This window comes from Cannabis sativa, chromosome 8, assembly GCF_029168945.1.
Source record: "Cannabis sativa cultivar Pink pepper isolate KNU-18-1 chromosome 8, ASM2916894v1, whole genome shotgun sequence".
Taxonomy (NCBI): Eukaryota; Viridiplantae; Streptophyta; class Magnoliopsida; order Rosales; family Cannabaceae; genus Cannabis; species Cannabis sativa.
The window spans coordinates 17,415,776-17,487,864 of record NC_083608.1 but is presented as its reverse complement, the minus strand read 5'-3'; the positions used below and the strand labels follow the sequence as shown (position 1 = coordinate 17,487,864).

Below are 72,089 nucleotides of genomic sequence, written 5' to 3'. Positions count from 1 at the left end.
GTTTGAAAAGTCATGACATGGCGACCTACAGAGTAATTGAATTAAGTGGAAATATTATTTTGAGTTATGTATTTTGTAAAAGTTATCAATTAGACTTTCTGTTTCGTTAAATGATAAAATGGATCATGTATTTTTCAAAATGGTACAAATAGGACCTTGAACTGATTTTTAATCAAAATAAAATTTAATAAATATCCGATCTAAATGTATTATGACAAAACTGTTTATATTTTCTATATCTGTTCGTGTTAGGAATTGTCTTCAAGTTAGTTATATTAGAAAAAAAAGTTGTCGAAAATTAAGTCCAGAGTCTTAATTTTATTATTTTATAAAATATAAGGTTTATTTTGCCATTTAACAAAATAGAGAGTTCAATTTATAATTTTTGCTAAACATAAAATCTAAGATAGTATTTACCTAATTTAAATTGATAGTTGGGTCAAGCTAAAGTCTCAGCACCCTAAAGATGAAAGAATTTTACTCCAAACAAAACATGGACTTTTTGCCAAGGAAATATCCAATATGCGTAGTGATACTTTGAAAGAACACATTTTAAATGAAAGTTAATTCTTATATGACATCTGAACACAATTGTTTTCTATCTACCTCAGTCTCCACCAACTAGTCACTACTGTGAGAAGTATGCAATTTGACTAATCAATATATAGTCCAAAATTTAGTAGAGGACCACGGCGTGTCCATGTGAATATATATAATAAAAAGCTGTATATATATTAATAATAGATTACGTAAGTAGCACACTTGCCTAATAAATAGAAGGAATAAAATGCGGCAAAAATTCTTAAAAAATTTATTTTCATTCAAAAAAAAAAGTCTTTTTAAAATTTGAGAATAAAATAAATGAGGTTCCATCTTAAAATATTAAGAGAGTAGCACATTCATCTTATATATCATAATTTATTTCCACACATTAGAAATAAGACTAATTCTAATAGTCTTTAATTTTATAATTAAAACAGTAATAATAGTTTTTAAATTCATGAAAGTTTGTTGGTCCTCTTTTTACTTAATTTATTTTCTGCATGAGATCGTGGGATGGAACGAAAAAGAAAGTGAAAATGAAGGAATGACACTTGTCGGTGACAAGCCTCCACCACTAAAATGGGTGAGTGGTTAAGCTTTAATAAAAGGAAAGGAAAAAAACTATTAAAGTTTTTAATAATTTGTATTTTTTAAATAATTTTTATGCGGTGAACTAATAAATTTTTGATACGTGGAAATTTTAAGAACTATAAACATAACTGTTAAATTAGATACCTACGAACTAACGAGAATATCGAGTTTAGGAATTATAACCACAATTTTTTAGAATAGAATTTATTTACATCAAAGTAAATTTTTTAAGGACTTATCTGTATTAAAGTAAATTTTTTAAAAACTTATGCCACAATTTAATATCAACGAATAATCTTTTAAGAATGAATTAATTGACATGTTAAAAGGATGATTAATAGACTTACAAGAATTTCGAGCTTAGACACTATTATCGCTATTTTTCTAAAATTAAAAACTTATCTATATTAGAGTAAATTTTTTGAGAAGTTTTACTGTAAATTTCCATAAATAGAATAATAGATATATGCTTTGAATTAATATAAATATTAAAGTTTATACACGAAAGTTGATAAAAAAAAAACTAGTTTCAACTTTGTATCACTGTGTCTGTGTCACTATTCAAAAGCTTTTTCTTTGGGAGGGGCCGGGTGTCACTATTTAATTAAAAGTTGAAACTTAAAAATGATAATAATATGCATTATTATTTCATTATGTTTTTTTTTTATTATTTATTTTTTTCATTAATTTAGTTGTATCAAATTTGTACTTAGTCCCAAATGTTATATTCATTTCCTGGAAAAAAAATATATGCTATATTCATAATTTGGCGCATATTTATGTGGTTAAAAAAGAAAGCTGTATATTATTTTGAATTATAAATTAGTTTTGGATATGTATTTTTTAAAATTTTATTTTAGACATTATTATATTTTTTTTTTTTTTTTTGAGAAAGAGACTATTATATTAATTCAGGAGAATTACATAAGAGTCATTAGTGGAGATGGAAAAGTCTCCAACCAAGTACAATCAGTATCCACCGTAAGAGCAAACTTAGCCAAAGTATGGGCATAAGTATTAGCAGATCGAGGAACATGACCAATCTGTGCTCGTGGGAATAAGGATACTAGATAGTTAACATTATTAAGAATAGCATGAAAAGCAGAAAGAAATACATGAGATGATGTCAATCCTTGGACTACTAGTAGTGAATCAGTTTCTATGTAGTCGACTGAGAGATTGTGTGACAGTAACCAATTCAGACTCAGCGCAAGACCTAGAGCCTCCATTTCTTCTGCCTTAAAGTTTCCTTGGATAGGCTTTGAGAGTGCTGCAATTACATAGCCATCAGAATCCCTGAGTATTGCTCCAATACCAACAATGTTTCTCTCTTTGTCTATTGCAGCATCGGTGTTAAGTTTGAGCCTTCCTTGAGGTGGTGCTGTCCATTTAGGTGCATGAGTGAACTCTTTTGCTGGCCGTGGTGTCTTGACAGTAGTCGCTGACTGAGCATAAATTTGTGGACGATTAGCACGGGCCGCCTGAAATTCAGCTAAATACGATGGTGCATATTGAGCAACAGCCTTTGGAGTTCGAACAACATTGCCATGATAGATAGCATTCCTTTCATGCCATATATTCCAACAAAAGACTATAAACAATTCAAAATCTGGTGTAGAAAGAGTGGATGACAGTTGAATCAAAATATCAGCACCAGAACTTTGCCCCAGAGTTTGGAAATTAATGTGTAAGTTAGACAAATCCCAGACAGATTTCGCTCTTGGACAATAGAACAACGCATGAATGATTGTTTCTTCACAAGAATTACAAATGGAGCAGTATGGTGAATTAGCAATGTGTCTGCGATAGAGCTCTGCTGCAACAGGAAGAGATGTATGGAAGAGTTTCCAAACAAAGATTCTAACCTTCGGAGGGAGATTCAGCTTCCAAAAATTTGACCACCAGTGTTCTATTGAACTGCCGCAGGTTGATTCATCTTGTTCAACAATTGACACAGCTAGCTTGTAACCCGATTTGACATTATAAATCCCTGTGAAAGAGTGATTCCAAACCAGTACATCGTCATGAGGAAAAAGGCTTAAAGGAATAGTGAGAATCCGATCTATGTCAGGTTGATTAAAATTAGCCTGAAGTGAGAGCAAATCCCATTGCCTTTGCCCAGTAATTAAGTCTGCAACCATCAAATTGGGGTCTGATCCTTTAAAAAAATAAGGTTTAAATATAATCAATAATATACTTTTATTTATAAAAATAATAATACTATTTTTGACCTTATATTTTAGTATAATGATAACTAATTTTTTAAAATTTAATTTTGGACCTCAATTTTTCTTGAAAAAAAAATTATGAACTAAAATTGATTCTTAATCAAAATATTTCTAAATATTATTAAACTATTATAAATAAATGAATAAAAAAGATAATAATTTAATACTCAAAATTAATACAATTTTTTTTTAAATATTAAGCAATTACTTTTAAAAATCAAGTGTGATTAATCGAAGATACTATAACCTTTTTGATTGTGGGATTTTTCTATTTTAGATTAAAATTACTTAAATTAAATATTTATATTTACAAGTAAATATAAACATTTATACTATTAAATATTTTAAAAAATATTATTTTTTTTTTTGAAGGAAAATGGTAAACTTTATTAGAATGAACGTTCAACCATTACAATAGATAAAAGATCAGTAGGAGCAGTACTCTCACTGAAAATACGATCTGAATACAAACAAGAGCTACGAGCAAGACAGTGTGCAGCTTTGTTTACAGAACGTTTAACAAAATTAATAGTGACTAAAGGTAAGGAAGCCAACAATGTACGACAAACAGACACATGTTGACCAAAAGGAGATGGAATGAATACCGAACCTCGAACTGCTTGAACAACAACCAAAGAATCCGTCTCAACATCAACCCGACCCCATTGGTGTCTCTTTATCCAACTCAGAGCCTCCTTAACCCCCACAACTTCAGCTATGACCGGGTCCACGCACCCCTCCAAGAGGACCGTGAAGGCTTCAATGAACCGCCCATCATGGTCTCGAGCCACGCCAGCCGCTCCAAATTTTCCGTCATTTGCAAAGATTGCGCCATCAACATTTACCTTAATCTTTCCCATAACCGGTTTCACCCAATGCTCCAAGTCTATGTTCGAACCCGAAGGAACAAATAAAGACCCCATTCTCCTTTGTTGAGCATTTCTCCATTGATTAAGGACTACTCTTGCCAATAGAATAACCTCCGCTGCTGACAGTGATTTTAAAAAATATTATTTTTAAAGTTTAGTATTTCGAGAACAAGATTAGGAAAAAAAAAAGGATCAAGTGCATATGCATCAAAGAGTCACTCAAGTAGAAGACAATATTCACATATTGACGCGCATGTGGCTCTGAAGCTACAATGTTGCAGGTGCTGCCACGTGGAAAGCATAGCTTATTAGTATTAAAACATAATAAAGGGTTCTTTTTTTTATATAAATACTAGGGAACTAAGCCGCTCTTTGCTCAGTGTTGCTACTTTAGGATATTATTATTTTTGAATTAATTAAGTGGTATAATATAAAATATGATATTATTGTGTTTGAATTATAAAATAAATAAATAAATAGAGTAGTAGAATAAAATTGGGTAAGTAGAAAGATGCGGTTATTTTTGACAAATAAAATTAATGTGTTTTTAAAATTAAATAGAAGAAAAAGAGAGCAACTCAACCAAATTTAGAAAAAAAAAAAAAAAAAACAAAAGAAACAAATACAAAACGATTTAAGTGCTATTTATAAAATTTTGGACTTTTTTTTTTGTTTGGTGTCGTTGGAATTTCTTCTCCATATAGGTGACATGAAATTAATAAAAAAAGAGACCATATTTTCTGTCTTTCAAGATTGATACTAATAGGATATCTGTAAAAATGTGAAATATATATAAAAATGTTATAGATAGAATTTTACCACTAAAAACATAATAAAAGTAATAATGTAACACATGAAAATAATAACATTATTTGCTGAGGATATTATTATTGAAGAAAAATGTTGAACATTTATATTTAAGAATAATTTATTTTTGTTAAAAAATATATTTTAATGCGTACATAGTTACAATAATAAATAACTGTTAAATTTATTATTGTAAAATAAAACTATAAAAATGTATATCATAATAAGTAACAGATGAACCACATTGATTAAACTTTGTTAATAAATAAAATCAATAACTTCTTAAAAAGAAAACATCAATTATAATATGCTAATAAAATAATTTTAATCTTCTTAAGTAATGAAATTATTACTTTTATTATAATTAAATAGTTTTTTAACAAATAATTAAATTAATATATACCAAGCTCTAATTTTTTGAAGTGATAAAAAAATTTAAAATATAAAGATTTGAACCATTATAATAATTTCAATATTTTAAATTATATTATTAAGTTAACTTAGAATATTAAAATTATTGTTCGAACGTTTTGCGATAAAAAAACAGTTAGAGATTATGATGTACATGTACGTATTTTTTTTTTGCTAAATCAACCGTGATAGTCATATTGCAAACAAAACTCATTTGCAACTTAGCAGCATCCGAAATTTGGCCTGAATTATCTCATCTATACAAAAAAAAGTATCACATACAATATACTTCTTACAACTCTTCTATCCAATCCATAATAAACCCTGCCTTTATACTTACATGTACTTAGTTAATGGTATTAAGAACTATATTTAGTACGATCAACTCTTCTTTTAGGTACTACCGCCCGTATTTTATAATAATAAACCCGAAAATTAACTTTAATAATTTATATATTAATAATCATATGGATCGGGATCCCGAGTATCAAAATTACAAGATAAAAATATTTGCTCAATATGTACATATATTTTTTTTTAAAATTTAGCGGACAAGCATCCTCAAAATACAGACTCCAAAATACTAGTAAACCGAAACCCTCCAGGTTGCACTGCCGCGATATGTACAATCATGCCAAGTCCCGCCTCACTGTTCCTCCAGCTTTGCTTTGCCTTTACCTACACAAGGTAGCAAACTGATGAGTCAACAGACTCAGTAAGATATGCAAGAAATATATAAAAGTAGTACGCTGCCAACTTTATGATTAAGCTGCCCTGAGCTTAACAACGAAGCTCACCAAATGATTAAGAACGTTCTTAAGGGTAGTACGACTGCTATACCAAATGCACTAAAAGTACCAACTCTGTACTTGTGTTGGTAGAGTCCTAACTGTACTCCCGAGAATTACTAAGTGTTGTACCACGAACACGACGTACCCTGGGTACTCGTGTTGGTAACACCGTAATTATATTAACATGCAATACTATACTAACACTCTAATAATCATTTTATATTAGTGCTAGTAGTATATCATTCAAAACAGACATATACATTCATATATATACTCTTACGCTATCTTACCTCGTTCCGTGCTCAAGTGTGCCGGTCAGCCTGAGTGGAAGTGCAGCTCGACGTTTAACAGGGCCCTAAACCATTATGTTCAAAAACCGATGAGAGACTCGCTAAAACACTTATCGGGGATATAAAATGCAAACTAAGCTTAACCCTATCGATAAAAAGGATGCCAATACTCTAAATTACTTAAAAACGGGAAAAACTAGGGCTCGGGAAAAAGCCCCAACCGGCAGGCCGGTTCCCAACCGGAAGTCCGGTTCCTGGGACCAACCGGTCGACCGGTTGCAACAGGGCCCCAGGAACTGGAATTCCGGTTCTGAGCTGGGAACCCAAAAAATCTTCCCCTTAATTCAAATCAACCCCAAACTTCACAATAACTTCTAGAACACCTGTATGCATCATAATAAATCAAACCCAAGCAATAGAACTCAACAAATCAAACAGAACTTCAATCCACCATTAGAGCTCCAACTTGAGCTCACAAACTCAATTTCAAAACAACCATTAAAATACCTACTTAACTTAGCTTACAAAGATGAAAATAAACTCTATGCAATTCCAGAAACTAACTTAAACAATTCTTAAAGCTAACAGCCATCAATTTCCCAAATTCATACTAAAACCTAACCTAAACTACCAAAACTTCAAAAGAAAGAAGATATGAAGAATTACCTTAAGCAAAGCTTTCAATCACAACTAATATCCTCTGATTCAAACTCACAAATCAAATTCCCAGCTGCTGCCCAAGAGAATCGAAAGAGAGAGAGAGAAATTTTCTATCTTTCCTTCCTTTCTTCAAGCTTAAGCAAAGCTTTCACCTCTTTTCTTATTTTTATTCATTTACTAACCTATTCACAGCCAAGGTTTATAACTAAAATAAGACAAAAGAAATCTTGTAAAAGACCTTCTTGCCCCCCTTCCAATAATAGAAATAACTAAATATCTCAAGGGTAAATTAGTCATTTCCAAATCCCGAAAATACCAACACCACTAAAACTTAGCAATGCTATCCCGAAAAATATTCTAAACCATATAATACAATTCTCTAAAGGCCCCAACGCCGCTTTCCACCGCTTCCGAACACAAACACAGAAATTGGATAATTAAACATAAAATAGCATAATAAATACATACGAACTCAAATAAATTCACATAATTGTATTATTATCAATAATAATAAAATCTCATACATAAACCCTAATTATTTAATAATCCAAAGTATTATTCATATGCGGTCTTTACAATTATCCCCCCGTTAAAAATATTTCGCCCCCGAAATCTACCTGAACAACTCAGGATGCTGAGCCCTCATGTCAATTTCCAGTTCCCAAGTGGCTTCTTCCACTTTACTATTCCTCCAGAGTACCTTGACTAATGATATGGTTTTGGTTCGGAGAACCTTTTCCTTTTTATCCAGAATTTGCACTGGTTGTTCGTCATAAGATAAGTCAGGTTGCAACTCCAATGTTTCGTAACTCAGAACATGCATTGGATCAGACACATACTTCCTCAGCATGGAAACATGAAATACATTATGCACTGCTGATAATGCTGGAGGTAAGGCTAACCTATAAGCAACTTGCCCAACTCTTTCCAGAATTTCAAAAGGTCCAATAAATCTAGGGCTCAATTTACCTTTCTTCCCAAAGCGTCTGATTCTCTTCATCGGGGATACTCGTAGAAAGACATGATCACCCGGTTGGAATGTAACATCCCGTCGCTTAGGGTCTGCATAACTTTTCTGCCTGCTTTGAGAAGCAAGCATTCGAGCTTTAATCTTGTCTATTGCTTCATTCGTCTTCTGGACTAATTCAGGGCCCAAGTATTTCCGTTCTCCTGTTTCGTCCCAATGAATTGGGGAACGACACTTCCTTCCATAGAGCAGCTCATAGGGAGCCATTCCTATGGTACTTTGATAGCTATTATTATAGGAGAATTCAATCAGAGGCAAATACTTACTCCACGACCCTCCAAAATCCATGACACAAGCTCGTAACAAGTCTTCAAGTATCTGGATGGTTCGTTCAGATTGCCCATCTGTTTGAGGGTGAAAGGCTGTGCTGAATTTCAAATTAGTTCCCATAGCCTTTTGCAAACTCACCCAAAACTTTGAGGTAAATTTAGGATCCCTATCTGAAACGATTGACTTCGGTACTCCATGAAGACGGACAATTTCTTTCACATACAAATCAGCATACTGATCCACTGAATAGGTTACCTTAACAGGTAAGAAATGTGCTGACTTTGTAAAACGATCCACCACAACCCAAACTGAGTCGTACATTCCTGTGGTTCTAGGCAAGCCAACCACAAAGTCCATTGCAATGTCTTCCCACTTCCATTCTGGAAGTGTTAATGGCTGAAGTAACCCCGCCGGTCGTTGATGCTCAGCTTTGATTTGCTGACAGGTTAAGCATTTAGTGACGTAGTCCACTACATCCCTCTTCATCCCATACCACCAGAAATAGGGCTTCAAGTCTTGATACATTTTGGTGGTTCCTCGATGTAATGAGTAAGGGGTAGTATGAGCTTCTTCTAAATTTTCCTTTTTAAGCTCACTGATATCAGGGACACACACCCGAGCTTTAAACATCAACATCCCATTGTCAGAAGTTGAGAAGTCCTTAGCTTTACCTGCTAAGACATCTTCTCGAATTTTAACCAATTCAGAATCTTCTAACTGGGCCATTCTGATTCTTTCCAACAAATCTGACTGAAGTGTCAGATTAAATAATTTCTCAGTCACCAACTCAATGTTTGCTCTAGTCATTTCCGAGGCTAGTTGAGAGGAAATCATAACCATGTTGGATATCTGATCAGGTCCTTTCCTGCTTAAGGCATCAGCCACAACATTTGCCTTTCCAGGATGATACAGGATTTCACAGTCATAGTCTTTTACCAATTCTAACCACCTTCTCTGTCTCATATTCAAATCCTTCTGGGTGAAGAAATATTTGAGACTCTTGTGGTCAGTATAGATCTCACACCTTTCACCATACAAGTAATGTCGCCAAATTTTCAAGGCGAACACCACTGCTGCAAGTTCTAGGTCGTGAGTTGGGTAACGCTGCTCATAATCCTTCAGTTGTCGAGAAGCATAAGCTATGACTTTATCTGCTTGCATTAACACACAGCCTAAACCTTGCCTTGAAGCGTCACAATACACCACAAACTTTTCTTGATCGAATGGCAAGGCTAGAACGGGAGCTGTAATCAATCGTTGCTCCAGCTCTTGAAAACTCTTTTCACACTTGTCTGACCATATAAATCGCTGATTTTTCCTAGTTAACTCGGATAATGGCATTGCAATTTTGGAAAATCCTTCCACAAAACGCCGATAATAACCCGCTAAACCGAGAAAACTTCGAATTTCGGTGACTGTTTTAGGTCTAGGCCAATTCTTTACCGCTTCAATCTTCCCTGGATCAACCATAATTCCATCTTTTCCAACAATATGCCCCAGAAAAGACACTTGTGACAGCCAGAACTCACACTTTTTGAACTTTGCATAGAGTTTATGATCCCTAAGTCGCTGCAGAACCATTCGAAGATGTTGCTCATGTTCTGCTTCTGACCGAGAGTACACAAGAATATCGTCGATAAACACAATTACGAAATTATCAAGGAAATCCTTGAATACCCTATTCATGAGATCCATAAAGGCTGCCGGTGCATTTGTTAACCCAAAAGACATAACCAGAAATTCATAGTGACCATACCTGGTTCGGAAAGCTGTTTTCGGGATATCCTCTTCTCGAATTCTCAATTGATGATATCCAGACCTCAAGTCAATCTTAGAGAATACTGTCTTGCCCTGAAGTTGGTCAAACAAATCGTCAATTCTGGGCAGAGGATATTTATTCTTAATGGTTAACTTATTCAGCTCCCGATAATCAATACACATACGAAGAGTTCCATCTTTCTTCTTCACGAATAGTACAGGGGCTCCCCAAGGTGACACACTAGGCCGAGTGAACCCTAGATCCAACATCCCTTGGAGTTGTATCTTTAGTTCTTTTAATTCAGCAGGTGCCATTCGGTAGGGTGCCTTTGAAACAGGTTCTGCTCCAGGAATTAAATCAATAATAAAATCTATTTCCCGCTGAGGTGGTAATCCAGGCAATTCCTCTGGAAACACATCCAGGAATTCCTTAACCACTTTAACTTCTTCAGGTCCAAGTAACACAGATTTACTGGAATCTACTACCACTGCCCGAAATCCAACACATCCATCTCGTAATAAATCCATAGCTTTCAACGCTGAGATTCTTGGAACACGAGAACCTTGGACCGAACCAACAAAAACAAAAGGTTCCTCATTTTCCGGTTCAAAAGTCACCATTTTCCGTCTACAATCAATACTAGCAGAGTATTTGGACAAAAAGTCCGTACCAAGTATAATATCGAATTTGGCCAATGGTAACTCCACGAGATCAGCACTCAATTCTCTATCCTCAATTCTAATTAATACTGACCTAACCCACTTTCTTGATACAATTAACTCACCATTAGGCAACAGGGTTCCAAACCCCGTCTCAAAAATATCACTGGGTCTATCAAGCTGATCAAGAACCCTTGATGACACATAAGATCGAGTAGCACCCGAATCAAATAAAATAGTATAAGTATAACCTTTGATTAGAAGCTGACCTGTAACTACTGAAGGGCTGGCAGCAGCATCTGCCTGAGTTATAGCAAATACACGAGCAGGTGCAGGTACAGGTTTGACCTCGGGCTTCGGTTCCTCTTTCTTCAACTGAGGACAGTCTTTCCTGAGATGTCCCACCGAACCACACTGGAAGCAGGCTCTCCGGTTACAAGTCCCGGGATGATGCTTCTTGCAACGCGGGCACTCAGGATAAGAATAAGTCTGACGTCCCCCTCTGTTCTGGTTTCCTCGAAACCTTTTTCCTTGCCCTGAACTTCCCGAAGATGGAAAAGTTCTTTTCTTCTGTTCAAAGGTAGAACCCCCACTCTCTTTCTCAGGACCCGACATAGGGAGAGTAGTGATCCCACCAACACCAGAAGACTCTCGGGTTTCTTGTAAAAATTTAACTGCTCCTTCAGCTCGAAGAGCCTTGTCAACCATTTCTGCATAAGTTGTGGTATCATTCGTTGTAATAACCAGGTCATGTCTGATTTTGGCATTCAGCCCAGCCAAATACTTTTCTTTCTTGCTGAAGTCTGTTGGTACGATTCCGGAGGCTAACTTGGCCAAGCGATCAAACTTGGTGGTATATTCGGTCACTGACATACTCTCACCTTGTACCAACTCAACAAATTCCTTCCGCTTTGCACTGCGGACCGCCTCGTTGTAATACTTGGCATTGAACAATTCCTGGAACTCTTCCCAAGTCATTCTGGTCACATCCCTAGTAAGGGATACCATCTCCCACCATATCAGGGCATCCTCTTGAAATTGAAATGTGGCACAGGCCACCCTATCATTTCCGACCACTCCCATAAAATTCAGAATTTTCTCAATAACGGTCAACCACTGCTCAGCTTTTAAAACATCAGGGCCTCCCAGAAATACTGGAGGCGCTTGCTTTCTGAACCTCTCATATAAAGGCTCCATGCGGTTACCAGCAATATTTTGCTCAGCTGGCACCGCAGGGGCTGCAGGAACCGCAGCAGGCGGTTGCGGTGGAGGCTCAACAGGAACATCCCGATGCCTAAGTCGTCGAATCTCTTCTTCTTGTTGCTCAATTCTAGTTTGCATCTCAGCAAACCTTTGTTCCCAATCAACAGGGGCCTGAGGTGGATTCTCCTGTCCGCCTCTCGGGACTCGACAACGGCCCCTACCGCACCCACGGGGGTTTTGGGGATTTCTACCACCCCGACCACCTCCGGTCTCAACCAATTCACCCTGCCTTCTAACGTTTCGCTGGTCGTCCATTATTTAGGACTTAGCCTGCGAACCCACAAGGCACGTAGGTCAGACAGTGGTCAAAATACTTTCAAGACCGCAATTAAGATTTAAAACATCTTATTTAATCATATATACAACACAACATATCTTAAAATAGTTTGCAAAAAGAAATAAAGCTTACGGAACCGTGAGTTGAACTCGACACTGGCCTTGATTGTACATATCTTGACGGTTTTCAGTGGACAACCCGGTGGCTCTGATACCAAACTGTAACGCCCGTATTTTATAATAATAAACCCGAAAATTAACTTTAATAATTTATATATTAATAATCATATGGATCGGGATCCCGAGTATCAAAATTACAAGATAAAAGTATTTTCTCAACATATACATATATATTATTTTTTTTTTTAAAATTTAGCGGACAAGCATCCTCAAAATACAGACTCCAAAATACTAGTAAACCGAAACCCTCCAGGTTGCACTGCCGCGATATGTACAATCATGCCGAGTCCCGCCTCACTGTTCCTCCAGCTTTGCTTTGCCTTTACCTACACAAGGTAGCAAACTGATGAGTCAACAGACTCAGTAAGATATGCAAGAAATATATAAAAGTAGCACGCTGCCAGCTTTATGATTAAGCTGCCCTGAGCTTAACAACGAAGCTCACCAAATGATTAAGAACGTTCTTAAGGGTAGTACGACTGCTATACCAAATGCACTAAAAGTACCAACTCTGTACTTGTGTTGGTAGAGTCCTAACTGTACTCCCGAGAATTATTAAGTGTTGTACCACGAACACGACGTACCCTGGGTACTCGTGTTGGTAACACCGTAATTATATTAACATGCAATACTATACTAACACTCTAATAATCATTTTATATTAGTGCTAGTAGTATAACATTCAAAACAGACATATACATTCATATATATACTCTTACGCTATCTTACCTCGTTCCGTGCTCAAGTGTGCCGGTCAGCCTGAGTGGAAGTGCAGCTCGACGTTTAACAGGGCCCTAAACCATTATGTTCAAAAACCGATGAGAGACTCGCTAAAACACTTATCGGGGATATAAAATGCAAACTAAGCTTAACCCTATCGATAAAAAGGATGCCAATACTCTAAATTACTTAAAAACGGGAAAAACTAGGGCTCGGGAAAAAGCCCCAACCGGCAGGCCGGTTCCCAACCGGAAGTCCGGTTCCTGGGACCAACCGGTCGACCGGTTGCAACAGGGCCCCAGGAACCGGAATTCCGGTTCTGAGCTGGGAACCCAAAAAAATCTTCCCCTTAATTCAAATCAACCCCAAACTTCACAATAACTTCCAGAACACCTGTCTGCATCATAATAAACCAAACCCAAGCAATAGAACTCAACAAATCAAACAAAACTTCAATCCACCATTAGAGCTCCAACTTGAGCTCACAAACTCAATTTCAAAACAACCATTAAAATACCTACTTAACTTAGCTTACAAAGATGAAAATAATCTCTATGCAATTCCAGAAACTAACTTAAACAATTCTTAAAGCTAACAGCCATCAACTTCCCCAAATTCATACTAAAACCTAACCTAAACTACCAAAACTTCAAAAGAAAGAAGATATGAAGAATTACCTTAAGCAAAGCTTTCAATCACAACTAATACCCTCAGATTCAAACTCACAAATCAAATTCCCAGCTGCTGCCCAAGAGAATCGAAAGAGAGAGAGAGAAATTTTCTATCTTTCCTTCCTTTCTTCAAGCTTAAGCAAAGCTTTCTTTTCTTTTCTTATTTTCATTCATTCACTAACTTATTCACAACCAAGGTATATAACTAAAATAAGACAAAAGAAGTCTTGTAAAAGACCTTCTTGCCCCCCTTCCAATAATAGAAATAACTAAACATCTCAAGGGTAAAGTAGTCATTTTCCAAACCCCGAAAATACCAACACCGCTAAAACTTAGCAATGATATCCCGAAAAATATTTTAAACCATATAATACAATTCTCTAAAGGCCCCAAAGCCGCTTTCCACCGCTTCCGAACACAAACACAGAAATTGGATAATTAAACATAAAATAGCATAATAAATACATACAAACTCAAATAAATTCACATAATTGTATTATTATCAATAATAATAAAATCTCATACATAAACCCTAATTATTTAATAATCCAAAGTATTATTCATATGCGGTCTTTACAACATAATAATTGTTATAGTTTATTATTCCCTAAATTAATATGGTTAGGCGGGAATTTTAGTTTAAAAAATAATAATAATTTACGACAAAAAAAATAAATAATAAAAATCTATATTTGGTACAGTATGTGTGACTCACAGCATAAGGGCGTCTTTACTTTAAAAAATAATTTCAGTTAAGTAAGACTTTGTAATTTTCTTTACATATATTTTTGTCACTTGTTTAGAAGGTGGATCGAGCAAACTCTATATTAAGAACAAACTCTAAGAACTAATTTGGATTTGATTTTTTGACATCAACACCAAAAAGAATACAACTGCAAGAATCATATCTCTCCATCTTTAATTCTATTTTGAGAGACAATACATAATGGATCAATATGTAGTCAAAAAAATGTCAATACAATAACTATATTTTTATTACAAAAAATCATGTATTAAGAAAAATAATAATATCATTTACAATATTAAGATAGAGAGAGAAAATAATGTACTTGTTATGCTGGCATGTTGTGTGGCCAAAATACACTTACCAAGAAAAAAAAAGAGGCAAAGCAATTAGCTAATGCCAAACTCCATATTAATAAAAAAAAAATGCATTCATCACACTTACATATAAATATAGATAGAGGTATAAAAACAAAAATAAAGTAGTGAATGAAATAATGTTATGCAAAACTAAAAAAATATTGTAACTGATTTATTATTATTATCCATGATATTATAAATATATATAAACTAATAAAGAGAAAACATTATATTATTTCTCTAAAAAAATTTACATTAATATGTTATACGTTATATTAATATAATTTATTATAATATATATAGTTATTGTTTAAATGAAAAGACACTATAATAAATAATAATAATAAATGTATTTTTTATAGTAGTCTAAAATGAAAAGACCTTGTAATAAATAATAATAATGAATATTTATTTATAGTTTTAATGAAAAGACACTATAATAAATACTAACAATAGTAACAATATGAGTTATAAAAAATAAAAACACACAAATACAAATAGATTTATAGATTAGAGATATTACAATTTTCTTTTATTATTATTAAATAGAACAATTAGAAAGAAAAAAAAAATCTTCTTTCAAAAACGAAACATAGAAAAATTTTACAAATTAAAAAATAACATAGAAAATTAGAAAGAGATAATGTCACATGCAACATAGTATCTTTCAAAAAATAAAAAATCATACATCCTATATAAAATTATAAATTTTTGTTGTGTTTCTCTTTAAAAAAATTTATATACACACATTAAATGTATATATTTTTTTTTTTCCTTTAGTGCAATTTAATATAGATTTTCTTTTATATAGTGTACTTTTACATTAAAAATAAAATACTTATATAATTTATTATATCATTATTATTAGTTTTTGTAACTATTATAGGATACAATGTCTAAAAGTCACATAATATAAAGAAATAAATTATGGTGGCGTTTGGTAACACTTTTTTAATCAGTTTTCTGTTTTTAAAAGTAAAAAAGTGAAAATATTTTTAAAAAACATGTTCTATAAAACTGTTTTTATTTTTCAATTTTATAATTAGAAATCAAAATTTTAAAAACAAAAAAAAATCACTTCCAATATTTTTTTAAACAGTTTTTTTTCTTAATCAATCTTTTGGATTACAACCAGACCCGAACCCAAATCCCCTCCTCACGACCTTGGCGTTGAACCCGGTTTCTGACCCGAACCCGAATCCAACCCCGAATCTTGACCCGACTTAAATAAAATCAAAAAATAAAAATAAAAATGAACTTTACAAAACACACTTTTGTTTTCTGTTTTTAAAATTGAAAAACAAAAGTGGTTAGAGAACGCATTTTTATTTTTTAAAAATAAATTTTTTAAAAACAAAAATTTTACTTTCATGTTGTGATTAAAAAATTAAAAAGTAAAAGTGTTACCAAACGGCACCTATATATATGTATTTCTATAATTAATAGGATTTAATATATAAACATGAGTTACTAGATAAAGTGAAAAAAGAAATAAATAATTAAAAAACTAATAAATAAGAAGATTAGATAAAATAGAGAACATGAAGAAGATCATTGAAAATTCCACTTCACCGCTTTGAGGTTCAAAAGTATATAGATAGATAAATAAATATAGATTCCCACACCAATGTAATATGGTACTCTAAGACATTCATCTCCTTGGTAAAAGAGTAGACTAAGTAGTCACCACATGGTTTGTGATGCATTATTATTAAGAATTATTATTAAGAGTAGTGCTAAGAACACCCTCTATCACATTCTCTTTTGTATTCTCTAGTTAATTTAATGACAAATGTCATCTTTTCAACAAGATTTAATTTTACTTAATAACTAGTCATAATATCATACTTTTATTACAATTATGCCATTCCCACTAATTTGCTCAAATAATTTTTAATTTATTGAAAAATAAATATTTTAAAGAAAATAAGTCATAATAAAAATAAATAAATAAATAAGTACAATACACATATATAAATTTTTTATTGTTACATATGTTTTGTTAATTCCTCTTAATTAATAAAAAAGAGTTTTTATAAAAAAAATTGAAATACCTCATACCACACCCCACTTGTGTATACAATCTATATAAACATAATTACTATTACAATATGTATGTAAAATTACATTATTGTTAATTGTTTTTAGTGCAAGTTCAATATATAATATATACAAAATTAATGTGCACATATTTACATATAACCTATTTTTATTTTTATTTTTTTAGAAAATATATCTATATCATCTACTAATAGGAGTACATAAAAAAATACTCGTATTTATAATAATATTTTCAAGTTTGTGACATGTACAAGTATTAATTTATAATGAAATAGGTATATAAAGAAATGAAAATAAGCAAAATATAAACAATTAAAGTAAAAAAAAGGAAGAGGAAGGAAAACAAAAAAGATACATTATTGTTATATATGCATTAATTTTTTGTGATTGATTTTTTAAGACGAATAATTTATTTTTTAATATTTTGTGAAAGTCGTACATCTAGTAGAAGTTATATTCTTTAGAGTTTTTATTATAATATTATAACTAAAATTTTTAAGCAGAGTTCTATTTGCACTCCATAAAAAGATAAGTACACCTTAATATTTTTAAAAAAATAAAGTTTAAAATTATGTTTAATGTTTTTTCAATTTTTTTTTCTTACATTATTTTGTGTTCATTTTAATATTTATTTTAATTTTATTTTCATAATTTTTTTAAACCATGTATAATTTTTATTATTTTTTTTGCTAATAAAATTTCATATAATTTTTTATTTTAATTCTTTTGGTCGTAATATTTATAATATAATTTATTTTTATTTGATAGGTATATTTTTTAAGAATATGAATTAGAAGAAAAAAGTTAAAAAAAACTTAGTTCTATTAAATATATAATTTTATACAACATAAAAATTATTAAAATAAGTCTTTGTCTTTAAAAGTTTTTGAGGTGTAAATAAAATTTCTCATTTTTCAAATATATGTAACATTATAAAACTTAGCTTATTTATTTATTTATTATGACTTTTTTTTAATATTTTTTTTCTCTTTGATAAATAGAAGTTATTTGAGTAAATTAGTTAAAATGGCATCAATGTAATAAAAATGTAATATTATGACTAGTTATTAAGTAAAAATAGATATTGTTTAAAAGATGACATGTGTCATCAAATTAGTAAGAGAATGCAAAAGAGAGTGTGATAGAGAGTGTTCTTAGCACTCCTCTATTATTAAAATCTCTCTCATAAATTGATTAAGGTTGCAATAAAAAATATAACTAAATGAAATTAAATTTAAAATAGTGTATATATAAATATATATGTTGTAAATATACTTTAGGTGATAATTTTTGAAAGAGAAAAATTACTCAGCAAAATATTCATTGAAAAAAATTTATAAATGAAAATACTGCTAAATTAATAATCTAAATATTAAGGATTACATATATATATATATATGGGTGACTATTCAATGGTTACATTTTTATTGTAACCATATGATTACATTTTTCTTTAACCTGTAATAGCAGGTTACTAATAGGTAGACTTTCCTTTTTTAGATTTAATTAATTATAATTAACTATTTTCTTAAAATAATTAATTAAATAGACATTCATTTTTTAAAATTATTTAATTATAATTAACTATTTTCTTAAAATAATTAATTAATTATTTAACAAGACCTCTTTTAGCAATTAATATTTATATTTAAATCCTTACTTGAATTATTTTAATAATTAAGTTATTTAATTATAATATTTACAATAAGTTTATTTTTTTTTTACAAAAATTAAACTTCTTTTGACACAAATTAAAATTCTCTTCTTATAATAAATTTTCAAATAATTAATTATTTTTAAATGATATTTAATTATTTTGTTACAATTATATGAACTAAGTATGAGGCCTCAAGCTAATCAATCGATAACAAGTGCAGCCATTTTTTTCTAAAAAATCCTTCAACTTATTTCATTTTTTACTTTTTAAATATTTAAATAAAAAATTAAATAATTAAGTGTAATAATTTAAAATTAAGATTACAAGTATAATAAAATTTAAATTATTAAATTATATGTGTATAATTTTAAATTATAAAAAGTTTTGCTATAAAATTTTAAATAATTTAAGTATAAAAAATAAATTGCTAAAAGATCCTTATATAATAATAAATTGCAAAAAATTAATTAATAATTATAATTAATTTAATTTTAAAATATAATTAATCTTAATTAAAGTTTTATAAGGAAATAAGTGATTAGGTTACTTTCAGGTTACAAGTTATTTATTATTTATTTTTATTAAATTTCCAAATTAATCACAACCATCTAATAGTAATTCAATGGCTTAAAAAAATATAACCATGATGGTTACAATAAAAATGTAACCATTGAAACCTCTTCCATATATATATATATATATATATATATATATATATTCACAATATAAATAAAAATATATCAAATTACTTTTTTTATAGTAGTCGTAATAAAAAGAAAATACTCAAAGAATCTCATATATAAAAAATATTATAATATATATTTTTTTATGGTATGATATTACTAATTCAATAAATAAATCATTTTAAAATCATGAGTGGATGGATTCAACCCCTCACAACCCCTCCCCCAAAAAATACTAAAGTAAAATTATGATGAATTGTTAACCTTGGGTTTCATTTTACGATCACACCTCTGTTCCCTCTTTTTTTATTTGAGGCTTCTTTGATTCTTATTAGTGTGATTGTAGAGTAGAATGATTTGTAGACTTATATATGTTGTAAACTAACAACACAAACTCAAACCAATTAATGAACAAATAATCAACAATTAAATAGTCAATCAAACCAGAAATTAAAACAAGATAATTAAACAATGAAAACAGAGAGAAGAACACAAAATTTATCCTGGTTCGGATCTCAAACTTTGAGTCCTACTCCAACTCTCCCCCAATGAGATTTCTCCACTATGAATCAGCAATTACAGACACCAATTTCAGTGCATAACCATCAAGAACAATCACAGTCAGGCTTGGCTCTTCAACACTCAAAACTAGAGCAATTTTAGCCAATGCTGAACTTGATTCTCTTCTGCATAATCTCACCAACTCTCTCTGTTTTTGTCTCTCTCTTTCTTGCCTTGCTCTGAATACAAACAAGAGCTTATTATATAGTTGATAGTGGCTGACATGTCCAGCACTTAACAACTTGAGACAAGTTAATTAGTTATTAACCGACTAACCGACTTCCCAAATAGGAAAGAACTTAACTGAAATTAACTGATTTTCCAACAACTTTGGAGATAAAAACTGGTTTAGTTTAGAGTGGATTATTTACCACAAATTCAACCTTAATCCACCTAAACTGAACCTTGATAAACATACTACACTTGGGGGAGTGATCCTGTTGAATTAGTCAGGACCTATGTTGAGTAAATCCAAACAATGTTGGAATTTACTCACTGGCAAGACCTTGGTTCCTGCATCAGCAGGATTTTCTTCACTTGGTACTTTCTCGAGATAGACTTCACCATCTTCTATCTTTTCTTTTATCCAAAACCTTCTAATGTCGATGTGTTTAGATCTCTCATGGTAAACGGTATTCTTGCTTAGATGAATTGAAGATTGGCTGTCTGAAAACACAACAACTTTTCCCTTTATCATCTGTAGTTCTCCTAGGATTCCTTTGATCCAAATAGCTTCCTTGAATGCCTCGGTTGTTGCCATGAACTCAGCTTCTTTAGAGGAAAGAGCTACAACAGGTTGCAATTGAGACTTCCAGCTTATGCAACATGAGTTCAACTGAAAATAGTAGCTAGTTAGAGATTTTCTAGTATCTCTATTTGATGCATAATCAGCATCAACAAAACCTTCAAGTTCCACCTTGATACCTGCCCTCTTGAATTTCAGACCATAGTTAGAAGTTGTCTTTAGATACCTCAGCAACCACTTGATTCCTTTCCAGTGTTCTTCACCAGGATTAGACATGTATCTACTAAGTGTACTAACAGAATATGCTATGTCAGGTCTAGTACTAATCATAGCATACATCACACTTCCAATTGCTTCAGCATATGGTATTTCTTCCATTTGTTTCCTTTCTTTGTCATCCTTGGGAGATTGACTTGCTGAGAACACAAAATGACCAGCAATAGGAACATTTGCATCTTTAGAATCAATCATTTTAAATTTCCTTAGGACAGATTCAATGTACTTAGCTTGAGTCAATGTCATTTTGTTGTTTTTCCTGTCTCTTTGTATTTCAATTCCCAAAATCTTCCTAGCTTCTCCTAAGTCTTTCATCTCAAATTCACTATTGAGAACATACTTGAGCTTGTTAGTCTGATTTTGATCCTTTCCCATGATAAACATATCATCAACATACACTAATAGGAATGTAGCAGCTTGGGTCTTTAGATTTGTGAAATAGAGGCATGTGTCATATTTAGACCTTGAGTAACCAACCTTAGTCAAAACTGAATCGAATTTCTTGTACCATTGTAGAGGTGACTGCTTTAAACCATATAGTGATCTCTTCAGTAAGCATACAAGTTCACCATCTTTGGATTCCACCTTGAATCCATCAGGTTGCCTCATGTAGATAGTTTCTTCAAGCCTTCCATTTAGGAATGCAGTTTTCACATCCATTTGTTCGATATTCCAATCAAACTGTACTGCAAGTGCCAACATCATCCTAATGGTTTTCATTTTAACTACTGGGGAAAAAATCTCAGAGTAATCAACACCTTCAACTTGAGTGAAACCTTGTGCCACCAACCTTGCTTTGTACAATATAGGCTCATCATTTGTCAATCCTTCTTTATGTCTGAAAATCCATTTACAACCGATTACTTTCTGCCCTTCTGGTTTAAGAACAACAACCCAGGTCTTATTTTTCTTTAATGATTGCATTTCAGAATTCATAGCAACATTCCACTTCTTGGCTTGCTTGCTGTTTATAGCTTCAAGGTATGTCTTTGGCACTTTGTCTTGGGACTCCATTGTCATGGAAAGAGCATAGGCAATAATGTCTGCTTCAGCATACTTAGCAGCGGGTCTGATTTCTCTTCTAGGTCGATCTCGAGCCAATTGATAACCATCAAAAGTTTCAACTCCATCATCTGGATCTGCTTCAGACTCTTCTAAATTTTCTGCTGTTGTTTCTTGATTAGAAACAGCTCTTTCCAGCTCAATTTGAGTGCTGATTTGATCATTTACTTGCTTACCTAAAACATCAGAAGCCACACCTTCCTCATTTCTTTTAAATGGAAAATCATTTTCATTAAAAATCACATCTCTACTAGTTACAATTTTATTGGTTTCAAGTGAATAGAGTCTATAGCCTTTTACTCCATTTGGATAGCCTAGAAAAATACATTTAATTGATCTTTTCTCAAGTTTGTCTCGTACATTGTGTGCATATGCTGTACAACTAAAAAATTTCAAGTGTGACAGAGATGGTGGCTTACCAGACCATAGCTCTTCAGGAGTTTTCAACCCTATTTTTCTGTTTGGACTTCTGTTAATTAGATAACAAGCAGTATATAGAGCTTCTCCCCAAAAATGTTTCTTTAATCCAGATTCTAGCAATAAACATCTAACTTTATTGAGCAGTGTTCTATTCATTCGTTCAGCTATACCATTTTGTTGTGGTGTTTTAATTACAGTTTTATGTCTTTGGATCCCAAACTTTAAACACAATTCAGTGAACTCATCATTAACAAATTCTAAGCCATTATCAGTCCTCAACACTTTGATTTTAGAATTAGTTTGGTTTTCAACAAGTGTTTTCCAATTTTTAAATTCTTCAAGACAATCATTCTTATGTCTTAGCAAAAAATACCCAAACTTTCCTACTGAAATCATCTATAATAGATAGGAAATATTGTTTACCTCCTTGAGTTTTTACCCTGCTGGCTCCCCACAGATCAGCATGAATGTATTCTAGGACTGATTTTGCTCTGTAATTGCTATTTGAGAATTTGATCATATGTTGCTTTCCCTGTACACATATCTCACAAAAAGGTAGGTTAGCATGAGTGTAATTCTGTAATAAACCTTGTTTAGATAATTCAACTAAACCTTGTTCACCAATGTGCCCCAATCTAGCATGCCATAACTTGGATTCTGAGTTACATTTGTCAACAACAGCTGCATGTGCTAGTGTGACAGTCTTTCCATCAAGATAATAGAGACCATGTCTCTTAATTCCTTTAAGCATTAGCAACCCTTTAGTGATCTTGATTACTCCTTTTCTTGTCTTGTAATCATATCCTTCATCATCTAAAGTTCCCAAATAAATAAGATTTCTTTTCAGATCTGGAATATGCCTGACTTTGTGTAAAGTTTTGAAAGTCCCATCAGAACTTTTAATGACAATAGACCCAATTCCAATTACACTGCATCTGTGATCATTCTCCACTACAACACTGCCACTATCTATGGTTTTGTAATTCATGAACCAGTCCCTATTTGGACTCATGTGATAAGTGCACCCACTGTCCATAATCCAATCTTGATCCTTGAGGCAGGAACTGGTGCAAGCATCACCATCTGTTGAGCTTTCAAGCTTAGTTTCATAATTGGAAATGGTGAGAACATCTCCATCAGAATCTTCAATTACTGCATTAGAATCATTGTTACTGTCCTCATCTTCTTTATCCTTCTTTTTCTTTCTCTTATCTCTTAAGTCCCAACAGTTTCTAATCAAGTGTCCAACTTTGCCCCAATGATGACACTTCCTTGTTTCCCTAGGTCTTGATTTTGATCTCGAATTAGTCTTAGAGTTACCTCTGAATTTTGAGTTGCCTCTTCTAGGTATTCTGCCTCGAACCATAAGTGCATCATCAGTTCTTGATTCTTGCTTAGCAGCTTTCTGCCAATTCAACTCAGCATCCCTTGATCTGAGTGTACTCATTACATCATCTAAGGTTAAAGTATCCCTGCTGTACATAATAACAGTTTTCATTTCCTTGAACTGATCAGGCAAAGCATTGAGCAAGATCACTGCTTGATCTTCTTCCTTTATGGTTTCACCCATATTAGTAAGAGCCAACACAATCTTGTTAAGTTCATCAAGATTCTAATCCAATGTAACAGTAGCATTCATCTTAAATCCATAAAACTTTCCTTTCAAGAAAATCTTGGTTGCAGTAGATCGAGCCATGTATAATTGATTGAGTTTGCTCCAAATTCTAAGAGCTATCTTCTCACCAATCACTTGCCTCAGTACATTGTCTGCAAGATTCATGACAATGGCAGATCTAGCTTGCTTCATAACAGTATCCGATTCCTTCTTCTTGGATTCATCCATGTCCTTCTTCTTGACATCATCACCACCAAGATCTTCATCTAATGCTGAATCTAGCTTCTGGTAGATCAATATGGCCAGCATTTTTTCTTTCCACAAACTGAAATCACCCGTACCATCGAATCTTTCCAAATCGAACCTTGCTGATGAAGAACCCATTGCAGCTGTATTTCTGGTTTGTTATCACACGATCTGAGTTTCAAAAGTTCTTAAATCCCTACTGGAGCTCTGATACCACTGTTGTAAACCAACAACACAAACTCAAACTAATTAATGAACAAATAATCAACAATTAAATAGTCAATCAAACCAGAAACTAAAACAAGATAATTAAACAATGAAAACAGAGAGAAGAACACAAGATTTATCCTAGTTCGGATCTCAAACTTTGAGTCCTACTCCAGCTCTCCCCCAAGGAGATTTCTCCACTATGAATCAACAATTACAAACACCAATTTCAGTGCATAACCATCAAGAACAATCACAGTCAGGCTTGGCTCTTCAACACTCAAAACTAGAGCAATTTTAGCGAATGCTGAACTTGATTCTCTTCTGCATAATCTCACCAACTCTCTCTGTTTCTGTCTCTCTCTTTCTTGCCTTGCTTTGAATACAAACAAGAGCTTATTATATAGTTGATAGTGGCTGACATGTCCAGTACTTAACAACTTGAGACAAGTTAGTTATTAACTGACTAACCGACTTCCCAAATAGGAAAGAACTTAACTGAAATTAACTGATTTTCCAACAACTTTGGAGATAAAAACTGGTTTAGTTTAGAGTGGATTATTTACCACAATATATATACATACATATATATTATAATGTAAGATATGTAAGATATATATGAAACATTCCATTATCTTTTGGGTGGAATTACCACAACATAGGGTAGAGAAAAATTTTTACATAGAAGGAGATGTAAAGAATGTTTAAAGAACACATATAACTTTCTTTTAATGGAAGAATTAATACAATTAATTTTACTGTTACAAAATACTATAAAGATGTAAATAATTTCTTTTCATTACAATTCATGAAGACATCATAAAAATGTATAACTATTCATCAACTCCCTAAGACCTCATAATAGTTAAATAGGATAATTAAAATTTTTACTATTGAAATGAAAGAAAAATTGGGAAAGAAACTTATTGGTGTTGCCACATCAACTCCTTAAAACACTCCTTTATATACATTGATTGATAGGACAATGGGGTAGAGTTTACTAGGATTTTTTATTTTTAAACTTCAAAACTTTCTTCTTTTTTTTTTTTTTTTTTTTTTTTGCATTTTTACCAATTTCTACATAGAAATCCCTATTGCAAATAGCGCTCCAAATAGTAAATTTGAAAAAAAAAAAAGTTAAAAAAATAGTATATGGGGTAATTCCCCTTACTTTTATATGATATAAATAAATAATATAAAATTAAGAAATAGTTAAAGTTTAAAATATAAGAAAAAAATAATAAATAAATTTAATAAAACTTATAATATTAAGTTTCGCTGGAAAATCACTGGTGCTAAAAAAGTCGCCGAAAAGTTTACGGTACCAAAAAAGTTATTGTTGTCGGAAAAGTCAGCACAAAAGTCGTCGAAAAAGTCCCTGTCACCAGAAATTTCGCTGTTGCTGGAAAAGTCACCAGAAGTAGATTTCTCAGATATAAATAAAAATAAAACCGGTTCTATAACATAATAAATAATAATAAATAACTCAAACCGGTCATAATTGAAATATAACATTCTCACATAGGAGCTGATATCTGTAAAGCAGTAGCTGATTTTTTTGAACTGCAAAAATTCCTAAGAAGTTGCATAGAACCATGATTTCTCTAATTCCTAAGATTGACAACCCTTCTAAAGTCGTTGATTACAAACCAATAGCTTGTTGTACAACCATATACAAGTGTATTTCGAAGCTAATGTGTACCAGGTTGGCTAAAGTTCTTCCTTCAATTATCAATCAAAATCAAGGGGCGTTTGTGCAAAGTAGATCTATTGCTCTAATGTGATGATCCTTCAAGACCTCCTGAAAAACTATAGAAGGAAGAATTCCTCTCCCAAGTGTGCTTTGAAGATTGACATTAGTAAAGCCTATGACATGGTGTACTGGGATTTTCTTGAAGATCTTCTCAATGCCTTCAAGTTGCCAAGGAAATTTGTGGATAGGGTGATGATTTGTGTGCGAAACACTTCTTACACCTTACTTGTGAATGGTCGGATGCAAGGCATGTTTAATGGGGCTAAAGGTCTTTGACAGGGAGACCCCATTCCCCTCTTATATTTGTTTTGACCATGGAATACCTGACTTAGTTACTTCAAGCTGCAACTCAAAACTCAAAATTCAGGTACCATCCTATGTGCAAAGGTTTAAAGCTTGTTAATTTGTGCTTTGCTGATTATTTAATTATCTTGAGAAAAGGGAATAGAGAGTCTCTTCTTGTGATTAAATCTATTTTAGATGAGTTCAGTAACACCACAGGGCTCTCCATAAAATCCCAAAAGTCTCACATTTACTTTGGTGGAGTGAAAGATAGAGAAAAAGATGATATCACGACAGATTTGTCTCTTATTGAAGGGACATTCCCTCTCAAATATTTGGGAGTCCCTCTGCAATTAACGAAGTAGAAAATCGAAGATTGTGGTATTGTCATATCTAAAATCAAGCAAAGCTTACACACTTGGGCTAGTAAACATCTTTCACATGCAGGTAGAGCCCAACTTATTCATACAGTTTTGCTTGGGTTTAGAAACTACTGGATGAATATCTTCGTCCTCCCTCAGAGTGTTACAAAAGAAGTGGAAAGATTGTGTAGAGGGTTTTTGTGGGGCACTAAAGATGAGAGAAACAAGTATCACATGACCTCTTGGGAGAAAGTTTGCCTTCCCAAAGCTTATGGAGGCCTAGACTTTAAAGAAGGAACCAAGTGGAACTATGCTATGCTATCCAAGTATATTTGGGCCATCATGGACAAGAAGGACCTTCTTAATTTGAGTTAATGGATCAATCTCATTTATCTCAAAGATAATCCTTTCTGGTTGCACATTCTAAAACTAGACTCGAGCTAGTATTGGAGGAAGTTTTGCAAGTATATTCTCAAGTGAGGACATAATGAAGGCGGGCAAAACAGGTAATTTTAGGGCGGCCTTACTTTATAATAGCCTCTTAAAGCATAATTGTGATAGCTACTATAAGGCTATTTGGAACTACTTGAATTTGCCTAAACACCAATTTGTGTTATGGCATATTGTGAACTCTCTCATCTTCTTACTCGTGACAATCTCAGTAAATTTCACGTTTGAGCTTGTTACTTGGAGCTGCCCGGTTTGTGGTGATCATTTGGAAACTCATGACCACCTTTTTACTTGTAGCCTTTCACAAAGAGTGTTGTCCAAAATATTTGCTTGGCTTGGTTACAATGCTTGGCTAAACACTCTAGAGGGCTGGAAAAAGTGGTTCTCTACTAAGATTTCTGGTTTGAAAAGAAGCATCAATATAGCCATCCTTATAGCCACTTGTTACTGCCTCTGGTTAAATAGAAACATGTGTGTTTTTTAAGGTAGTTCCAAAACAGTCAGTTGGGTTGTAGCTGAAGTGAAGAGTACAGTTTTATATAGATTGAATCTTGTCAATAACAAAAAAATGACTTAGCACTACTACAAAAACCCCCTTTAGAGGCGGTTTTTAAGCCCTTTCAGCGTCGGTTTTTGCGAAATTCGCTACCGACGCTGATCAGGGTGACGCTAAAGGGTTTATATGAACCGACGCCATATGTACCCCTATGGCGTCGGTTATTAGCTGGGAACCGACGCCATAGGGGTACCTATGGCGTCGGTTCTTAGCCAATAACCGACGCCATATGTGGCGTAGCAACCGACGCCATAGGTACGCGAATTTCAGTTTTTTCATTTTTTTTAATTTAACTATATAATTTTAATTACATTTTAATTATATATTTATTAATTTATATATTATTTTATTTAATTTAAATTACATATTTTTTTTTAAAATGTAAATTAAATATTATTTAAATTTGGGTAAAATACATAATTTAATTTCATAAAAGTAATTAAATATTACACAAACACTAATGTAAAATTAGTTAAAAATATTAATAAGTTAATAAATCTAACTACAAGTTAATCTATAAAAATTACATAATGAAGAACAATTCTTCGACCTTTCAACCTCAATCGTCACCGTGAATCACCGCCATTAATTGTTCGATCCATTTTTGCTGTAGTGGTAACAATTCTGTTTTTGGATCGTATTGCTTCTTACCCCCAACTTGTTAAAAAAATTAAAAATTTATATTAGTTTATGTATATGTATATTATATATTTGTTATTATAGAATTTATATACTATAATCAATAATTAAAACTTACAGCTTTTTGATCTTGTATGTAACGGCTGGGGTTGGCACGTGCGACGATGTCAGTGATATATTTCAAAACATAAAAACCGCATTCTTGGCTTTTAGGTTGTCTTGGACAGTTTGCTTGGTTAAGTCCTTGCCACGGGCCAAGATACTCATGTGCGTTCCCTATATACATGAATGCCCTGTTTGGGAAAATTATATTAGCATTTCAATTCGTTAGTTAATTTAAATTCGTTACATAAGAAGTCATTAAATTATTACCTTCCGATCATTTGTTCTATTACTTCGGGAATTGGGCGGCCACTTACAGGGTTTAAATGGATAATTTTCCTTGGCGTAACCACCACTAGCGTCCAATGCATCCTAGAAAATTATATTGGAATATAAGTAAGATAGTATAAAAATAATTTGAAGACATAATATAGAAATGAACAATTAGCACTAAAGAATTTAATAAAGTTTACCCGATATTCCAAGGAATAAAGAACATTTGGTGGTTGTTGTTCATTAATGATAACCAATTAGCCAATCGTCTTGCCGCATCGTCAAAAGACTGACTCTTTTCTTCATCGTTGATCCCATGCATTATGAGAAGCTCTGGGTCGTAAAACTTGAAAATTTTTCTCAGACCGTTGATGCTCTCCCATATGTGCCTGCCAAAAAAATTGTTAGTGTCTTATAATAATTTAACTATAATTTGATATAAGGTTAATTAGATTAAAGAAGAGTATACATCATTCCAAACAGCATTCCCTGGTTGCCGATGTAGTCACACGTAGCAACCTGCTGCAAATCCTCTCCAGATAACGTGATCTGGGTACGCGGTGCAATGAATCCTCGGGGGACAGGAATTGTGATTATATCACGTTTATCTTTGAGCCTCAGGAATTCATGAATCATCCATTTTAGCAAATTAGGGATCAACGCCATCTTCTCTTCCGTGAACAAGTCATCTTCCCGTGCACCACGGCCTTGTGGAGAAAGCATCGAAGCTTTCCCCTTTGACGCATCACGTCTTGAGGGCGGTTGAGCGAGTGGACCCTAAACAAAACAGAACATAATATATATATATATCAAATTTTATCCAAATTCTACTGAAATTTCGGCAGCATAACGGTTGTAATTGAATGACCCCAAAAATTTTGAATATGGCTGTATAACGACAAATAACACATATATAACAGTAGTTTGTTCATCCATCCCACCGCAGCACATATATTCGCAAAACCTACTTCACTACGGATGAATATTGAAGATATTCAAACTCCACTAATCATTAATAATTAATTTGAGTTGAGAAGTTACATCGGTTGTTAAAATTAAGTGTTTAGGCCAAGGAAGGAACATCTGGTATACGTCCCTAACATATCTGCACTCTTCAATTGGGACTGGGATTTTAGCGTCCTCTTGCAGGATTTCCGAAACCATAATCCGGGCATATGAATCATCGTACTCCTGGCAGTGAACTTTGATCATACCAACATGCTCGTACAAATACGCTCGGGCCACAATGTTGTCGATGTTGTCAGAGCAGAGATGTACTTGCTGATTAAGGGCCGCATGGTCATCAAAATTGTACAGGATACCTTGGTCGTTGAGGGAAATAAACTCCTTAGCATAAGCTTGTGGTTGTACCTCATCCTGAGGAGCGTATGGTTGTGGAACATACGCCTCACCAGCCACCTCTCCTTCTTCCTCTTGTTCGGCAGCGTTTCTCTGCTGCTTAAGGGATCGGACTTCGGCTTTTAATTTTTCAATCTCCTTCGCTTGCCGAGCCACAACATCAGACACTTCCCTTTTCTTCTTGCCGAACAGTTGAGATGCCCTGGTCAGGAACCTACAAATCATAAAATGCAAATTAGCAACGATTTTATTTGTGTAACTAAATAAATAACATTTGAAGTAATAGCATACCCAGCAGCCCTGACACGTCCAGGATGCTCTGGTGTCCCGAGCACCTGCGTCAGGATATCGTTTTGGCCCTGGACCTGAATTTGTCCCTGACTAAGCTTCTCCTCTAATTGAGCCTAATGCACGCATATATTCAAGCAATTAGTATATGAATTATATACACTAACTCATGAGTAGAACTCAATTAAGGATTAATATATACTTACTATCTTCTCTACAATTTCCTTGTCGTAATCAGTGACAAGTTTTCTACTCTTGGTGCGATATTTAATCCAAACACGGTGGCGGGGGGGATCTGCAACTTTGAGGTCCTTTTTCTACATAACGTTATAACAATGAAATGAGTACCAATTAAATTGTATAGCACATTATAGCATATTAAATTTTAAGCATTACTTGCCACAACTTCCCGTACGTTCACCATTCCACTCCGACCACTTCGATGTCTGGATTGAATTTTTGAGGAACGTTCACGTTGCACCTTACTCAATTCCTACAATGCCAAAAAAATATATTAGATACATGTACTTGTATTTAAGAGTTTATCTTAGTGTTAATATAATTAGCGTACAAGAAATTCAGGAGTTAGTCGACTTTTAACAAATTTGCACCAATCAGCAGCGTCGATCTCGGGGTGCTTTTCAGGGACTTGTGCCAGTCGTCCCAGATCATTCTCTTTCAACGCGGGCATTATGATGTCTTTTGTCATCCTATTCTTGAAGTCTTTCATTAACTTCCCAGCTAGGATGAGACAATCATGTTTGAAGGAGTCCGGCACAATGAACCCCGTCTATTTTGAAGGAAAACAAACACGATTAGAGTCAACATTTGAAGTAATAGAAAAACAAATCAAAATTCTTACAAATAACAGCTTACCTGTATGTCTTTCCAAACTTTATTTTTCAGAGTCGGGTTGACTTCTTTCCAGTTTTTATAGGCCAACCCTATTGTCTGCCGACATCTGACTCCTAGAGTGGATACGAGCTTCGCATAGATTTTTCCACAGTATTGACCTTTGTCATTAACCTCGAGGGCCACTCTTTTGCCTTGATCCATTAGTTTGGATATTTCATTCATTTGCGTCGGCCCTCGTGTAGGTATTGTGGTTGGACACTCATTTTCTGCGCCCGAATCAGATCCTGATTCCGAGTTCGCCATGTCTGCACCATTAACAAACAAACTTTAAAGTTAGCTATATATATAACAAGTAGTGTATATGAAATATTAAAAGCATAAACAAATTGTTAAGTATTCAGGAGCATTCACAACCACAATATAAAGTAAGCTATATATCAAGTTACCAATTAGACACGTTTTCTTTTCTTTTTTTGTTTATGTTTGCCTGAATCACAATTGACCCATATTCCCTCATTGATATCGTTTCTAATGTATTCAACGTCGTCTTCCTCAATGTTACGATCAATTCCCATAAGTTGCTCATGAATTGGTTGTCCAACAATGAAGTCATCGTAACATAAGTCAGCATTCTCCTCATCCTCTTCAGTCTCTAAGAACCTCCTCTCTGGTGTCGATAAAATAATAGACCATTTATCATTAGCCGGATCAGAAATGTAAAAAACTTGAGCTGCTTGGCTAGCCATGATGAATGGATCATTCTTGCTTCCTCTCTTACTTAAATCAACCAAAGTAAAACCAAGCTCGTCAGTTTTTACTCCAACGTTGTTGTCAACCCAAGAACATTTAAAAAGTGGAATTCAGAACGCAAAATAATTGAGCTCCCATATTTCTTCAATGACCCCGTAATACGTCATAGTACCTAAAACAGGGTTTCTATCTTTTGCACTTGCAAAGTGCATAGTTTCTGCGACGATACGTATACCACTATTTTGAACCTCTCGAGCACCATCTCTTGACTTTGTATGAAAACGTTTACCCCTTACAATGTACGCTTCATGCTTTGCAACCGCAAAAGTTGGTCCAAGGGCAATACGACTCAACACATCAGATACTCCATGATTCGGTTCGTTCAACTTTGATATAATGGTATTCCTTAACCACCAAATGAAAGTTTGACGATGTTGGTCTGCAACCCATTTTTGTTTATTTTTTTGATTTCTTGGAACCATTGATTGTAACAGCTCCATATGGTCACTTTAAAACAAGTAAGGTAAATCAAGTTATTGTTCATCGTGACTTAAGTAATGTTAATAAAAAAAAAGGTACTTACGTTATATATGGTTGAACCTCTGCGTTATTGTTCATCACGACTAATTGAGCTAGATCTAGTTCAAGCTTGGACACTGTCACCATTGTCCCTTTCCCCCTTAATCCTCTATCAACATCATCTGGGTCAGTTCTTGGTTTGCTAATTCCTATTGCCTTAACTCCAGCCATGTACTCTGAACAAAACTCCACAGCGTCTTCAGATATGTAGCACTCAACCATACATGCTTCTGGCCGATAGTGGTTACGCACATAACTTTTAAGTACCTTCATATTTCTTTCAAATGGATACATCCATCTCGCCCACACCGGCCCACACAGCCTTGCCTTCTCACTAGATGAACCATTAAATGGATCATGATGTCGAAAAAAGATGGCAAAAAAAACTTTTCCAGGTTGCACAATGTTTTGACTACATGTTCATGTAATGCATCTAACTTATCCAATTCTAATTCCTTCCCGCACAGCCTATTAAAGAAAATGCAAACATGTGTCAAACACTCTCGAACATTTTTTGGCAAGACTGATCTAATGGCAATTGGAAGTAGATGTTGCATTAACGCATGACAATCATGTGATTTCAGACCCATTAGTTTCAATTCAGTCTCATTCACCAAGTTTTTGATGTTAGACGAGTAACCATCGGGTACTTTCATATTTGCAAGTGATTTGCAAACTGTTTGTTTCTCTTTTTCGGACAAAGTGAAACAAGCAGGAGACAAATATAAACATTCACCTTTCTTCTCAGGTGCCAGAGATTGTCGTATACCCATTTCAACGAGATCTAAACGACTATTTAGACCGTCCTTAGTTTTGCCGGGAATATCAAGTAAGGTACCAATAATACTCTCACACACATTTTTTTTCAATATGCATGACATCCAAACAATGTCGAACTAGTAGACTTTTCCAATATGGAAGACGAAAGAAGATTGACTTTCTTTGAAAACAACCATTAGTTTTTTTTTTATTTTTTTGCGTCTTTCCATACTTAAAATCTACAAGTTGAACTTGTTGGAGAATTTGTTCCCCAGACAGTGGCAAAGCAGCCATATCACCCTCTTCAGTACCATCGAATGCTTTCTTCTTCCATCTATCAGGATGATTTGTAGGCAAGTACCGTCTGTGACCCATATAACACATCTTGTGTCCATTTGCCAAGCGACGAGCCGATGTGTTAGTGCAACAAATCGGACAACCTTCGTAACCTTTTGTGCTTAAGCCTGATAAATTACTATAAGCAGGGAAATCACTGACAGTCCACAACAACACAGCTTTCAGATTAAAGAATTCTTTTTTAAAACCATCATAGACCTGAACACCGTTCTCATACAATTCTATTAAATCGTCAATCAATGGTTCCAAATATACATCGATATTATGTCCAGGTTGTTGCGGGCCTGATATCATTAAAGAAAGCATGTTAAATTTCCTCTTCATCACTAACCAGGGAGGAAGATTGTACATAACTAGGAAGACAGGCCATGAACTATGACGACTACTTAGAGATCTATGTGGATTTACTCCATCCGCGTACGTACCGAGACGAATGTGTCTTGGTTCAGATTTGAATTCAGGATTTATGTAGTTTACTTTTTTCCAAGCTTGGGAATCTGCAGGATGTCTGAGTTTTCCATCTTTCACTCTCTTGGTCTCATGCCAAATCAAATTTTCAGAATGTTCTGCACTACGATATAATTGTTTCAGTCGCGGAATCAAAGGCATGTACCACATCACTTTTTGGGGGATAAGTTTCCTATTCTCCTTACTCTTGTTTACTTTATGGCGAGATAAACCGCAAGTCAGGCAATAATTCATGTCTGCATATTCCTTACGATATAAAATGCAATCGTTCGGACATGTATGAATTTTTTCATACTTCAATCCTATAGAATTTAACGTTTTTTTTCACTTCATAAGTAGATTCCAGGAAGCAGTTGGCAAATGGTAAGATATCTTTAAAAGCAGCTAAAAATTGAGTAAAACATTTATCGCTCACTCCATTTTCTGCTTTTATGTTGTAAAACTTTACCATTGTTGGTAATCTTAGTTTTTTACAACCATCGAACAGAGGTTTATCAGCATCACTAAGAAAATTATCGAATTTCTCAGGATCATTAAGAAATTCCTCCTGTGCTTCGTTAAGCAAGTCCAATGGATAATCATCGAAATCATTACCCTCGATATCATCTACCCCTCGCTTTCCTAATGGATATGGATCATTAGGTAAATGTTCACCATGGTAATACCAATTAGTATAACTTCTATTGAAACCTCGTAAATACACATGGTCCTTAATCATTGTAATATTCCTTTTAGATACATTACAACAATCTACACATGGACAATGAATACGATCGTGATTTTTAGAATTCTTTAAGGCAAACTCTAAAAATGCATCGAACCCTACTTGAAATCGCAGTGTGTCTCTCTCCTCACGCATCCATGATTTATCCATAACAACAATCCTATCCAAAAAAATTCAGTATTTAGTAACTAATTATAGCTAGTTACTAATTACACAATGTAACTAACTAAGTTTCTCACAATTTATTCCTATTAATTTATAAATTACTCAAATTCTCGTTTTAGATTAGTTCATATTATTAGGTTGTTTTGTTGATTAGAATGTTGGTAAAATATTAAATATTTTTAATAAAAAAAGTTGAGGGGAAAAGTTTTTGGTAAAGCAATAAGGGTATTAACTAATATTTTCCCCTTTTAATTAACTTTTGCTCTTTATTTTCTTTGAAAAATAAAAATCCACATTGAACCTCTCAAATGAAAGAAAAAAAAAATAAAAAAAAGAAGGATTTTATGTGTTTATTTTGTTAATGTATTTAGTAACTAATTATAGCTAGTTACTAATTACACAATGTAACTAACTAAGTTTCTCACACAATTTATTCATATTAATTTATAAATTACTCAAATTTTCGTTTTAGATTAGTTCATGTTATTAGGTTGTTTAGTTGATTAGAATGTTAGTAAAATTAAAAAATTTACATAAATGTGAATATTATTATTTTTTATGTGACCTAACTTCTTATCACTATGTTATAATTAACTAGTTATTTGTATTATGTAAATATTATGAATGGTTTTAGTAAGATTTATCCTAATTCTACCGAAATTTCGGCAGCATAACGGCTGTAATTGGACGTTCCCAAAAAATTTACAAGTGCCTAAAATAACAAACAAAACAGATAAACTATACAAAATTTATCCACCCATCCGACCGCAGTACATGTATTCGCAGAACCTACTTCACTACGGATGAATATTTAAGATATTCAAACTCAACTAACATGCATTGATAATTAATTATATAATAAGAAAAAGTTAGTTAAAGTATATACCTATAATTGCAAGCCCAAATACGCTACACACAAAATTATGCCGAACCCCTACAATATAAAGAAATACAACGAAATTACAAAATTAATTATTTCATTACTTATAACTAGTTATAAAAAATTGTAACAAGTTACTTAGTTACTAAATTATACATACATATATATAATAAATTATATCTCACACTATTATCTCAAAAAAATAAAATTATATCACACACTAATTCAATTTTAAAATTTTTATTTCTAAACTAATGAAATCCCTCCAATGTCATTTTATTCACAATAAATATATATTACAAAAAATATATAAAATACAATTACAAAATTTATTTCCATAAAAAAATATACACACACTATATACACACAATATATACACACATTATATACAAATATTCAATAAAATATACAAATACATATATATACTATACATTGAGGTATAAATTATTACCTAATAACCGCAATCCGACGACCACCGTAAAAAATCCCGGCACTATACACATAAAACACAATAATATTACTAATAAAATAAAAAAACTCAAATAATAATTTACAAAAACAAAAAATAAAACAATATACATAATACAAAAAGAATAGAAGCAATATTTATACCTTAAACGAGGTTGAGATTCAACAATTTCTCAAGAAAAATGGGTGGCCGGATTTCAAACCCAAACTTTACTATTTGGGTTCGGATGACACTCAAAGAGGGTAAAAAATCAAAACTTTTTAGGTGTATGTTATTAAGTATCGAAAATGGAGAATTTTTTTTTTTAAAAATGGGCTCAAATGGTTGAGAAATGGGGGAGATAGGGTGGGGAGAAGGTGGGTCGGCGAGGGTTTCTGCTGGGTGTTTTCTCTCTGGTTTTTGCTGGGTTTTGAGTGAAGTGAAGGAGGAAGACGAAGCCATAGGGTATATACAAAGGTCGACCCTATGGCGTCGGTTCCTTCATAGGAACCGACGGCATAGGGTACACGTGTCAGCAAACTGTGTACCCTATGCCGTCGGTTCCTCGTTCAGAAAAAAAAAATAACAATTAATTTCCAAATGTCTCTAAATGGTATAATGCAATTTTATACCTACGGTTTTTATCAAAAAACTGCCTCTAAATGTCAATTTCGAACATAGCGGGTATTTTCACACCCTCTAGCTTCCCTTTTTATAAATTGGGTTGAAAAAACTGCCTCTAAAGGCTAACATTGTAGTAGTGTAGGAAAGAGACTACTTGAATAGAATACAAAGTAATTATTTTGTCTTTTTGTCTTTGGGTTGGGTGCAGTTTTGTATTTATGAGGTTTGAGGGTATTTTTGCTTGTTGATTATTGAAGTATCTTCTTCGTGATCCAAAAAAGAAAAAAACACAGTTTTTCAAAAAAAAAAAAAAATTCCATCTACGAAATTAATTTTGAGGGTGTATATATTCGACAGATTTCTACAGTGCAACGGGGATCCGATACAGTATACGACTGTGCTATTTTATCCTGAAGACATGACCAGCAATTTTTTACTGCTTGCACATTCCTCGACAATGTCACGAATGTCTTAAAGAGAGCGACCTAGTCCGCGTCTCAACCCAAAAATTTCATTCAGTAATATCATTCCACTTTTATTTTCATTAGCAGCCTGCTTAACATGCCATGTTAAAATATATGATGAATATGTGGATTCTTTTTCAAAATTAATTAATAATGAAAAGCGTAATTATACAATATAAATAGTGCTATATTTCTAAGCATTAGCAATTGGACTGTAATAGGCAAATATTACTTCGTGCCTGTATAGCATATAGATTATAATGAATTAATGATTTTTGTAGTGTGAGCAGCAAATGCAACCTGTACAAGATTACTATATGGACCCATATGATATACCATTTGGTAAACTGGCTATCTAATCAACTATCTGTCTATAATTATATTTATATTAGCCACCAGATCTGACATTTCTGTATTTGACCAATGACTATTTTTATATTATAAAAATATGTAAATATATGTATATAGTACGTATCCACACATTGGAACAAATCATCGATCAGAACATTAACATCAAAAACCAGACACTTGTATAAAATCTTTTGTCATCTCCTGTCGAAACATAATGGCAATCCCTTCACTACTCTCAGCAATCTCAAGAAGGTATGTGTTTGCATAATAATAATGTTAAATCATGCTTAATTTCATATGCATTTTTTGTGTCAATTCTAATTTGGAATATATGATTTAATACTTATAGATTTATATGATCTTACTTGGTTGGGCTTTTAAAATCTACTTTTGGTACTCAAAAGCAATATTAATGTGGACGTTACTTGATAAAAGAAAAATTGTGACTATTTATGTATTATTTTGTGTATTTATCAATGACTATAATAGTCAACTTTGAACACCTAATAAATTTAGCATAATGTGTTTAAAATATATATTATTAGGTTAGAAGGTAAGGTAGCTTTGATCACGGGAGGAGCCAGTGGCCTTGGTAAGAAAACTGCCGAAGTCTTTGCCCACCATGGAGCCAAAGTAGTCATAGCCGATGTCCAAGACGAGTTAGGCCATTCAGTTCGCCAATCAATTGCAGCCAACACAGCCCAAAACAACATCACTTACGTCCATTGCGACGTATCCGATGAATCTCAAGTCAAAGCAGCAGTTGAAAAATCCATTAAGTCCTACGGAAAATTAGACATAATGTTCAACAACGCTGGCATGTCTACTACTCTCCAGCCTAGGATCATCGATAACAACATCGATGATTTTGAGCGCGTGATGCGCGTCAATGTCACCGGTGTCTTTCTTGGCATTAAGCACGCTGCTCATGCCATGATCACCGCTAAAAGTGGCGGTAGCATCATATCGACTGCTAGTGCTGCCTCGTGCATAGGCGGCATAGGCACGCACGCCTACACTACCTCCAAGCACGCGGTAGTTGGGCTGACAAAGAGCGCTGCTTCCGAATTGGGACAGTTTGGAATAAGGGTGAATTGTGTGTCGCCATTTGGGGTTGCGACACCCTTGGTTGTGGACACTATTGGTGTTAGTGAAGAGGAGGTTGAGGGTATGTTTAACTCGGTTGGGAACCTAAATCATGCAACGCTTAAGGCAGAGGATATTGCTAATGCAGCCTTGTTTTTGGCGAGTGAGGAAGGACGGTACGTGAGTGGGCTTAACCTCGTTGTTGATGGAGGTTTCACTGTTGTTAATCGTTCTCTCCCATTGTTTAAGTATCCTGCTGATAACTAATTAGGCTTGACTATTAGTACCTAATTGTTATGATTAAGCAAAATAAAACAGAGGAACTCAATTTTAATTTGTTGTTCTTTTTCCCACCTCTCTTTTTTTTTTTCTTCAAATTAATGCATGTTTATGTTGAAGTGTATTTATCAAAGGATAATCTTTTATCAATAAAGGTGTTATAATTTTTTTTTTTTTGAAAATTCATATAACTTAGAGTAAAAATTGTGATATATTATATAATAAAACATAATTCGTTTGGTACGTCGTATTACACCATATTGTATTGTATAGTATTATATTAAATTATATTTTATGCAACATTTTTATGTAAAATTATATGTGATATTAACTTTTATGAGCACCTAAATATATAATATTTTAGTATAAATTAAAATTTAATAGTATTATATAAAAATATAACATATAATCCAATTCATTATAATTCAATACAACCTAATAGCACGTTACAAACTAACCCAAAATTAATTAATTAACCCTTTCTCTTTCACTCATCCTCCCAATTTCTCACTCTAATTATCACTCCTTTGGGCACCCTAACTCAACCCTTCCAAACATGGCCGCCGCCGCCGCCGCCACCTAAGGCAAAGCCGTCGACAACCCAACCTAATCCACCCGCATCACTCCAGATGCTAGCGAACCACCGTGACCCTCCACAGTCAATTTTTTTTTTTTTGTGCGTTATACACAGTACTAAAGTCGGAAAGGTGAGTTTGGTTGTTGAACTATAGATGAAGTTGTCTCAAGCTATTAAGAGGCTTAAAGAAAATTTTGCAGAGCAGCAACAAAAACAAATCACATATTGTTAACAAACAACATTAAATCATTTTCTCTTTTAGACAAATTGGATACATTAATGTTCCGCACTTTGGCCTTTATAACCAACTTCACTTGATGACTAACGGCCACTGTCGAGCCACAATAACCTTCAAAGTAGCTGTTATTACACCGCACCAAATAAATCACAGCAGCCATCAAAGCCACTGTTAGTTTCTCCGCAACACTTATTGGAGTTTTCAAATCCATGTTCAACAAATCAGCCACCTGCTCAGGCTAATTAACAGGACCAAACCAACAAGTAATTTCTGTTATCACTCTCTTTGTGAAAATACACTTGAAGAAGAGATGGGAATGAGACTCTTCTTCTATCCCACAAACAGGACACAATATAGAATTGATGGGTATAAATTTTCTAATCAAATCTCTAGTTAGAAGATAACTGTTAACAACATGCCAAAAGATAAATTTATGTTTTGGGATGATGAACCTGTGCCAGACCATTTTATGGTACTTTTGTCCTTTTAAATAAAAGAGAGATAGAAATACTTCACCTTATACCTTTCAGACTTGTCAGCATCAAGAAGCGCTTGCTTATCAATGCTATCTCTAAGCTTAATTAGTTTTTTGAAATACCAACTAGGGTTAGCATTAGGATTAAGATTCACTAACCAGAAATCAATATTCTTCAAATATAGACAACATTAACCCATCGAACCCATAGGCTATCTAAAAATGGCCCATAAATACTTTGTCATCATGGCTATGATCCACTTCTTCCATATTCTCGAAAACCCAAACTGCCATAGTCCTTGGGTAAGCACACTTGTTCGCAAGAACTAAGGTGTAACTTGCTACGATTTCCATTGCTTCCCCATAAAAAATAATGACACATCTTATCAATTGCAGGTGTAATTTTTTGAGGAAGAATGAAGATTCCCATACAATAATTGCGCATGCCCAATAATATTGAGTGAATGAGTTGAGCCCGACCCGTAAATAAAAGATGTCTGGTGGCCCAACCATGTAAACTCTTCTTAATCTTGTTGAGAATACCCTCACAATTTGTAGCTTTCTATTTAGTAGGAAGAAGATTCACACTCGATATTTTAGAGAAAAGGAACCTTCAACTATCTTAGAAATTTCGAGCAATTCCTGTTTTTGATCACAACTAACACTACCAACGTAAATTGAAGACTTCACCATATTAACAGTTAACCTCGTACAATCACAAAAGTCATCAAAAGTTTCTTGGATAATTCTCAAAGAAGACACATTGTCTCCACAGAAGATAACTAGGTCATCTGCAGTTAACCTAATATGGTTGCTTGGATAGCCAAATCAATTACACTTATATATTTGTTTGATCCCTAAAGAAGAGAACGCGTGCATGGTGGATAATTTTAGGCCTATTAGTCTTTGCAACTTCGCCTACAAGATCATTTCAAAAATAATCGCTACCAGACTCAAAAGTGTTATTGACAAGATGGTCTCTCCCCTACAATCTGCTTTCATCCCAGGAAGATGGATTGCGGAATCATCTATCTTAACTCAAGAGTTGGTTCACACGATTAACACAAAGAAAGGCAAAGGTGGATTGATGGCTATTAAACTTGATATGCATAAGGCTTTTGATAGAATAGAATGGGGCTTCCTTGAGAAAGTCCTTCGGTGCAATGGTTTCGATAGTCAAGTTAGCGGTTTAATTATGATATGTGTCTCCACGGTCTCTTACTCGGTTCTCCTAAATGGGGTCCCTCAAAAGAAGCTCTATCCAAAGCGAGGCCTCCGTCAAGGGGACCCTCTCTCCCCTTTCCTATTCCTTTTATGCCACGAGGTTTTTTCCTTAAAGGTTGTAACAACCTTGCTGGTCTCTGATGTTCAGCCTTAATCTGCTGACAGGTTAGGCATCTCGATACAAATTCTACCAAATTCTTCTTCATACTGCTCCACCAGAAGTACGGTTTAAGATCCTGGTACATCTTGGTGGTGCCGGGATGTAGGGAATAAGGGGTAGAATGAGCCTCTTCGAAGATTTCATTTCTGAGTTCCACACTATCTGGAACACAAACCCTAGCTTTATACAACAGCATCCCGTTGTCTGACACTGAAAAATCCCTGTCTTGACAAGCTGAAACCTCTCTGTGATTTTCACTAACTCTGGATCAGTCATCTGAGCGACTTTAATTCTTTCTAGCAGATCAGATTGCACCGTCAAGTTGTGAAGCTTTCCTACCATAAACTCAATGCCAGATCTGACCATGTCCTCTGCTAACTGAGGTGAGATCTGAATCATGCTAGCTACCTGCTCGGGACCCTTCCTGCTCAGGGCATCGGCCACTACGTTGGCCTTCCCAGGGTGATAAAGAATCTCACAATCGTAATCCTTCACTAACTCCAACCAACGCCTCTGTCTCATGTTCAAATCTTTCTGAGTAAAGAAGTATTTGAGACTTTTGTGGTCAGTATAAATTTCACACCTTTCTCCATAAAGGTAATGCCGCCAGATCTTCAAGGAAAATACTATGGCGGCCAATTCTAGGTCATGAGTCGGGTATCGCTATTCATAATCCTTTAACTGACAGGAGGCATAAGCGATAACCCGATCGGCTTGCATCAGTACACATCCCAGACCCTGTCTGGATGCATCGCAATAAACCACAAACTTTTCTTTGTCAGAAGGCAAAGCTAGTACCGGGGCTGTAATCAACCTCTATTTCAGCTCCTGAAAGCTAGCCTCACACTTGTTTGACCATATAAACCACTGATTCTTCTTAGTAAGCTCGGTTAAGGGTGTTGAGATCTTAGAAAACCCTTCCACAAACCGACAATAATAACTGGCTAAACCCAAGAAGCTTCTAATTTCTGTCACTATTTTCGGTCTAGGCCAATCCCTGACGGATTCTATTTTCCCTGGATCCACCTTGATCCCATCTTTGCTAACAACGTGCCCTAAGAAAGACACCTGAGATAGCCAAAATTCACATTTCTTGAATTTGGCATAAAGCTTATGTTCCCGAAGCCGTTGCAGAACCATCTGAAGATGTAACTCATGCTCCTCTTCTGATTGAGAGTACACAAGGATGTCGTCGATAAACACAATTACACAGATATCGAGAAAATCCTTGAATACTCTATTCATCAAATCCAGAAATGCTGCAGGAGCATTGGTTAGTCCAAACGACATAACCAAGAATTCGTAATGTCCATACCTAGTACGGAAAGCCGTCTTCGGAATGTCCTCCTCTCGGATTTTCAACTGATGATAACCGATCAGAGATCAATCTTGGAGAAGATCGTCTTCCCCTGAAGTTGATCGAAAAGATCATCGATCCTAGGTAATGGATATTTATTCATCACTGTTAGCTTGTTTAACTCCCGATAGTCGATGCACATTCACATAGACCCATCCTTCTTCTTGACGAATAATATTGGAGCTCCCCAGGGTGACACACTAGGCCGAGTAAACCCTATGTCAAGTAACCCTTGAAGTTGAATCTTCAATTCTTTAAGCTCAGCTGGAGCCATTTTATAAGTAGCCTTGGAAACCGGTTCCACTCCAGGTGCTAAATCTATCACAAAGTCAATCTCCCGCTGCGGTGGTAAACCCAGAAGTTCTTCGGGAAAAACATCTAAAAATTCCCGAACCACCTTGATGTCCTCTGGCCGAATGGTGTCTGGCCGAGTGGTGTCCACCACCACGGCCAGAAACCCTAAACAGCCGCCACACAGTAGTTCCTTAGCTGACAGGGCCGAAATCACCGGGATTCGAGATCCCCGAACCGAACTAACAAAAGAAAATGGTTCTTCACTTTCCGGTTGGAAGATTACCATCTTCCTCTTGCAGTCAATACTGGCTAAGTACTTAGATAGGAAACCCATTCCTAGAATAATATCAAAATTTGCTAAGCTCATCTCTATTAGTTCAGCACTTAACTCCCTATCGTCTATTCTGATCGGCATAGACCTAATCCACCTTTTGGAGATAACTAACTCTCCGCCAGGTAATAGGGTTCCAAACCCTGATTCATAACTATCATGTGGTCTATCCAATTTACTAAAGATTCTGGCTGCCACATAAGAATGTGTGGCCCCAGAATCAAACAATACGGAGTACAAAGAATTGTTAACTGAGAGCTGACCTGTCACCATTGAAGGGCTGGCTTCTGCATCAGCCTGAGTAATGGCGAACACCCTAGCTGGAGTGGATCTCACCGGAGCCTTTGGTGCTTCTATTCTAATTTGAGGGCAATCCCTCTTGTAGTGTCCGAGCATGCCACACTGAAAGCACCCCTGCCCTCTACACTCACCCAGATGGTGCCTTTTACAACTGGGGCACTCTGGGTAGGAATATCGGGTCTCAGCACTACCCAGACGACCGCCTCGACTCTGGTTCCCTCGGAACCTCTTGTTCTGACCCAAGCCACCGGTTGCAGTGGATGCTTTCCTTTTCTGGTCCATGGCCGAACCACTACCTCCCCTGCTAAAGCCTGATGCAGGAGGGGTAGGAGCCCCGCCACTTACTGGAGTCCTAGCTGACTCAGTCATACACCCAACTGCGCCCTCAGCTCGCAGTGCTTTTTCCACCATCTCAGCATAGGTGGTCTTGTCGTCGGTAGTGATCATCAAGTCATGCTTGATCTTCACATTCAGTCCATCAAGGTATTTTTCCTTCTTAATGAAATCGGTTGGCACTATTCCTGAGGCCAAACTTCGCCAACCGATCAAACTGCGTCATATACTCTGTCACACTCATATTTTCTTTCTGGGTCAGGTGAGTGAACTCTTTTCTCTTAGCACTTCTAACGGCCTCATTGTAGTACTTCGCATTGAAAAGTTCCTGGAACTTTTCCTAGGTCATCGTGGTGACATCGTGTATCATAGACACCATGTCCCACCACACCAATGCGTCCTCTTGAAACTGAAAAAGTAGCACACACCACTCTGTCATTCCAGGTGACGCCCATGAAATCCAATATCTTCGTAATCACTGTTAGCCACTGCTCGTCTTTCATGATGTCCGGACCTCCCAGAAAAACCGGAGGTGCCTACTTGCGGAACCTTTCATACAAAGGTTCCATTCTATTTGCTGCTAACACTGGTTCGGCCTGGACAACAGGGGCAGGTGCCACTGGAACTTCTGGAACAGGCACTGCAGGAGCACCCTGTTGTCTTAACCGCTGGATCTCATTATCTTGTTCCTGAATTCGGGCTTGCATTTCTGCAAACCTGTTTTCCCAATTCTGGGCTTCCTGAGTGGCTTGGGCAGCCTGGGCAGCCTGTGTCGGGTTAACATCACCCCGACCACGAGCGCTGCCCCTGGGACCTCTACCTCGGTTCCGATCGAGTTGCCCTGACTCTTGGTATTTCGCCTGGCATCCATCTAGTCTGAACAGCCTGCGAAACCAAGAGTTAGCGTATCAGGTCATGATCAACGAGAGCTTACTAATGCCGCTTAATTTGAAAATTAAAAATATGCGCCTATTCTACTATCAGGCTACTAACATGCTTCCTAACAAGCTTTTCTTATTTCATAATAATTAAATAAACTACTAAAGCAATAAAAGCTTACTGAACCGTAGAACGAGCTAACTACTGATGATGATTGTACATGTCATGACGATCTTCGAAAGACAACCTGGCGGCTCTGATACCAAATTGTAACACCCTAACTAGACTAGGCGTGTTACGTGATTTTAAACGTACTGTGCAGCTCGTTGCTAATCAACGAGGTTTATGGAAATCGTGATTAATTAAAATTTTTGCTTTTTAATTAAAACTTATATAATACATAAAAAATATTCAGGATCCCGATTACAAAATACTTTACAAAAGTTTACTAATTCTTTACAAAACATTTGTCGCCCAGCGACTAATTACAAAAGCGCTGTTGTCCCAAGGATCGTACGCTCCAGGCCTAACCGCCCCGACATGTACAATCTTCATCGGCTCGTCCTCACGGTTCCTCAGCTTTGGCCTTGCCCTTACCTACACATAAACATAGCACTGTGAGTCGACAGACTCAGTAAGAAAAGCATAAATCATAAAACATACATAAATCCCGAGTTATGATCAGACGCCCATACCCCTCACCCCAACCCTAATCCCCGTGTCCCACACGGTGCTGAGTCTTGAACGTTCGTACGACGGTACTTTTGACAGAGTAACAGCCTATACTCGCTACACAGGTCATACTCCAGCCGCTAGTCATACTTTAGCCTTACCGATGTGTTACAGTATCAGCCTATACTCGGTACACTGGTCATACTCCAGCCGCTAGTCATACTCTAGCCTTACCGATGTGTTACAGTATCAGCCTATACTCGGTACACTGGTCATACTCCAGCTGCTAGTCATACTCTAGCCTTACCGATGTGGTACAACCAAACAGTACAATACCATCGACCATAATATCAGCCTATACTCGGTACACTGGTCATACTCCAGCTGCTAGTCATACTCTAGCCGTACCGATGTGATAATGTCGGATGGTACGAAACCAACATACATATCTAATGTAATCTAGCAGGCTTCCTAACATGCACGCTAAACATGTAAATACATATGCATACTGTTATACTAATCTTACCTCAATTCCGAATTCAGGTGTGCCGGTCAACTTGAGTGGAACGAACTGCTCGGCGATTTACAGGCTCCTAAACCATAATAATCACAACTTTGGTAAGTGACACGCTAAATCACTTCCCGGGGACTTAAACTAGAAACTAAAAGTTTCCCTATCGATAAAAAGCATGGGAATACCCTAAAAAACACAATAATGGGAAGAACTAGGGTTTCCACAATTTTCCCAACCGGAATTCCGGTTCTGGAAAATTCCTGGAAGCCCCAACCGGTATACCGGTTGCTGATGGCTTCCCTGAACCGGAATTCCAGTTCAGTGCAGGAATTTTCAAAAATTCATTTCTCACTCAAATCAAACCCAAACCTCATGCAACCTTCCAGACTTGTTCTAAATACCCCAAAGAACATTCCCAAAGCATCAAAACAACCCAGTAATCACAGATACGAAAAATGCCATTAAAGCTCCAGCTTTGAGTTCAAAACTCAAGCTTGGCTAAACCCCACTAACATGCATCAAAACTTGATTTAATCTACTCAAACAAGCATAATATAACTGCAGAAAATATCCATAAACAATAACAACAACTACAGCAACCAAGTTCATCATTTTACTTTGAAAATCAAAGTTTTGGGTTTAAAATTCAACACTTAGTTAAAATCAACAAACACCAACACAGTCTTGCTTGAATCAACATATTAAAACATAATTAAGCTTCACAAATCACTAACAAACTCACACAACAGTCACAGCCACAATTTCTCAAGCTTGCAATTATCAAATTTTCTCAAAAATTCAAGAAACTTAAAAGAAAGCTATATGAATCTTACCAACAACTTGTGATCACTAAATCTGGAGAAAATGGTTTGAATTACCAAAGAAAACACCAAGAATCCTTGCTGCTCAAGGAGGCCGAAAGACGGAGAGAGTTTGAGAGGAAAATGGAATTTTGCTTTTCTCTTGATTTTTTTTTTCAATTTTGTAAAATGAGAGACAACAGTAACTTTAATTACTTAATTCAGCCAAATAAACATAACATAACCCAAATAATTCCCAATTACTAAGTCCACTAAAGGACAAAATATCAATGGGGCAAAATGACCATTTTGCCCCTCCACACTAAAATAACCTAAAGGGTACTAAAGGGTATTTTGGGAAATTCTAAATTTCCGACCAATCCCGACATTCCCAATGTCTAAATAAAATGCCCCGCTAAACTAACATACTAATTTGTGATTCTACTGAGCCATACACAGCGTTCCATGTTGCCGGGCACCGAAAATGCAAAATTATGAAATTTCACTATATGACATAAAAATGCATTCAGAATTTAAATATAACAACATAAATAATTATTTAAATAGCTATAAATAATTATCATAATTAAATCTTAATTAACTGCTAATTTCTAAATTAAACTAAGCGGTCTTTACAATACCCATCTTGGTGGTTAATCTTTTAATTCGATTAGGGTGGATTGGCTTAAAATTTTGCACTGAAGTAGTGATATAGAATACATAAACACACTGCACTTTATTCTCGTGCAGAATAAAATATTTTGTAATCTTTCGCTTTGTATTCTCATTTTTTTGATCTTGCTATCCTGGAGTAATGTTCCCTGGAGAACTTGCTTCTAGATGCTGGATCCGACAGAGACCTCTCCAAAAAGTTTTGGGAGAGGACTAACTTGTACCCTTAATATATATTTTTTAGTGTAGGGTATTAATTACTTAGTTTTGCCTTCTTTTTCCTTTCAGTTTTAGCGCTGGTTGAAGCGAATAAGTTGACAAAAGAAATGATCATGGACCACAAAGTGAAGATGGCTCGAGAAGCTTGCGGGACGGAGTTGGAAGTAGCAACCAAACCATCTTAGTGGGAGATTGATCAATATAAAAATAAATTCCACAATTATCTAGTTTTTAGTTTTATGAGGAGAAGTGGGGCCTTAAGAACATTCCCAACTTGTTCTGGAATAGACTAGTGCTGAAGGATGAGTCGTCTTCTTCTTGCATGGATGGCTTCGACATCTGAAGCTAGGGCCCTATTGAATCTGGAGACTATCTCCCGCTTTAGAGTTACTTTTCACACTTTTTTACGACAGTGGGTGTAGCTCAATTCCAACTCATCCCGCAGGCATATAAGTTGCTATTAGGATGGTATATTTTCTATAAGGACCATCAAGTAGAGATTCTTTCTCCTAACGAAACTCTATACTTCTATAAGTTGTATCCTAATTCAATGAGGAAGAATAGGACGAAGATTGGCTTCTACTCATTAAAGAAGCGACTCAAGGTGGTCTGTCCAGCTAGCTCATCCAAGCATGCACATGACTTCTAAGACTATATCAAACTCTCTCGTTGGACTTCTATGTTGCGGGTACGTAATGAACTTTCCCGCCTATCTTTTCTTTAAACATTTTTCCGAGTTCAGCGTAATCTAATCTTGGCCTCTCTTTTTTATTTTTTCGATGACATTCCTCACCCTAACTTGACAGTCTTCTTGAACAAAAAGGTGAACAGACCCCAAATCTCGTGAAGTGTGGGAATCGGTGAATACAAATAACCTTAGGCAATCCAGCCTAATTGCTCCGCACCACTGTGTAAACTCCTTCAATCTTCGTGGAATACATTTTGACCCAACCAACGTCAAGAAGGCCATTGCTAAAATTGTTATAGATGAAGTGAAGTTGGTCATCAAAAAAGACAATCATTCACTAGAGGAATGGGCGACGAGGGATTTGAAGCCTTTGAATGAGGATGCAGAGTTGGAGGTCTGCTTTGTAACTTTTGTTTTGGGAGCTTAATAACATGAGTGGCTGAGAACATGTTATACAATAATTGAATCCAAGCTTTCTAGGAGTATAAACAATTGGATTTAAATCTATAATAAGTTATAGATTAACTGTTCACATTGAATTAATGGTAAATAAGGAATTAGGAGATAATTAGAAGCGTAAAAGGGTAATTTTGACCAACTCTATGAACTAATAATTGGTGGGTAAATTACTTATATTAATTATATCATGTGGACGACTAGTAAGAATTTTGTAAATATAATTTTATATTGTCAAAGAGTGAAATTCCATATTTATAGTGGAGTAATAATGGAATTAATAAACCAAATTATTCTATTGATGAGATCAATAATAATTAAGTGTTTATTGGAGTTTCAAAATATAAGTTCATGGTGCCTAAGTCACCTCCATACATACAACACTGTACAAAGGAAAATTTAATTTGACGAGAAAATTTTTATGAGAACTAATTTCTATGAGAAATAATTCTTAAGGAAAAAATATTAATTTGTGAAAGTTATTATTTTGAATAATTATAACAATTATGAATTATGAAATTAAATAGTATTTAATTATTTAGTTTTATTTGAGAAAATTATATTAATTAGTTAAAATATAATTTTATTCTTAAATAATATTAAACAGAAAAATATATTATTTTAGTGAAAATAATATTTATTTTAATCTTAGTGAAATAAGATATTAGTTAAAATTAATCCATTATTATTTATTGACAAAATAAATAATAAATTTTATTTGTGGTAAAATTGGTAAATCAATTTTAGACCTTAAAATATGAGAGATACGAGTAGGCATAACCCACAAGTACTTAAGAGTACGTATAAGTCATCCATATGCTTGGCAATTAACTGTGGTAAATAGATTGCTTTAAATTCACTAACAGCTTGGTATTGTGGAAAGTATAACCACTAAAAATTAATATTGGAGGATTAAGTGTAATAATAGTTGGGTGGATTTAGAAAAAAACAAAACTCTATATTATTAGATCATTAGATATTTAGATGATGAAGAGCGCAATTGGTAAATTACACTTATTTTATTACTAGGTAAAGAAAACAAATAGACAAAAGGAGAAGGAAAAAAATAAAACTTTAATATATTTGGCTCATAATAACAATAAACAAAACTACCTAAAATTAATTATTGTTTTCATTCATCAAACTTTTCAAAGCCATACTAAACGACCGATTAGTGGTGCTGTAACCTCCATCAACAACAAGATTAAGACCATTAACGTACTTAGACTCATGACTGGCTAAGTACAAGGCAGCCTCAGCCACGTCATCGGGCTCCGGAGCAGGCCCTTTGAGCACGGCCGAAGCACAAATCACGTGATCCACCACGCTCTTGTTTAACCCTACCGCGTTCCTAAGCAACGGCGTTGCTATGGCGCAAGGAGATACAGCATTGACTCTTATCCCGAACTGACCCAGCTCAACACAAAGGTTCTTCATCAGCCCCACCACCGCGTGCTTGGAGGCCGCGTACGCATGAGGCGACTCCCCACTACACTCGGCTGCCACGCTGGAAGTGAACAGTATCACTCCTTTCCTCGCAGGGATCATCACCCTGGAGGCATGTTTGGCTCCCAAGAAAGAGCCAAACAGATTAACCTCAAGTACACGCTTGAAGTTATCATTGTCGGTGACGAGGATGGTAGGGTCCACGTCACCGGTTATACCCGCATTGTTGAACATGATATCAAGTTTGCCGTGTTTGGACACTGTGAAATCAACGAGATTTTTCATGTCTGTATCGTTGGTGACATCGCAGTGGAAGTAGGTAATAATGTTGGCCATGGCCGATACTAAACCTTCGTTATTACCAATGGAGATGAGTATTTCTTGGCAGAGAGAGTTGCCAAGCTCATCTTGGATGTCGGCAATAACAACTTTTGCTCCGTGGTGGACGAATAGTCTGGCTGTGCTTTCCCCTATGCCGCTAGCCCCACCTGTCACTATCGCCACTTTACCTTCTAATCTGCTTATATATTACACAAAGACACATATAATATTATAAATTTAACAGCTAGAGTAGTCCAGAGATGATGTTTAATTGTACAGAAAAAATTATACCTTTTGAAAAAGGGAGGTGTTGAGGTTGAAGAAGTAATGCCGCTCATGTTTCACAACTGTGTAATGGTTGAATGAACTATGTTTGAAACCCTATAAGCATTATTGCTTTATATATATGTAAATAAGTAATTAATGACCTCCATGATCATGGCTATGGCTTGAAATATAATTATTTTATATAAAGCTTGTTACAAAGGCTTTTTTAATAAGTGGAATATTATAAATGAAATAAAACAAGTAGAGGTAGCTAGGAAGATCGATGCAGTTATTAGAATAATTAACAAAGATAGGAGAGATCAATAAGGAAAAGGCCAAGAAGAAAGCTCCAACAGCTACTACTGAATTGGGGAACATAAATCTTCAGTAAAATTCAAGCATCTTGATTATCTCATGTGTGTTACAATTATTTAATACAACTATGTTTTTTCATGTCTCTAAAGTTTTCAAATGTCTAAATTTTTTATTATAGTTAAGGACCCCAGGCCAGCCCTGCTTTATATTAGCTTTGGCATTATATTAACACGAATCGGAATATTATTAAAAAGAGAGAAAATTATAATTTGAAAGTTACGTGAGTATGCGAGACATGGTTTTTGAAACTGAAACTAGTACTGTAGTAAAACAATATTGGGATTAACGTAATGATCATATACTTAAACCTATTAATTATACGGTTGGAGAAATGGAAGTGGTAATAAGCAACAGGGAGTAGTGTACTCCCATATCCTCAACCCCATTAAATATTTTAATCTTCCTATCCGCACCATTTCCGGGGCGAGTAATCTTTCATGGGGATTCATTTACCTGAAAGATAATAAAAATTATATGCAGTTTAGCTGAGTGATTTACGGTCTATAACAATTTTTCTTTTTTGCAAAGTTACAGTGTTAAAAGAAGAAAACTTACAAAAAATACTAGAATTTGGGTTAACTTTTACAAAAATACTATAATACGGAATTTTTTTTCAAAACTACTGTGTTTTTATAAAACACCAGTAGAACACAAAACAGAACAACTCAAAACAACAGTAGAACAACTAAAAAACACCAGTAGAACACTAGCTAAAACTTAACAACAGTATACTGCAGTATGAAACATATAAAAAACACAATAAAAAAGTAAAATATACTGCCTAGCTGGCAGTATTTTTGTAAAAAGATAACAAAAGTTAGTATACTATCTAAATTTCCCATAAAGAAAGGGGTTTGCTATTGGGCTGGTTCAAGTTTAATTAACACATTATCGTTTTGAGATAAGTTGAAAAATACCAATTTTATTAATCAATTGATCAAATTTATCTCTAATTTTATATTTTAATTGAAACTTACATCTTTTTATATGTATTGTACCCAAAATTTATAACATCGTGTCGTATCATACCAAAAATAATATTTTTTGTGTATACTCGAGCTCGTACCTCTCAAACTCATGCAAACTTAGTGTCATTTCAAAAAACTCAACCTGTATTTACAGCTGAATATAAAATTTGTTTTTCAACAAAAAAAATTACAAATTTTTAATAATACATTTTTTTAAATAAAAGTTGTCAAGCTTGTAACGGAGTTTTTTTTTTTTTTCTTTTTGTAAATAATATAGACATTCATTGAAAATAATTAGAATTTAATATATTAATTAAACAAAATAAAATATCATTCATCCAAACTAATTCACCATCCTCACATTAATTATACAAGAGAACATGAATCAAATTTGTCTTGTGAAAGTTAAACATTAAACTAGCAATATTTTAACTACTAATGTCGTAATTACTTTTAAATTATGCACTTTTTTTATTTTCTTAAAAAAAATAAACGGGCGTAATTTTCCAATAATTTTTAAGTTTATAACACTATATCTAATTATAACTTTTTTCAATAAAAGAGTATATTTGCCAGGGAATTGCCAACCTCATAATTTCCTTTTTTTTTTTTTTAGAAAAACCTGAACCTTTATTAAAACAAACAAAAACAAAGAACTCAAGTTACAAAGGAAGGTAAAGAACCATTTCATATATACTCATTGTCTAATCCTAGACCTACCCTAGCACACACATGAGCAATTTTATTAAGCTCACGAGGAACATGGACTATGACCAGATTAGGACTGAACAACAATGAGTTCTTAATACAAGTGACAATATCATTAACAACAGAATTATGACATTTAGTATTATAAACTTTATCTACTATGCTTTTACAATCAGTTTGCAAAACATTAACAAGAAGCTTGGTGGCTTGCACCCAAGAAATAGCAGTCAAGATAGCTTTAGCTTCCGCAACCTCCGGTGGAACTGAGCCGACAATAGGTATAATTAAGCCAGCCTTAATATCATCATTTTCATTTGTAACCACCACGCCCAAACTGTGCTTCCTAACAGAATTACTAACACCCGCATCTGTATTAACTTTCCATCCTTCATGCTGTGATAATTGAACCTGTTCATTACACCTGAAATTAACATTGTCTGGCTTAAAACCAGGCAGGTTAGCATGCTCATACTCCAATAAATAACTCACAGCCTAATCATAAAGATGCCAAGGTGGCAGCAACTTCTTATTATGGAAGAGATTATTCCTATGATTCCAAAGTAACCAGATAAAACAAAAAAAATATAGCACAATCATATTTATCCAAGAGATCAACAGCTAGTGCAATAAATATAAGAATATTTTATTTAAGGAAATATATTTCTATTTAAGGAAATAAATAAATAATTGATTTTCTGATAAATGAATATTTTATATTCATTGAATCTGGACAGAATCAATTACGTAATATTCTATATATGGTCAGATTTCTATATTCATTACCTGATTTGATTTCCTGAATTAATTGTCAAAATATACTCACAATTAATGTGGCACAGATACTGATGGAGTATCTCACCTATAAATATAGGGTCTCGGTCCCCGAGCTCCTCACTCATTCTGTTTATAACAGCAAAATCCATCTAAAGAGAGTTGAGAGAGCGAGGAAGCCCGATTACCCACATCAACCAGTTTCCTTTGCAGATCAAAGCTTATGTGGGTTTAAAGCTCAAGAATCAATGGCTGGAGGTATTTCGATCCTTAAGTTATATAGTGTATGCGTTTAATTATTTATTACCAAATTTATGTAATTTATTGTTTAAATTAATAAAAGTTGAAAAAAAAAATCTGTCATTAAGTATATTCTTTAATTTTGCATTTAATTGATTTCATATAATTAATTGTACTAATTTGTATATTTACCTTATTTATACAAATTAATTATTAGTACAAATAATTAAGATATTATATGGTTATAAATGCATAATTAATTACATATCATGGAATTAAGCATTTAATATATTATCATACAATAATTATTTTAATTTTTATTTATTTGGAAAATTTATTTTTAATACAATTAATTTTGATTTGTATGATTTAAATGCTATACATAAATTCCTTTTATAGTGCTAGATATATTTAGAAATGTTCAAACATTAAGATAGGTTGAATATTTTATCTAGCACATGAAGTTTCATAAAACTTCAGAGCCCAATACCTAATGTCAAAGTGAAAATATAATTTATATAATTAGGTAGTAGCCACAGCATCCTTATTTGTATAAAATTATACATTAATTAAAATTCACCTTAATGGACATAACTTGTAATTAATTATATAGGTATAATAATTTTACCCCACAGGGATTTTATTATATTTGTATAATTAATTAGGATAATATATTAAATTAAATTCTCTTAATTTACCCCACAGGGAGTTATGGGGATTTAATTTAATAGTGTTATCACAAATTTAATAAAGATAGATAATAAACCTTCATTTTCCTAAACTAATAGTTTAATTAAATCTATCATAAGGTTCATCTAATTTTATTAAATTTAAAATTTAGCCCACAGGAAATTTTAGATTTAGTAAAATTTTAATCTTCAGTTTATACTTTAGTGTCTAGTGAACCACATAATTTTAAATAATTAGGGAGTAGCCACAGCATCCTTAATTATATAAAATTATATATATTAAGTGGATCAAGATCACATAATGGACATAAATTATGTGAACATAATAATCTTACCCTACAAGGATTTTATTATATTTACATAATTAATATGTTAAATTAAATTCTCTTAATTTATCCCACAGGAAATTATGTAGATTTAATTTAATAATTTTATCATAAAGTATAAAATTTTGAAACATTTATAAATAATTAAGTGTTTCATACCTTTCATTGAGATAGAAATATTAAACTTTAAGTTTTTCATAAATTGTGTAAATCTATCATAATCTACATCTAAATCTAATCTTATTAAATTAAAAATTTAGCCCACATGCAATTTTTGTTTAATAAGATTTCATATTTAAGCATGTTTATTCATTGGTAAAAACATGATTCATTTAAACCTCAAAACTATATGTAATTTTATTACATCACTATTCATAAATTTTACCATACTAGTAGAAATTTCCAAAATTTATTCTGATAACTTCATCCAAAATGTACAGTTTTTACTGTATAATTAAGAAAAATAAATCACACTTTATTATCACCAATAAATTTTCAATTTATTGTGTATGAATTCATTCTAATATAGTTAATGTGATTATTAACACATAGTGGATTATTTTAGATTGTTATTCCACATTCATAATTTCTTGTAAGGTTTACAAATAAACCTAAGAAAGTCAATAACTGTGAGCAAATCTTATCCACAGACAAGATAAGTTCTCACATTTAGAAGTTTAAGGAACAAGCAATATAGTAGTGGCTTTGTTTTAAAATTGGCAAAGACCTTTATGTTCCAAGATTCTATTGAAACTTGATTTAGACACATTTAGAGGTCTTTACTACAAATGATGTCACTCATAAAGATATGCAAGTTCAATCTGACAATAAGAAATGTGTTATTAATAAGAATTCTTCTACATTATAGCACCAAAGATTATGGAACATATCTCCACAAATAGAATAAATGTTAGTAAATGGTGGGGATATTCATTACACTTGATTTTACTAACTTTATTTAGAACTTGTGTGAATTTCATTAAGAATATGTATTCCAACAAGTCAAAATCGGTGCATACTAGAATTCTATCATATTAGAAATCATACAAGTCAATTAATTTTGAAGACATGGACTCAAATTTTGCATCTCCTTTTTAACGATTACTCACATAAATAATTTTTCTACAAAAGTATAGATTTATATGTTTCAAAGACATTTAAATCTTAAGTAGAGAAATGGTGCATTTTGCATATTAAGATAGTGAGATCAAATATAAAATGGAGAATACTACATTAAAATTCGTGAGTATGGATAAACTCCCAGTCTATTTGTAAAGTTTCTTTAAAAGCATGAGTTCATTGCCTGATATATATGCTTGGTACACCCAAATTATAGTGTGTAACAGATTTAAGAAACTAAGCATTTTTTGGACATGGGGTGGAGCCTACATAGCAAACTCCAAACTTTCCTAAATCTTTCTCTATTGATACTCTTCAATGGGGTGTACATATCGAATCGTGTTCTAACCAAAGTTGTTTCTCAAACATATTTTGAGTTGTGATAAGGTTGAAAACCGTCTTGATGACATGTACACATTTTATAAATACCCATATATAGTTAGAGTAAAATTGTCAAAGAAAAGATGTGGGCCCAAAACCATAAATGAGCATATTTCATTTGAAAAGCTATAAGGTTTAAGGGTTACATATTTTATTATCCATCTCACAACACTAGAACCGTGGAATTAAGAATTGACTTGATCAGTGGGAGTGATCAATCTAGGAACCTAGTTTCTGAGAAAGATCATTCATATTTTCTCAAACTTTCACCTCAAGTGTTAGATTAATTATGATTCACAACAACCCTTAAGATTAATGGTTATTGAGAATTCATAACTAATCATTAATAATCTACAAGTCATTGATAAAATTCTAATAAGTTATGTTATTTAGTAATTGCTAACAATTTCTAAAATAACATGCATATTGAACCATTTGCTCTTTTAAGAGTTTGTTGGTCCATCCTTAAGATGACTTATTAGAACAGTAAGATCAATGTTTTCTAGTGATTACATTTTGTACAATAAGAGTTCAACTACAATATTAATTTGAGACACAAATTAAATTATAGGATGATAAAGAATTGAAGTTGTAGTACAACATGCCATGAATGAAGAAATGAATATCTTAAAGAGCAATAAAGTTTATCTTTAGTAAAGTTGCCTAATGGGGTGGAGAACATTAATTAAGCATAAGTTTTTTTCACCAATAATATTCATTAGGCAACATTGAGAAACATAAAGATATAAAAGAATATTCATTGCTAAGAAGTTCATTTTGAAATAAGAATCAATAACAAAGGAGATTTACATTCTCGCTTGTTTTTATAAATGATTCTATTATAGACCTTGGCATTTGTTGCTCGTTTCAATTTATTAATCAATTCCAAACAGTGAACTAGAGGAGAAGGTATACAGACTGCCATAAAATTTTTCCTCTAATAGTGGTGAACATATGCAAGCTTAAGATGTCTACCTATAGATTAAAACAAACATCTCACAAATTGGTACTATATCATCTTTTCCTTTAGGTTTGAAAAGAGAATTATGGAAATAATTATATACCAGAAAGTTAGTGGGAGTAATATTTGTTTTATACGTCGACAATATGTTACTTGCAAATGATGGTAAAAGTTTTCTATATAAGTTGAAATCATTCATATCTTAAATTATTATTTTGAGATAAGGAATATAAATAATATACATAATTTTAATTAATTAGAGAGTAGCCACAACATCTCTGATTAAATAAAATTATGTATTATTCATCAGATATAACTTTTATCTTTAAGTATGATAAATTCAACTCGAACCAACATCTGAAAAATGATCTGGAGTGAAAATAAATTAAGAACATTCATTTGCTTCTATTTTAGAAGCCTAATGTATGCCTAAGAGTCTGAATAAGACTTTGCATTTCATTTGTTTCAGGATCGGTAAGTAGTATCAGAATAACTAAAGTTAAGACCACTTTATTCTTCATACAAAGTGATGAGGTGTCTTTAAGATACTAAAAATTATAATCATACATATTTGTTAAGATGAATTGACCATCTAGAAGTATAGTTAACCAATTAGATTCTTCCACACTTCACTGGTTATATTGATTCACGTAAGTCAATATTTTATTACAACCTTAAGATTACCAGTAAGTTATATTGTGGGGAATCTTGATTGTTATTTCCACTATAGAAGTCACATTCATTTATTGTTTTGAGGATACATCTCGTATGATGTATTATAGAGTTTCATAGTAGGCCTAGAGTTCAGAATTACAGTTTCATTAGGCCATTAAGAAAATTCTGCGATAAATTCAGCTACAATATTTATGGCTAATAACTATAAAGTACTGGTCGAAGCTAGCATATCGACATTAAGTATTTAGCCATAAAAAGGCGTGATAAGTGGTCATTAATCACGCAAACTGAATTGGGTAATCGCATATCCTTGACTAAAGGCATGCCGCAACAAAAATTCAAGGATCATAAAGTAAATGTGGGATTCAGTTAACCCATATGCAGTTTTTTATTTGTACAACCAAAAATTATTCAATGAAACTCTAATTTTGATATTTTCTAATATTTATGTGCACCTTAATTTCATCTGAGAAAATTATCGTAAGAGGACCTGAATAAACATAAGGGTTAGGGTTTATTCGCTTAAGTACATTGCCACATAAAGTACATTGTTATATAATAAATATATCATAATACATGGAAGATAATACTCGACTTATAATGAGGACATGTCGCTATGATTCGTATGTTTATTATATAATGGGGAACGTTTGGTTTGAATGTTTTAGTCTAAATGCTGACCAAGTGGGAGAATATAAGAATATTTTATTTAAGGAAATATATTTCTATTTAAGGAAATAAATAAATAATTGATTTTCTGATAAATGAATATTTTATATTCATTGAATCTGGACAGAATCAATTACGTAATATTCTATATATGGTCAGATTTCTATATTCATTACCTGATTTGATTTCCTGAATTAATTGTCAAAATATTCTGACAATTAATGTGGCACAGATACTGATGGAGTATCTCACCTATAAATATAGGGTCTCAGTCCCCGAGCTCCTCACTCATTCTGTTTATAACAGCAAAATCCATCTAAAGAGAGTTGAGAGAGCGAGGAAGCCCGATTACCCACATCAACCAGTTTCCTTTGCAGATCAAAGCTTATGTGGGTTTAAAGCTCAAGAATCAATGGCTGGAGGTATTTCGATCCTTAAGTTATATAGTGTATATGTTTATTTATTCCGCATGTTATATTCACATATATGTTTCAGTTTATACATATAAATTGTCTAACAATAAAGTCATAAATACTTAATCTTTTATTATTAAGATAAAAGTCAAAATATGGAGAATGTTTCCAAGCTTTCTTAATATTCACGCACTCCAGCAAAGCATGCTCCACAGTTTCCCATTTCAAATGACAAAGGGGACAGATAGGAGAAGGTATAATGTGTCTAAGAAATAAAAGGGAGGCAACTGGGGCAGAATTAGATAACACATGCCACACCAGGTGTTTAACTTTTGAAGGAACCGAGAAAGACCAAATTTTAGACCAGAAACGTTTACTCTGATCAAAAGATGAAGAAGAAGGAATATCACTAGAGGTGACTGCTAAATGATATACAGACTTAACCGTGAAAAGACCAGAAGAATTCCTACTCCAAATTAGATCATCACTACAACCATGACCAGATATGGGAAAATTAAGAATATGATCAACAAGCTGATCATCAAAAAACTGGTGAAGCTTAATAGGGTCCCAAGCTCCAGATGGGGAGAGCAAAAAAGAAAGAGTAGAATCAGAGGGAGGGGGAGATGAATATGACTTAACCCGACAGTTTGGAAGCCAATGATCTTCAATAGTGCGAATAGTGGAACCATCACCAACTTTCCAAATAAGACCTTGCTTCATTAAATCTCTTCCCCAAAGGATACTGCGCCAAGTATAAGATGGACTATGACCAGGGCCAGCATCAAGAATAGAAGAATTGGGAAAATAACGGGCTTTTAACACTAAACTGAGAAGAGAATCAGGACACTTAAAGACTCGCCAAGCTTGCTTAGCTAGCATAGCTTGGTTAAAATGAATTAAAGATCTAAATCCAAGACCCCCAACAAACTTAGACTGACACACCATTCTCCAGTTTTTCCAGTGTACTTTTCGAACCTCAGGAGAAGATCCCCACCAAAATTTAGAAATAAGAGACTCAATTTCCCTGCAAATCCTAGTAGGAATGCGAAAGCAAGACATTGCATAAGAAGGGATTGCTTGAAGGACAGCTTTGATTAGAGTCTCCTTACCTGCTTTAGAAAACCATTTATGGTGCCAGGAGTGAATAATGGAAGAAACTTTATCTTTTAAAAAAGTAAAAGACTGATATTTTGCCCGAGAAAGACATTGTGGCAACCCCAGATACTTAGTGATAAACGGCTTATCCTTAAGCTGGAAAGTCCTAAGAAATAGATCTCTAATATCATTTTGAGTATTAGGAGAAAACAAAATGGAGGACTTAGTGAAATTAATCATCTGCCCCAAAGCTTGAGAATACAGAGAGAGGGCCTGCTGCAAAGCATGACAAGAATTACGATCAGCAGCACAGAACAAAATACTGTCATCAGCAAACAGTAGATGGGATATAGGAGGGGCATTTCTAGAAATTGAAATACCATGAAGCAAACCCCTATGATGATAATTCCTAAGAATGGCTGAAAGACCTTCAGCACACAAAATAAACAAGTAAGGAGATAAAGGATCTCCATGCCTGATACCTCTAGTGGGCTTAACATTACCATGCACAGAACCATTAATAGAGAAAGAAATAGAAGCAGAGGACAAGCATTTAAGAATAAGAGAAACAAAACGAACAGGGAAATTAAAGTGAAACATTATGTTACATAAAAAATTCCATTCAACCCTATCAAAGGCCTTAGCCATGTCAAGTTTCAAAGCAGCCCAACCTTTTTTACCAAATTTTCTATTATTAATAGCATGCACCAGTTCATTAGCAATAATAATATTATCAAAAATACCACGACCTGAAATAAAAGCACTTTGGAAAGGAGAAATGATCTTATCTAAAATCCTTTTAAGCCTATTAGATATAATCTTAGATATAACTTTATAAAAAGTGGTACAAAGACTAATAGGTCTAAAATCACCTAACTTATTAGCATGTTGTTTTTTAGGTATTAAGACAATAAGAGTAGAATTTATTTTAGAAAAATGAATATCTTTATTAAGACAGTCTAAAATAGCACTTGTAAAATCTCTACCTAGAACAGCCCAATTCTTTTGATAAAAATAAACATTAAAACCATCTAATCCCACTGCCTAATCCCCAGACAATTGAAAAACAGCCTTTTTAACCTCTTCTGCAGTAAAATCCTGCTCAAGAAACTCCACATCAGGAATTTCCAACCCAGGACCCAAAGCATCAAAAATTGCAGCAGCAGCATCAACATTACAACCCTGAGTACTAAAAAGGTCAGAAAAATGAGAGATAACTAAGTTAGCTATCCCCTCTTGACTATTAACCACATTACCCTCATTATCTTTAAGATACTTTATAGCATTAGTCTTCTTCCTAATAGTGGCCTGCTTATGGAAAAATTTAGTGTTTTTATCTCCAGCATTAAGCCACCTCACCCTAGCCCTTTGTTTCGAATAGACTTCTTCTTTATAGAGAAGAGCATCCAACATTGAATTCAATTTATTCAGATGAAGTCTATCAGCCTGAGTAAGGACATCTTGATTTTGAAAATTCTCTATTTCCTGAGTTAATTGCTGAATTCTAGATTTAAAAAGATGATTATGAGTCTTATTCCAATCTTTTAAATGGTTAACACAATGGGCTTGTTTATCTAAAAAATAACTAAAGTGATTGGAAGGTGAATTATGAGTTAGAAAATCATGCCATTTATTCTGCATAAGGTGATAGAAATCAGGGTCCTCTAACCAACTATTTTCAAAACGGAACCTCCTATTAACAAATTAATAGGCCTACTAGCATCATTTGCAAGAAGAAGTTTTAAAGCACGATGATCACACTCATAATAACCTAAATGATGAAGACTATTTTCAGGGAAAAGATCACACCAAGACTCAGAAGCTACTGCCCAATCTAAACGTTCACTTATAGTTTTATTAGTCCAAGTATATTTACAACCCACATAAGGAAGAGGAAACATAGAAAATTTATTGATAAAATCTGAGAAAATAGACATAACAACCTGATCAGAGGCCTGACCCCCAAGCTTATCAGTACTAAAAAGATAGCTATTAAAATCCCCCATTATTAACCAAGGCAAATGAGAAGCATTATAATAAATATCATGTAAAAGTTTCCAAGTAAAATGTTTCTGAGAATGAACAAGAGAACCATAAAAACAAGTGAAATGCCATAATTCATTAGTATTAAAACAGACAGTACAATCTATATGATTAGAGGAATAGTTTAAAATATTTACAGAAATATCAGCCTTCCACAACAAAAGTAAACCCCCTCCAAAATACTGCCTAGAGATTTCAAGACCAAAATCAAAACCTAACAAAGCTTTAAACCTATCTACCAAATTCGGTTTAAGCCTAGTTTCCATCAAAAAAATAAGAACAGGTTTGTGAGACTTGATCATGTCTGAAAGCCAATTGAATGCTCGAGGGTTCCCCAATCCTCGAGCATTCCAACATATAAGGCTCATTTTCCCGGGCGGATGCCGGGTGTGCTCAGCATCACCCGCCTGTTCATCATCAGGAATTGAAGAAGAGCCACTTACATCAACATCACCAGCTCTAGCTCGCTTAAGCATAGAGCGCATTGAACCACCAACATTAGCTTGACATGCTTGAAAAGTAGGCCTTTTGACCCCAGAAGCACACGCGAAACCTTTACCTCTAACCTGAGAATCAGGCAAGGGGGTTTCCACCACAGAGGCAGGGGAGGCCTAACTTGAGTTGAGGATCAAAGAAGGCAAAGCTTCAGCAAGAGAGCGAGCAGCAGAAGTCAGTTCAGGGTTAACGAAACCCGGGGAATCATTGACATTAATGGAGTCAGTATGCAACGGGGCAGACAAAGATGAACCCGACAAAGAAAATCCCAAAGAGTAGTTAGGATTCACTAGAGTAGGGATCATGACATTATAGGATTGACAAGAACCAGTCAGACCAGTAACCGAAGTTACATTAGAGTTCAGCAGAGGAGTAAAACTAAATGGGTTATTCAAAAAAGGATTAGGGAATTGACTTCCATGAGGAAAGTCAGAAAGGTCCATATCAGTGATAGTTATAGCTGGAGGATGAGGATATTGAAAAGGAGATTGCCTTTCAGTAGGCTTTTCTTTACCTCTAAGAGGGAGATCATAAGGACAAGGAGATGGGGAAATAGACTCATCACACTTTTGAAGGTATGCATGGCAATACTTTCTGGTATGATCAAGTTTGCCACAATAAAGACAATAATCAGGCAGCCTTTCATACTTGAAATCCAGCCATTTGAGGAATTCCTTACCCATCTTAAAGAAACGAACATTGATGCCTCGCCTGATAGGCTTGTTAGCATCTATAAGCAATCTGATACGAAGATAGGGCCCAGTCCCCTCCTTCACAGTGGTATTATCCACTTGAATTAGATCACCCACACCCGAAGCAATGATTTTGGCTAAATCAAAGGACTTACAACGGAAAGGAATACCATACACCTGAACCCAGAAAGGAACATAGTGAAGCTGATCAGGAGTAATGGGAAAAGAGGCATCAGGAGCAGCAAAAATGGTGAGACTCTGGGCAAAATGCCATGGCTGTCCATCAAGAATTCTCCTCTTATCACCCTCACAACCAAAAGTGACCAGAAAGAGCCCATCAGAGTGTTCAGAGACAACTACAGGAAACCTACACTGAGAGGTCCAGACTTGAGATAGAGTTTTGATCAAGGAGGGTCGACTATAGTGTTTGACAGTGAACAGTTTTAAGAGAAGATTGATATTATCAGTGGAATCATCAGGGACATCAGCAAGGGTATAAACAGTGTTTTCATCAGGGGTAAGGGCTAAAGAGTGAGAAGGGAAAGGATTAAGAGCATCCATCGTAGAACTAAAACCCAGAACAATTACACAGAGAGAGAAAGTACAGAAGAAAAATGGTGAAAACCAAATTGACCTAAATCTATCTTTATATAAGGAATAAAATAGGCTATGAAGAGTACCCCTTGGCTTGCCTCTGGTCATAGCTTGGCCTCTAACCTGGGTAGATATCATGATTACTCCATTCTCCCAAGCATCATCAACTCTTTCGATTCTCCTCGCCGCCACCTTAATGAAGGAAATTGGATTTAAGAGATATCTGGTGATTTGATAGTTAGATACTTGGTAGAAGAAAAGAGAAGATAATAAATGCAAATGCAACTTAAGAGCTAAACGAGAGGCTAGAAGATAATAAATGCTATAGAAATTTTGGTCTGAAGAAAGATTTTGAAGATAATATTCGTCAGGACCATTAATGTTGTAATTAATGAAGGAAAAAAAGAAATGATGAGGATTAAAACCCCAAAAGAGGTACCAGATACCACCACAAAACCGATTTGGGTGGACCAAAAACCCAGTTTGGGTATTGGAGGGAAAACAGAGAGCATGCATCCTGAAGGCTCTAGAGAAATCTTGCATTTTTATATTTAATTATTTATTTGAGAAGATATTCAAGCCAATATTTCACCCACATCACACCTTCCAACCTCATAATTTCTTACTTCCAAATTTATGTAGAACCCACATAATTGATTTTCATTTTTCAATAAATTTGTGAATTCCCAAATCCCTCTACTAAACACAACAATAATATCCACATCACTTTAAAATCAACACATAAAAGTGAAAACGACATTAATAAAAAACGACAGCAAATATGGAAAGTAATAGAACCATTTCAAGCAAAAATACAAAACAAACAATACAAGAGTAAATATAACAAATAGCAATGCTTACCATGCAATATTCAATTTCACTAGTACCAAAATTTTAAATTCTCCATATATTATTACTGAAAGCATTTATCATTTTTCAAGGTTGATCTTTATCAGGGTATTGAAACATTTCGAAAGAAAGATTAACAATATTGAAACCTCCATCGATGATAAGGTTATGTACACTCACGTACCTTCCCTCTTCACTAGCTAAGAATAGAGAAGCATTAGCAACATCCTCTGCCTTGAGCGTCACATGCTTTAAGTTCGCAGCCGAGTTCAACAAATTCTCGAGCTCCTCCTCATCAAGCTTACAAGTGGCCTTAGCCATTGGCGTGGCCACGCCATAAGGTGACAAGCAGTTAACTCTGATACCAAACTGTCCCAACTCAACAGCTGCATTTTTTGTAAGGCCTACCACAACGTGCTTTGAGCATGTGTAAGCGTGTGAGTTGACACCAGCAATGTATGAGCTTGCACTCGCTGTCGTTATGATGCTGCCTCTTTTTGCAGGGATCATAACCTGAGCAGCGTGCTTTATGCAAAGGAAGACACCAGTTACATTCACACTCATGACGCGCTCAAAATCAGCCTTCTCGTTGTCTATAATCTGGGGCTTTTCTTCATCTATTACCCCAGCATTGTTGAGCATTATGACAAGTTTTCCATAGGTCTTCCACTGCTTTGTCCACAACATTCTTGATTTGGGATACGTCTGTGACATCATAGTGGACAAATATATACAGTTGTTTTGGCCTAAGGATTGGCTGACCAAGTGGCCAAGTTTGTCCTGGATGTCTTCTATGACTACTTTAGCTCCATGGTGAGCAAAGACTTTAGCTGTACATTAGCCAATACCACTGGCCGCCCCTGTTATAAGAGCTACCTTTCCCTCTAGTCTGAAATATTTTTCAAAGTTGCTAATGAATAAGACTATTTATCCATAATCAATTAACTATTGCAAAAGTTTCAAGTGATTACACAGAAGAAGCAAATCAAGTACCTTCTTGATGCTGCAGAAATTAACGATGAAGTGCTTCGTAGAGAGATCCAATCTCGTTAATTAATAAGTCTTGGAGCCAAGAAAGAAGAGCAGCAATAACTAACAAGAACCTGTTGAGTCATTCAAATAGAATATGAGTTTTTTTTTTTTTTTGGAAAGAAAAATAAAAAAAAATGAGATAAGTTTGGATAGTACTACAAATTGACTAGGCACTTCAATGTCCGTTTAGTGCAAACGCATACAGATTTGAATTATCTTAGGAAATCATTTGTTAAGACAACCTAAAAGCAATGTTCATACAAGAGTGAGAAAATAGCACTTAATAGATATTTGAGTCTCCAATGCAGAAAAAGTCCAACCAAATCAAGAACTTTACTTGAAAAGATTATGTCCATTTGTCACACTATAAAATGATTATTTGGTATGACATAGAAACTATAAATACAAACATACAAAAAGAACAGATTATAGATTGCTTTTTAAGTATAGTTATTTTGCAATACTTTCAGGGACTAGATAATTTATTGAGTGCAAGTAAGCAAGATAGCAATGTGAACTTCCACAAAACAATAGTTGGATTCCTTGTATAGTGGCTTTTCAAACTTCCACACCATAACAGGCTCAAAAGTCTATACTTTGTTTTGACAGATCGACTACATGGTTTAGCAACTCCTACTCATTATGAAATACTAAAAAACAGTTACTTCTGTACATAAATGTTCGTGTTTTTTGGTATTCTTATAAAGACATACATAGACACTCAGACTAGAATAGTATGATGTTATATCAGAAAAATTCACATTAATATAATTTACATATTTTGTGTGTGGTGTACTGATAACTAGGTAAAGTATGAGCCCAATCATGAACGAAGAAATCGAAAACATAATTTTTATATTTAGATCAGAGTGGGCAGAATATGAAATGCTTAAGTGGCATAAATCAACATGCTTTGGAAGAAGATACTTCAAATAAAACAGCATAGCTCAAGTTAGCACTCAAGTTAACGGATATACAGTAATGTCAGATTCAAATACCTCCCAAATCTAAATAATTTTCATATAAAAATGTATGTTAAAAGTGATAAATGGGTATGCTTTTCCATCCAAGGCAGTCCTAGCTGATGATGATGTAGTCTCTGCACCGCTGAACTGAATTAATCCATGCCTACAAATCCAACCAAAATGAGGATGCGCCATAGAGAAAATACACTACAAAAAATAATCAACCTGAAAACCCTCAAAATCTTCAGGGTCAAACAGAATTATCTTCCCTGTAAGCAAAAAAAAAAAAAAGATGCATGGGTTATACCTCCTATGCTAGGGAATCTCAACCCAAATCTTAATCAAGGGTTGGTTACGATCGACCCTGGTACTATTGTCAATCTTACCAAAAGGGTTGCAGAGAAAGATGAGATACTCTTTGCTGCACTCCCGCGCAACAACCAAGTCCCATCAAATAGAAGATTTTAGATTTCGGAGAACCAACACTTTCAACAGGGTTTGGGTGGACGCTGTAAGAGGTGGTATACTTATTTTCATTCAATAATTACTAGTAATTATTATGGTGATAATTAAACACTTAATTACACTATGCATTTAAATATATATAGTAATTATACATAAATTCTTAATATTTTGTTTGGTAAAACAATTAATATTTAAAATAGAAAATTTTTAGTAATTACACAGTATAATTATACTCAATTTTCATGGGAGCTATAAGAATTAGAGAGTATTGAGTTAGAAATTTTAACAAAGAATCATAAGCACAACTCACTCGCTAGATTGATGAGAATGAAATATTTATTAAGTATAAACAAAGAGAGACATAACAATTTGTAGTAGTTCATTCTCTGTATCGCAAAAATAATGGAGCTACATCTACTTCAAGTTTTTATTTTTCATGATATGGTAATTACAGAAAAATGCTAAGTATTCAAGCTCCAGTTTCTAGATCAGCTCTCCTTTTAGAGGTGAAGGATGTCCTTGAAAATAGGAATAAAATAATAAAAAAAATATTGAAAAAAAAATACAAGTTGGTTAGTTTTTACCGTAGATGATGACTTTTTTAAAAGAACATCTTGTTTATTGATTAAGAAAGATAGATGAGAATCACAGGGGGACTTCCCTCCCCTTGATACAAAGCTGGTTGACTAACAACTCTAGCATACTTAGCTACACTATTCGCAAACGAGTTAAAACTACAATTAATAAAAAAGAACTTATAAATAATAAACTTCTTAATTAAATTAACTACTGAAAGAAAAAAAACTTGAGACCTTCCAATCTAGGGAGCATTTGTTCTCAGCCAAAGCTTGGACTACAACATTAGAATTTGAGAGGATGTGGATATTCTTCCACCCTTCCTCATCTGCCCATGAGAAAGCCAAAAAGAAAAGCCCAAATTTTTGCTTCCAAAGATGAATCTGCACTAATTCTTTTAGAACTAACAACCCACTGTTAGGTTATTTTTAGTATTAATTTTAGATTAAGTTTAGTATATTTTTAATTGAGTTTTAATCGTGTTTGGAGCATTTTTTATGCTTGTTATCTTTTATGTGTGCAGATTTAAAATAGAAGAAGATTAGAAAAATATCAGAGAAAAATATGGGAAAAAGATAAAAATATCATGATATTTAAAATAGAGAAAATTGTGCAAGAAAATAAAGCTGAAACTTCAAGCATGAATTGGATGATGTTCTGATTAGATTTTGGAAACATTCAAAACATGAAAGTTCTAGATCTCTCTTTTATCTTTCCGGAACATCTTGAATAGTCCAATTCCAAGTGATATTGAGAGAGTTATGGCCAAAATACTATCAGTCGACGCAGTAGAAAAAATATCTTGTGTGAGGTTTCCCAAAAATTTAAATCCGAATGGGAATTTAAACATGTGTATTTTTTTCCATCTTTTTAGGCCTTCAATGCCTATATAAAGCGAAGAAGGGAGTTGATTTCAGCAAGCAATTTCAGAGAGAAAAAAAGAAAGAATTCAGATATAGAGTGGAGAGATCAACTGCAATATTGGAGGAATACTTCTCAGGATTTTTCAGCAATCTTCTCTTCTTCTCTTCTCTATTTTCATCTCTTTTCTTAAAGTTAATATGTGTAATTGTGCTTCAGTGAACATGTGTAGCTAAACACTTTATTAGAGTTAGATGGATATTGTTTAACATTGTTTATGGTTTTAATATGATTAATTTTCCCCCTAATTTCTACGTATTCTATTTTATTTGTGCTTAATTACTTTTAATTGCCTGATCACCAATTATCTGTCTATGAGTTTGATGCGAGATTTGAGAAGTGAGTGTCAAATATGCTATAGTAGAATAGAACTAAATTTCCATATAGGACGAGAGTACCTATATGGTTTAGATAGCTTATAGGGTTTTTATGCTTAATGCCTGTTGCATGTTAAATTTATCACGAGAGTAGAAAGTTTGCATGTAATTGAGATTTATATATCTGAGAAGACTATAAATTACCTTAGTAAACCTGCTATTGCATAGAAATTAACATCAGGAAAATAATCATATTAGGCCATATTCAATAGAAACAATTGAAATCGAAGCCCTAGTTTGTATTATCTTTAAATTTTCTTGAATAATTGTTTCTTACTAGTTTCTTATTCTTAATTCCTTCTTTATTTTTATTTAACCAAATAGAAGTAAAAGTTTAATTTTAACGTACTTAACTACACTCCCTGTGGACTCGACCTCACTCCTGGTGAGTCTACTACTTGAAACGATACGTACACTTGCGTGTGCAAATTATCGCAGCACCCACATACCAGTAGCTCTACCAATCCTCACTGCAACAATACTAGCTTCCCCTTTAACTCAAGGTGCATCAGTGAACAATACATTGTTTAATAACTCTTCCTCACTAGGACAAAAGGCTATTGTCATTTCCCTCAATAGACAAGAAGTTGCTGCCATTTCACTTTCTTAATTGTTGTTGATATTAGATAAACTAGTGAAAGATGACAGAGCATCTTTCACCTTACCAATAACAATTAAGAGACTGGCACCAGCACCTCTCAAGCAAAGCTCATTTCTCTGATGCCAAAATTCAGCAAAAAGACAACTTGCAAACATGATGATTTCATTCTTGTTTATCGCGTGAGAGTTTGTAATTAAATTCTCCATAAAATGAATCATCGAACTTCCTGGTATAGTCCTAATCTGCATAGGAAACCTCCCCACAAACCACAATGCTTTCAAAAAGTTATAATCTCTAAAAAGATGAAGACCACATTCTTCCAGCTCACCACACAAATAACACTCCTTGTGTAAAATAAAAGACAATTTGTCTTCTGTGAGAATTCTCTAAAGGAAAACTGAGATTCTGGGGTGGATTCTTGCATCCCAAATCAACTTCCAAATGTCTCTTGTAGGAGCAAACCTCCAAGCTTGATCTACACAATAAGCATCTTTAACTGAGAACTGACCATTTTGCTTATTTTTCCAAAAGAGTTGATCCTTAAAAGGATGGGCAATTCTTGGAATTTTTAGAATATGATTCCCACTTCTTCTCCAAATTTGAACTACCATTTCTTCATTCCAATTGTTGCCTATGGACATATCAGCTAAAGTTTGAACCGTGAAACGCTTACTCTTGAGTTCATCCATTGTATCCATAAACTCTTGAAGGTCCAACCATAAATTCACCACTAGCAGCGATAGAGATCGATCATTTTGCTATTGTTTCTCTCACCTCCAAGATACACTTCCACTGATAAGAATCCCTACTCTTTTGTTGCACTTTTTCAAAGTTTTCATGCTTGCAATACTTTCACAACAAACAGGTGACCCAGGGTCTCTCTTCATTTTTTTGCAAGGCTCCAAGCTATCTTGGCAAGTAAAGCTTTGTTCATGATAACTCTAAAAATTAGAGTTATTTTTTCACATTTTTTTTTAACTAAAATTGGTTTAGTTCTTAAGTTTTTAATTTAAGTAGTGAGTTTTTAATTATTTTTTTTTGAATTTATTAGCTTTATTGTAATTTTATATATTTTTGTGTGTTTTTATAATTAATTTGTGATAATATGTTATTGAGTATTTATTTTTAATTTTATTTTAGTTTTCTAATTAATATTATGTATTTTTAGGTGTATTTGGTAGAAAAAGATTGGGATTAAATTGAAGAAATATTGGACAAATGGAGTTAAAAGTAGAATTTCCAAAAGAAAATCTGATCTGGCCTCAAGCAAATCCCACTCTCGGTCAGCTCTTTGACCCCATATGGACCGTTCGTTGACTGATCGAAGGGCTCCCATCCGCGCGTGGTGCTCAAATCTG

General features: G+C 34.0%; 4 protein-coding genes and 1 pseudogene across 4 annotated transcripts; 1 reads left to right on the top strand and 4 right to left on the bottom strand.

Moving 5' to 3' along the window:
- Nucleotides 1–28,960: 28,960 nt before the first annotated feature.
- Nucleotides 28,961–30,179, bottom strand: LOC133030037 (uncharacterized). The gene is made up of 3 exons (XM_061102267.1): nucleotides 29,539–30,179; nucleotides 29,270–29,458; nucleotides 28,961–29,168 (listed from the first exon to the last, which is right to left on the bottom strand). The coding sequence occupies exons 1-3, from the start codon at nucleotides 29,790–29,792 to the stop codon at nucleotides 29,063–29,065; spliced, it is 549 nt and encodes a 182-aa protein (XP_060958250.1). The 5' UTR covers nucleotides 29,793–30,179; the 3' UTR covers nucleotides 28,961–29,062.
- Nucleotides 30,180–38,245: 8,066 nt separating this feature from the next.
- LOC115698987 (secoisolariciresinol dehydrogenase) lies at nucleotides 38,246–39,687 on the top strand. The gene is made up of 2 exons (XM_030626200.2): nucleotides 38,246–38,392; nucleotides 38,686–39,687. Exons 1-2 carry the CDS (start codon nucleotides 38,355–38,357, stop codon nucleotides 39,491–39,493), a joined length of 846 nt encoding a protein of 281 aa, XP_030482060.1. The 5' UTR covers nucleotides 38,246–38,354; the 3' UTR covers nucleotides 39,494–39,687.
- An 11,007-nt stretch (nucleotides 39,688–50,694) lies between these two features.
- On the bottom strand, nucleotides 50,695–52,337 carry LOC115700785 (short chain aldehyde dehydrogenase 1). Its single transcript, XM_030628429.2, has 2 exons — nucleotides 51,753–52,337; nucleotides 50,695–51,657 (listed from the first exon to the last, which is right to left on the bottom strand). Exons 1-2 carry the CDS (start codon nucleotides 51,797–51,799, stop codon nucleotides 50,814–50,816), a joined length of 891 nt encoding a protein of 296 aa, XP_030484289.1. The 5' UTR covers nucleotides 51,800–52,337; the 3' UTR covers nucleotides 50,695–50,813.
- A 476-nt stretch (nucleotides 52,338–52,813) lies between these two features.
- LOC115699843 (uncharacterized) lies at nucleotides 52,814–63,649 on the bottom strand. Its single transcript, XM_061103178.1, has 7 exons — nucleotides 63,302–63,649; nucleotides 62,795–63,193; nucleotides 62,179–62,606; nucleotides 60,217–61,926; nucleotides 53,792–54,200; nucleotides 53,694–53,699; nucleotides 52,814–52,834 (listed from the first exon to the last, which is right to left on the bottom strand). The coding sequence occupies exons 1-7, from the start codon at nucleotides 63,647–63,649 to the stop codon at nucleotides 52,814–52,816; spliced, it is 3,321 nt and encodes a 1,106-aa protein (XP_060959161.1).
- A 2,199-nt stretch (nucleotides 63,650–65,848) lies between these two features.
- Nucleotides 65,849–71,420, bottom strand: LOC115699842 (secoisolariciresinol dehydrogenase-like; annotated as a pseudogene).
- Between the last annotated feature and the right edge of the window lie 669 nt (nucleotides 71,421–72,089).

Coding starts and splice junctions, on each gene's coding strand:
- LOC133030037 (XM_061102267.1), bottom strand. CDS start 29,792: ATGCTTTCTCCACAAGGCCGTGGTGCACGGGAAGATGACTTGTTCACG. Junction 29,459..29,538: donor GGAATGCTGTTTGGAATGAT/GTATACTCTTCT, acceptor TTTTTTTGGCAG/GCACATATGGGAGAGCATCA. Junction 29,169..29,269: donor TTTATTCCTTGGAATATCGG/GTAAACTTTATT, acceptor ATAATTTTCTAG/GATGCATTGGACGCTAGTGG.
- LOC115698987 (XM_030626200.2), top strand. CDS start 38,355: ATGGCAATCCCTTCACTACTCTCAGCAATCTCAAGAAG. Junction 38,393..38,685: donor CTCTCAGCAATCTCAAGAAG/GTATGTGTTTGC, acceptor ATATATTATTAG/GTTAGAAGGTAAGGTAGCTT.
- LOC115700785 (XM_030628429.2), bottom strand. CDS start 51,799: ATGAGCGGCATTACTTCTTCAACCTCAACACCTCCCTTTTTCAAAAG. Junction 51,658..51,752: donor ACACCTCCCTTTTTCAAAAG/GTATAATTTTTT, acceptor ATATATAAGCAG/ATTAGAAGGTAAAGTGGCGA.
- LOC115699843 (XM_061103178.1), bottom strand. CDS start 63,649: ATGCGCTCTATGCTTAAGCGAGCTAGAGCTGGTGATGTTGATGTAAGT. Junction 63,194..63,301: donor TGTGGAAGGCTGATATTTCT/GTAAATATTTTA, acceptor GTTCATTCTCAG/AAACATTTTACTTGGAAACT. Junction 61,927..62,178: donor AAAAAGGCTGTTTTTCAATT/GTCTGGGGATTA, acceptor TATATCTAATAG/GCTTAAAAGGATTTTAGATA.